Genomic DNA, 72,089 nt, shown 5'->3' with positions numbered 1-72,089 from the left:
AATCAATGATCCCGAAGGACCAGAAAATATAACAACACTGAGATTGAGTCGGGGCGACTTTTTACGGCCGCAACACAGCACTTAACACCCGCTGTTGTGAAGTAAATAAAATTTGGAAAGTAGGTCCCTCGGAAGCACCGGAAACAAGGCAAACAGTGAAAATTGCAGACTCGGTTTGATTGAGTCTGTTCATGAGCAGTAATGGAAAATGCAACACTGCCCACGCCCCCTAGCACCGGCTTAAGCAGTATTCAATCTTCAAATCTAAATGAGTTGAAATCAATGATCCCGAAGGACCAGAAAATATAACAACACTGAGATGAAGTCGGGGCGACTTTTTACGGCCGCCACACAGCACTTAACACCCGCGCTGTTAACCAACACTAACATACAGAGGTCCTAATGCAGTTTATAAGTTTATTGAAAAAATGCTTGAGGAAGAGGAATATTGTAAGGAAATATTTAATGAAAACTTTAACAAAGATTTGAGAATGTCTAAAAAAGATGAAAGTGAATTTAAAAAACTAATCTTTTGTCATATTTGTGGAAAAGAATATAAGGAAAATGAAACTAGAGTAAGAGATCATTGTCATATAACAGGAAAATTTAGAGGAAGTGCTCATCAAGACTGTAATATTAATTTTAGACTAACGCACAAAATTCCTGTTAGTTTTCATAATTTAAGAGGTCATGATGGTCATTTTATTATGCAACAAATAGGAAAATTAAAAAAAAAAGAAATTGATGTAATTACTAACAATATGGAAAGATATATGGCATTTATGGTAAGTGATTTAATTTTTATAACTAAGTAAAAAACATTCCAGAATTTAAGTACACATCTCAAGAATTTAGTAAAAGTAACATGAAACAAAGTTCTCTGGAACCTTCGGTTGCACTTGAATTATTAAAAACAAAAGGAATTGATCCATATGAAAAATTCAAAGAAACAAAATAACCTCCTAAAGAAGTGTTTTATTCAATTTTAAACGAAACGCATATATCTGACGATGAATATGAACATGCTAAAAATGTTTGGAATAAATTTAAAATTAAAACAATGGGAGAATATCATAATCTTTATTAAAAACTGACGTCTTTCTTTTTAGCTGATGTTTTTGAAAAGTTTAGAAGGTTGTGTTTGGAATATTATACTCTTGACCCTTGTCATTACTTTAGTAGTCCTGGTTTAGCTTGGGACGCAATGTTAAAAATGACTGGAATTAACCTGGATTTAATAACTGATATTGATATGTATATTTTTATTGAAAAGGGTCTGAGAGGAGGACTAAAATTATATAGCTAATCGTTACAGCAAAGCAAACAATAAATACATGAAAGATTATAATTCAAAACTAGAAACTAAATACAGTATGTACCTCGACGCCAATAACCTTTACCGTTGGGCTATGTGTCGACCTTTACCCTCTGGAAACTTTAAATTTATTTCTGAAAAACAATATAAGAAATTAATTGCAAAAGGTAAAACTAACTTTATAATTGAATGTGATCTTGATTATCCAAAAGAATTACATGCTACGCATAATGATTATCATTTAGCTCCTGAAAAAATTAAAATACCAGACGAATGGCTTTCAAATTATAGTAAAAATATTAAAGAAGAATTTGAAATGGGAAAAAGTAATGTAAAAAACTTAGTTCCAACTTTAATGAAAAAACAAAACTATGTTGTCCATTTTAAAAATATTGAACTATATGCACAATTAAGATTAAAAGTAACAAAAATACACAGAATATCAACTTTTGATGAAAGTCCTTCTTTAAAAATGTATATTGATTTTAATACTCGAAAAAGATCTAAAGCAAAGAATTCTTTTGAAAAAGACTTTCTTAAGTTAATGAAAAACTCTGTTTTTGGTAAGACAATGGAGAATTTACGCAAGAGGGTAAATATTGAATTATTAACATGATGAAAGTCTTTTATTAAAGTATATAGCAAAACCTTCATTTGTTAGTTCAAAAATGTTTAATAAAAATTTGTTTGGTATTCATAGAATAAAAGAAAGTTGATTATTAAACAAACCTTGTTATGTCGGAATGTGCACTCTAGATTTATCAAAATATTTAATGTATGATTTTCATTATAACTATATTAAAGTAAAATATAAAAACAACTGTAAATTACTATTCACTGACACCGATAGTTTGTGTTATGAAATTAAAACCAAAGATGCATATGAAGATTTTTATGAAGCTTCAGAACTGTTTGATAATAGTGATCATGATAGTAATTCAAAGTTTTATTTGATTACAACAAAAAAGTAATTGGAAAATTCAAAGATGAAGCTGCCGGAATTCCCATTGTTGAATTTGTTGGACTAAGAAGTAAAATGTATTCATATTTATTAGAAGGTTTGTCTGAACATAAAACTCAAATAAACATAGAAATATGTAAAGGAATTAAAAAGCTTGTCGTAAAGAAAACAATAGTACATGAAAATTACAAAGACACCTTATTTAATTCAACCCAAAGTAATCACACCTTTAAAGTTATTCGTTCAGATAAGCATAATCTTTCCAGTTATGTTATTAATAAAACATCTCTATCAAGTTACGACGATAAAAGAAATATTAAACCTAATGGTATTAATACATTAGCTTACGGTTGTAGAACCATAGATTGTTAATTGAATATTCTTAACGTTTAAACCATCTATATAAATAACTGAATCTATTTTAAACTGATCAGCAAAATTAATGGAAATAGATTCATTTTTTCTGTTATCTTTTGCATTGTAACTTTGAAGAATTTTATTTTCTTTGTTTTTTAATTCTAATTTAACTTTTCCTTTATCTAATTTAATTGCATCTATAAGAATGATTAAGATGCAATTTTGTTTAATTGTTACATTATTACCATTTTGAACTAAACCTGAACTAACATTACCAATTTTCCATTGAAATAATCCAACAACATCTTTTGTTTCAGATGTTAAAAACAAAGGAGATTTTCTTACTACATGTGTGTATTTGCCGTTCTATTTTACTTACTTTTTCATTGATATTATTGAATATTCCCATTCCAAATTAAGTTTATTAATTAACCAAATAGAATCTGACATAACTTCCTGGTTCTATAGTAAAATCCTTCGGTAAGTTTTTATATAAACTTGGATAAATTCTAAACATCATTCCTTTGTTTAAATGAATTTCAATTTTTTTCTTGAAAACCAATGTTGTATTTTTAACCTCAGATGTTATATATTCTATTCCATTTGTGTGATCATTCTGCCAGCTAAAAACAAAACGATCTAATTCTTTACCAGAGTATTCAATGATAATATCTATTTCAATTATATAATCCCCATCTTGTTGGATTACAGGTACACCTTTACCTTTTTCAATAAAACTATTATAATCTGTAATCTGTAATCTTACTAACTCGTATTCCAAATAATGCAAAAAAATCTCGAGTATTTGTCACTTTTTGTTGTAACTGTTTATCTTCAATATTATATACTTCTGGAAAAACAATCGTTACATGTAGTTGTTTGTTGTTGTAATGTTCAAAAAGAAATACTTCACGTCTTACTTTTTCTAGTTCTTCTTCTATTGCTTTATATTTATTTTCATGTTCAAGAATTACTTCAACTAAATCGTCAACTCGTTTTGTTGTAGCAACTTCAGAAGCAGACAAATTGTCAATAGTATTTTTTGTTCTGGCTAATTGTGTTTCTTGTCTTAAAAATGCATTTTTTGCTTTTGTAATTTCTTCGGCATTAGTGGAAATTGATTCTCCTTGTTTAACTGATTTTTTAACTACAAAGTCCAGATTTCAATTTTAGTATTAAGCTGCGCTATATCTTTTTGTAATATTTCTGTAAGTGTACTTAATTCCGCGTATTTTAAATTGTGGCGTGTGTCGACAGTACTAATCAAGATCCGACGTTGTTTCTTAAAATTTTCTAGTTAGAATTAAATCTTTTTAGGTATCTATGCTGTGTCATGATCATCACCTCTTTGTGAAGCTGCCGGGGTGGAACCCCGAAGCTGCAGCTAACATTTCAGTTCGATTTATATTCTGCAAGTTTATTTGAAAATGTATCAAGTAAATTTTGATTCTTTTTTATCATTTCAGTATTTAGTTTATTTACATCTGTTCTGATTTCTAACTCATACATATTTTGTAACCTTTTCTCAGCTTCAATATTTTGTCTTTTAGTTCTTCTTGTTTAATCATACTATCTTTTGATTCCTTATGTTGCTTGTGTAGAATTTCTAAATTAAACCGGAATACTTCTTTTAAGTTGCCATCTGTCAAATCAGAGTTAATAAACATGATAATGGTAATAATTATGCTGATGGAGATCAAATTGCTTTAATTAATAATGCAGCTTCAATAATTGATCAGCTAATAGCTAAACAAAATGGAAAGATTGTCTATGATTGTAATAATTTATATAAGGTAAGAAATGTAAAAAAAATTAGTTGAACTATCTAAGGATTATATAAAATCAACTGACAACGATTGATTTATTTAGATACTTCTCTTGTGCTGAAAGTAGGATGACCAGATGGTATAATAAAGGTTTGCTGCTAGGAAGTTATAATCAGGTGGTAAGAGGTAATACTAAAATTCCGTTAAATAATCATTCTTTTCTCGGTTTAACAAAACATTTACCTCCAAGCCAATCCAAATAACACTCATAAACAGATGACGATGAATTAATTTATAAGCTGATGCTGTGGAAAGGTAGGTAATTGTAACTAAATAATTTTGTGGGTTCCTCGTTTAATTTAATAATTATGGAATAATTTAATTTCTGAAGGTGTACAAAGCAAGGTAATACTGCGTAAAAGATGGCACAATCTGCAGCACCAGCAGGTTATATGTCTTTTAGAATAACAGCTGGTGTAACAAAACCCGAACGTGTATTTGTTTATTACACGACCTTATAAAGTAAAAACAAAACATAATCCACATTTATTAGATCATTAACTTAATGAAGTAGATGATGATTGCACATTGGATCTTGTCGTCTTGAGTTGGCAACCGTGTTTTTTATCCCGAAACGGAATATACAGTATATCAAGAATTTATCATGATGTTCTTATTTTCTTATTACAAATTAATAAAATACTGGAATCTCTTAATAGATCAATTTCAGTTTGTTCGATTTGTCATTTTAACTTAGAATTAAAAGAGGAATTGCAGAAGACCTAGCATATTGCATGAACAGTTAATTAAATACACTTCCTACTGCAAGTATCGTGTTTACGCAATTGTTTATTGAAGAACGTTGAAATAATACATTGGAATGAACTTGTTATTTTTTAAAATAAAATAAATTCAATATATAATGATCATCAAATTATATTGAATATAACTTGATTAACAGATGGAAGCACAAAAATTAGCTACAAGCTTCAATAAGAAAATTTACATTACTTTTTGATTAAAACATGTAACATTGTTTGGAAACTTTCCTTTACTTTATACAAAATCAGATTAATCAATTACAATTTTAGGACTAGAAATTGTTAATAACAATTTCAAAAAAACAGAATGTCCAGTCATGATCAAACGGAGGTTTCTTAGGAGCTTTGGTGGTACCTAGGCTGTACAGTACTTCGGTAGCTGCAAAAATAGCTCCAAAAATATTATGGACGTAGGTGTTAGTTTTGCTGCGTCATTATGCAGTCTATGTTAGGAAGTGTACTTGGGATGGATGACCTGCGGTTCCGGAGGCAAAGCCTTGTGTATATTTAAGGATTAGTAATATACGAAAATTGATATTACATTCTTAACTATCAAAGAAAACAATGTATAGAAACGGTTGCTAAATTTAACTCTAAAATAAAACAAGATTGGAGTATCTTGTTATTGCTTGCGACTAATACAAATACCTTTATTAATCTTTGTTAACGGTAAGGGCAAGTTCGGGGCATACAGATAGATTAAAAAGAAGACGTTTCGTAACGATTTCCTATTGTAAAAAAATAAAATTTAAAATACAAACAATCTTAACTTTAAATTGACAAAATGGACAAACAATTAAAATTTAAAATTTAGGGGTGTATAATGAGTATAGCGACTCTCCCGAAAACAACAATGGATATAAAATACATGTGGAATAATCAATTTAGATGATTCTGTTGGACCTGGAACACATTGGTGTGTTTTTGGAAAATAATTTGACCGTTCGCCTTCCAACAAAGGAATGTTAATATATATACCTGGAAGTAAATTAAACACCTAATATCAAAAAAATCAGTGTATTCGCGGTTTTATTGTTATTTTTTCATTAAAATGTACAAATGGTATAAACTAATTTATGATTATTATAATCTAAAATACTGAAGTACAATTAAAAAAATGAACAAATAATATTAATTAATTTTATTAAACAAAATAATCTAAAAAATAAGGTTATACATGTAAACGTATTACAAAATAAATGTGAACATTGTAACAGAAGTAACACATTCCACTAATGCTAAAAATAAGCGTTGACAATTTGACTTAACAAAACTGCAACGAAATTTAAAATATAAAAGAAATTTAATAAATGTTACAAAAATAAACGTGAAAATTGTAATGTAAAAAATAACGTTTACACTGATATTTACAAATACTAAAAATAAACGCGAATCTGTCTATGAATAGATAAGTTTACTGAAAACGTTACTAAACATAGTTTACTTTATCAAACCAAGGTTTTCACAGTAATTTGTTAAAACCTGTGTTTTTCTAGATTTGCCGGATTGGCATTTGAGGTCAAATATAAAATTAAAGTTAGTAGTCAAATGCTGCGACAGTCCAGAATATCTTATACTACTATTGAAGCTTATGAAGATCGTATTTCACATATTCATTTGTTGCATCATTTAGTAAAAAACAATGATCAATTAATTCTTTTTAAACGTTAATTAATTGCTTTATACAAACGTTTCAAAGTTCCCAATGGTTGGATATAATTCCAAAGAAAATCTTTACCTGCAGTGTAGTCAATTCTATCCTTAGTCTTAATGCAGCAAAGTACGTAAATAAATATGGTGTAACACAAAAGACAAAAGCTAGGGCAAACCCACGCATTATTTTTGTCATTAAGTTACAAGGTATATAGCCAGATTTCATCGCAAAAATAATATTCAAACTAATATTAGTGTTATTAATTTCACTGAAAGAACTTAATCATGCGTTATTATAAATAAGAAATAAATAAAAATCGTATTTCTTACGTTTTACTTACATTGACGTTTGTCACCAAGAAGATTTTTAATCAATGTTTCATCGTAATCTAATTCAGTGTATTCTTTTGTTGTCATTGATGAAATCCAAACATAAATATGACCGATAGCATCCACTGAATATTATCATCTTATATATTGTATTAGTTTTGTCCGTGCGACAGACTGCCGCAGAGATAAATAATAACAGTTGAATGCTCAGGTGCTGACATTACTACATGTACGATAGTAACTTCTTCTAAGGATTGCAAGAATGGAGGTCAATGAATTATGCTATATTCATCTTTCTATAATTTTCATCAATAATTGTTTGTCGGCAAACCAGCTTTCAGCTAAAAAAAAAAGAAATCTTATAATGAAGTTTGAAGACATCCGTGACTCTAGAAATCACAATTAACACGATAGTAATTAGATAGTATGACGACTTTATAGTAATATTCATTGATATATGAATACAAACATGTAATATTAAAACCTTGTAAAAGCTTTTCTGTGCAAGGTATAGATGGGCCTGACCTTATGATCTTCGGTTGGCTTTGAGTTTTCATAAATCTCTACTTGGCCAAATTTGATAACCGAGAGAGATGTCTGTGATCACATTTTTTCACATATATTTTTGTTCATTTATTTTAATCGTATGTTCCGTTACAAAATATTTAATTCCTGCCATTTTATATGCAAATAATAACAATAGTGATAATCATAAAAGTTTGTTTTGTTGTTCATTAGCAAAATTTAATATTTGTCATAAAATAAATAAAAATTAAATAAATGTGCTTATTGGTATAGAAATAATGCCTTATTATGACTAAAACCTGTAAGCTTTTTCATTCGTTTAAAATGATTCTGGTCAAAAGAATGCAGGAATGACCAGAATAGATTTACCGCTTATTATTTCCTTCTTAGACAGATCCAACACCGACATAGTAAATACTATTCTAGACGACATATTGACAGCTCAAAGAGTCTTACATGTACTTTTTTTAATGGAAATATGTACTGAAAACTGAAATGCGTTGAAAAAAGTAACAATCAATTGACTACCACTACGTATTGTTTTAGATTTTCTAAAATTCAGAACTGCCTTCTAGACACATTCTTTGGAAGTAGATAATAAGAGTTAACACGTTAACGGGCATTGTGCATGTTAGTTATATTCTATATAATGACAGAATTTCAGACGATCTCAGTCTTCTTGCCTACCTGTCGTGGAATGCTATGGCTGTATCTGTAGTAGATCAACCAAGGGAAACATATGAATTGCACATGCGTACCACGAGCAAAGTGTTAGTAATTTTACTAGTTTTGTCCTGTATACGAAATAACACTTTCTAATTTAATGAAGTCTTGATACTTACTCCTCCAAGCTGTAGCGTGGCCGGTGTGTAAAACAAGTCGAATATGGGATAAATGATCTTACATGTCTTACTTTGCAGGACAGGGTTTTTTCATACCTCGTGGGCCAGCATGGAAAAGAATTTGCTAACGCTCGATTTTTCATTCCTAGCTGTGCCTTAGATTGACATAAACTCTATTATAATTGTAAGCACATTACGTCTAATGAACAGACTCAAAGAGACTGCTACTTATTTCCTTGCTTCAAGCAGATCTTATTATAGACTCTATTTTCTGAACATAATAAAATTGTATGTGCCAGACACAGATGTAATTGTTACGAATGCACATGTATAAGTTTATTATAGCTATAGTGCTTTGTTAGAGGGACCTTAGGCAATGACGACATTGCTCGTAAGTGCTAATGAACACGTCCAAATTGAAGTTAATGCTATTAAATATAATGCTTATATAAGAAATATACGAATATATGCTAAATCAGAATAAGAAGCAGACAAAATATCTTCTTTTTCATGGATATTGTCTTGGAATGAAGAATAAATGCATTTAGATATTTTGTCTACAGACAATTTATTCATTGCTAAACTATAACAGAAAAGTCACTTTTTATCTTAAGGTTACACACAAAACAAAAAAAAGGGACATTGAAATTATGTTGTTGTTGAATGAAGTTTTGAACGCCAAAAAATTGCCTTGTTTTACAAACTACATTCAATTTTATTTTGTTGTTGCTGCGAAGCCTGAGAACACAAGTATAAATGAAAGCATCCATTTAATATGATCATCAATCACTTGGTATAACATCAGTCAACAGAATAGACTCTGGTAGAGAAATCAATGCATCTGGTCACAAATGATGCAATATAATGTTCAGGTCAGACTATTATTTCGTTTATGTGTCAACCTATTTTTTGTGATCAATCAGTAACTCATTAGAACGAGTGAAAAATATATATCATTATCAAAATTATCATAACACTCTTTTCTCGTTCTGTTTGTTACTACGTATTTCATCGATGTGCCTCACAAGCTTATGAATAATGCTCAAAGCTAATGTCTTTCCCGATATTTGTGAAACATTAATATCATGCATTTAGAAATTGAAAGTCTTAAGCTAGAAAAATTGTCCATATTTCTTGAGGAATACGGCCTGAACAAGAAGCGCGTCAAATACTAAACAAAACAGCTAACCCGACATTAGTTATTTTGCCAGTAATTTAAAAATTACTGAACGTACAATTTTGAAATTTAGTCTACCCTTAGAACAGTATGTTGTTGATAAGTTTATGCTATTATATAAATTCGCTCATTTTACGACTTCAACCTCAAAGGGGTGGAATACGAATGAGTTCAGACATAATGTCTTTAATCAAATCGTCATGGAAAACATACGCCTCGCCCGAGAATACTTATTTTCTATGCATATTTAACTGCTTCTTGGTAATTTAAAGACTTTTGTGCCTAAGTGCAAGTGACCGTCTTTTGGTGATATAACGTTTACCACTAACTCCGTTTGAATCTGTCAGCTTAATGACAACGGTTCTATTAAAAGATTTCCAATTTAAGATGAAAGACATTGTGTAGCATCGACTTTGAGAGTAGAAATAAATTTTCGTGGTGATAACCCAGACAATGACTTGGATGTCTTTTGAAAAAAATAATACCCGCCTACAAGCATAATCGTCTTGACATTTACAAATGCTTATAATAGAATAGAAACAGGAAGAAAAGAAACTGCACAGTATTTATTTTCATTTTTATGAATATATCTATTTTAGTTGGTATATTTTGACATAATGTATATGCTATTTTATAGTACATTTATTAGTAGTAAAGTTGTTCATTGCTATATATTTTTTCGAGGAGTAATACGTAAACGCTTAGACTGGCTCTACAACTATTCCCGTTAAATGAATGTAGTAGCAGTGGTTCCATTACAATCATTAAGTAACTCTTTCGAACAAAAACTACACCTATATACTACTTATACTGTCTACTTGTGTCTAGAACAAACGCATTTTCACAAGCTAGAGCTGGATAGCTTCCTCACTTGAAGAATTTAACGCCCTGAGCGAGGTTCGAGCAAGTGATCTGAAGTCAGCTACCCTAACCACTTTGCCACGAAGGCCCCGGCTGTGTGAGTGAGTATACATTTAACTGATATAAAGGGCAAATGATACTTGATCGCCACTCAATATTGATGCGCGTTTGGAAGGTTAGCCGTATTAATTCTTTTTATATAGTGTAACTGATAAAAAAACCAGTTTGTCATTAAAATGCATGCATTTGAGGGAATCATCAACCTGAGAATCACAAAACAGATGTTCAAAGTTTAATTAGTAGCTTATAATATTTTATTTAAAAAAAGCACACAAAAAAAAACCCCAGTCGTACCTGCGTGCCATAATTTTAATCTAATTCTCTAGAAACGAACCAGTAAACTAGATTAAATGGATTGTGTCTGATCTGAAGTGCTGAACATTCTTTACAATTTAACAGTTACTATTTATATGATAAACAGGAAAATGTATTTCCTGTTAAGTCTGACGCATTCAGCCCAATTTTGGTTTTGATAAAACACATGACAGGCATACGTTTTCATAAACATTAACGCAGTTGGTATAACATCATATCTGTGGAATTAGTTTCCTGTGGCAATTCCTGTTATACTCCAAGGAATTTACGTACTCAAACAAACATTTAGTAGCATTCCTGTTTATAAATATTTGAAAAAGCTTATTACCATTTCGAAAAGGCAATGTCATGTTAAACTGTAATATACTGTTGGTTGCATGTAATGTTGATATAGTAACTTCGTGTATTCCGCCAAGCTTTTGAAATGACCAAAATTTACTTGAATATTTCTGAATTGTTAGCTGCACGGACACTTCTTTTAGTGTCCATGCAGCAAAGAATTCAGAAATATTCAAGTTAATCTTAAAGACGATATTGTGCAACAATAAATGATATTGTACAGGCTTCGGCTTTATATTTTATAGCACGTTGGCAGCAAAAACACCGTAAATGAATGTCTGTTTGCTGAGAGGACGCAATCCCATGAAGGTTATTCAATTCAATAAATGTCTAAATTTTTATTTTGAGGTTTTAGAAGTAAATGGATGAAAAAATGTGAAACGCAAAAAGCAGTTGGCAGTGTAATATTTTAGCCTTTCAGGAACAGATATTTTTCTAGAATATCTTTATTTAAAATCTCATAAAACCTTTTTTTGGAACAGATAAGACAGCTGTCTAAATATAGAATGACAATGTTATAAAAGTGCCTCTTGCAATACTGTACATGATACTAAAGGGAGGTGTTAAAATCGAGAAATCTAATAATACTGTCAATAAATGGAATGGGGGGTTGTGGTCTAATGGTAAAAGTGTCGTGAGTCGTTGGTTCGCGCCCCACTGGCGTCACGACTATGCCTCTCATATGACACAACTACTGGGTTTTCCAGGAAGCGGACTCGAGAGTGCTTGAAATAATCTTAAAGTTTACATCACAATCGAGCTTAAACAAGGTAATATAAATCAAACTACTAATATAATCAAATGTTCATAACCTCTGACAAATTCATGAGGAAACAGTTATTGGAAGTAACATGAAATCAATACATTTTATGTTAATGACAATTACAATTTTCAATGTCATATTGTTTGTGCAGTGCAATGTATGACATGTTTTTATGATGTGAATTAAACTTAGGATTTACTAGTAAATAACTAGAGAACACTGAAATCTGATTTTTGTACCTAATTGTGGAGAATTAAAAGGACTTTATATTGATAAAAGGATATTGTTTGGGATATTGGACCTATTGTGAAAAAGTAAGATAAACTTTTGAACATTTTGAAGTTATACATGACAATATTTTGTGATTAATACACGGTTGACTAATTTTGAATCACCCTGCCCACTGTCCTGTACTGTTGTAGTTACATAAAAGAAAGGATTAAATAGAGTGAAAAGCTGATAAATTTTTAAAACTACGGAAAGCAAAAAGGGTCGAAACCGTGTACGAAAAGAAAATTACAAAAAATGGGTATTGACATTACAAGTTGCAGAATTCGAATTGGATTATTTTCTCAATGCAAAAGGATGAAACAGAGAAAACAAAAGAACAAAAATTAACTGATTACTTCTTCAGCTAAAAGTATGAATATAACATGTTGTCGCGTCCTTTCGTCAATGGTAGTCATTCTTGTAATGTTAAACTGTGTTCAACTGGTGTTGTCTGTAATGAATCACTATATACACATAGAAGTAAACTGTGATTTATGCACAGATCACATCCTGATTAACAAATTTTACAATGGAATTGTACTGGAGCATTCTAGAACAGACAATCTTCTCTTATGGATATCCTTTCAGAATAGACTATTATTGGCTGGAGATATAGAAATGAATCCCGGGCCGATTAATGACGAACGACAAGATAAAATATTAAAAGCAATAAAAGAGACTGAAAATAGACTCCTTGGGCGTATGGATAACATAGATATTGAAATAAATAACATCAAATAAGAAATTGGCAATGTCAAGAGGGAATTAAACGAATCACAAAAAGATATGAAATTACTGAAAGAAAACCACACCAAACATGCTCTAGAACTGGTAAATTTACAAAAAGAAAATGAAAAGGTGAATGATATATGTGAGTCTTTGCAGTTAGACAACGAATATTTAAACGCCGAAATTGACAGAAAATTAGATAAAATAGATAAACTGGAAAAAGATGTTGACCTTTTGGAACGCGAAACACGAAAATGCAATATGAGGATATTTGGTTTAAAACAGCTACCTGAAGAAACAGGATCAGAGTTAAAACAAATGATAGTAAAACATGTATTAAAGGTTGCATGTGAAGATGAAAACTGGGCGACAGATGACATCGCACAGGCATACAGAGTAGGTAGACTCAGTGATAATAAAGAGAGACTTATTATCATGACGTTCCGATTCTATGACGACAAAACAAAAGTTTATAAAGGAAGAGAGAAGTTAAGACAGAATAGTATAATGAATTGCCGATGACTTAACACAACGACAGAGGCACCAACTACAAATAACAAAGGAACAAGGAAAGATAGGATATTTTTATAAAGGAAACCTGGTAGTAAAAGACCAATCAGAAATGAAGTTAAATGACAAAAACAAAGACCAGTAATAATTCAGAAACCGAAACGGCTGATGCAGAAAGAGGGTGCACATTCTTAAAGGCGGCAAGAAAAAGTACACCAAGAGAAGAGGTGCGTTACTTATCTACATATAACCAAAATCAAGACATGGCAATAGATATAGGTGAACAAACAGAACTGGAACAAAAAATTGAGGTAGACTAGGGAACAGGCCGAGGCCCATCAACATTTACTACATTTGGGAGTTGGAACATTGAAGGTTTAAAAAATAAACTAAGACTTTATATCGTTAATTGAAACATGGGTAGAGGACGAAAACGAATTGAAAACTTTTCTTCCACAGTACTACCGTCATTTTTTACCTGCAGTAAAAAATTCGCGATTTGGAAGGGCAATGGGTGGAATTACCATTTATATAAAAAAACAGTTAACAGAATATGTGACACGAATAAATAGGCAATGTGAATTTGGGATATTTTTGAAAATAGATAAAATGTTTCTTGGGACAAATAAAGACATAGTTCTAGTTTGTGTATATATACCGCTGGAGCAATCGCCGTTTTACAATAATAAAGATACAAAAGGTATTGATATGATGGAAGAAGCCGTTTTAGATGTTGATATTAATAGTCAGTATGAGCTTGTAATATTTGGAGATCTAAATGCGAGAACTGGCCTTAAAAGTGATGTTCTTAAGATAAATTCACACATTTCAGAGCTAGAACAATACGATGAGATACTGAGTGACAATGATATCATAGAAAGAAATTCACAAGACAGAGTGGTTAATAATTACGAGAGAAAACTTATTGATTTTTGTATTGCAAATAGCCTATATATTATCAATGGTAGAAAATATACAGATGAAAACGGCGACATTACCTTTATCGGACCAACAGGTTGTAGTGTCATAGACTATTTGATAGTTAGTAAAAGTATGCTTTATGATATAAAATCCTTTTCCGTTGATGATAGGACCGACAGCCAACATTTTCCAATTAGTTTTAAACTAAAATCATTAAGCTCAAATGAAAGGGAAATACCGGTAGGTATTGAAGAGAAAGAAACTCTTAGAGAGAAATACATATTTAACAATGAAAATACAGCAAATTACTTAGCAAACTTGGAGGCCCTAATGACATCTGATTGGCTGAATGAATTTACAAAAGAAGTAAAAAATATTAACATTAATATAAGCATAGTAGTTGAAAAATTGAACAATTTATTTTATGAAAGTAGTCAGTGTTGTAAGAAAACTATAAAAACATCTTCAAATAAACAACAGAAGTGGTTCGACAAGACTTGCAAGAAATTAAAAGCAGAAAAATATCGCTTACTTCGTATATATAGGCGTAATAGGTGTGATAGAAATTTACAACTGTATATAGAGGCTAAACATACATTTAAAAAGCATTGTGATAAAGTTAAAAATGAATTTTACCACCGAGAGTTAGATGATCTTATAGAAAAATCAAATGATGCCAAAGCGTTTTGGAATAAACTGAAATATATGACACAAAGCAGACAGAAAACAGCTAACAATATCAGTAAAGAGCAGTGGTTGAGTCATTTTGAAGGCCTTTTTGAAAGCATAGACGATAATGACAATGTTTTATTACAAGATGACCAGTTCGGTTTAGATGAAAATCTAGATGACCTTGAAGATTGCATCTTCAACTCCGAAATTTCAGATGAAGAAGTGTTAAGAGCTGTTAAGCATTTGAAAAAGGGCAAAAGTGGTGGGGAAGACAACTTTATTCCGGAATTTTTTATAAGTAGTATTGATAAAATATTGCCATTATTAACTGCACTGTATAATAGACTTTTTGAAACTGGAGAATTTCCTGATACAAGGAGTAAAGCTAACATTGTGGTTCTACACAAGAAAGGAGATATCAATGACCCAAACAATTATCGTGGGAAATCATTATTAGACATCCTTGGAAAACTTTACACGGGCATATTAACTAGACGATTAAGCTTTTATATTAATATATACGACAAGATTGCCGAAGAACAGGCAGGGTTTCGTGAAGGATATAGTACCATCGATAATGCTTTCATACTAAACTCTATAATACAAAAGCAGTTAACAAAAAAGGTGCAAAGTTGTATGTAGCATTTGTGGACTTTGAAAAGGCTTTCGACCGTGTCAGTAGACAGAAATTATGGTCTGTACTAAGAAGGTGTGGAATACGTGTTAAACTATTTAAATCTTTACAAAGTATATACAAAAATGTAAAGGCATGTGTTATAACAAACACTGGACATTCAGATACATTCAATTGCCCAAATGGTTTAAAACAGGGATGTTTAGGGAGTACAACACTTTTTATACTTTATATAAACGAATTAATAGAACGAATAAATTCTTCAGGATATACTGGTATACAACTATTTCCAGACGTAACTCAAATTTTATCATTACTATTCGCAGATGACTTAGCACTGCTTACAGATACAGTTACAGGTTTACAGAGACTTTTAAATCTTTTGAGTGATTTCTGCAAAGAAAAGGGTCTGAAATGTAATATCAAAAAGACTAAAATTTTGGTTTTTAAAAATGGAGGAAAATTAGCACGTACTGAACGTTGGACTTACGACAACAGGCCAATTGAAATAGTGTCATGTTTTTCATATGTAGGTTTAAACTTTACTAAAAGAAATTCTTTGTGTAATATGGCCAAGGAACAGGCACTGAAAGGAAAGAGAATTCTTATATCTGTACTAAACAAACTTTATCAATACGGTCAACTGTCACAAAGTGTTTATTTTAATATATTTGACACCAAAGTTACACCAGTACTCTTGTACGGTGCTGAAATTTGGGGAACACAATCACAGGGTCAACTGAAACTGTACATCACTATGCGTGTAAGCGCTATATGTGCGTCAAACAAAGAGCATCTAATATGGCCGTACTTGGCGATTGTGGAAGACACCCTCTGTATATTACAGCAACAAAACGGTGCTTGAAATATTGGCTCAAAATCCTTAACATGAAAGATCATAAATTAGTAAAAAAAATGTTACCATATGTTACTACATATGGACGATCAAGGACATAACAACTGGGCATCTGAAATCAAAAACCTACTTACCAAAAATGGATTTGGCTATGTTTGGCACAATCAGTATGTAAGTGATGAAAAGCAATTCATACAAGTATTTATGCAAAGACTAAAAGACCAATTTCTCCAAGTCTGGACAGTAAATATTACAAGCAGCTCTAAACGTCTGTGTTACAGCAGTTTCAAAACAAATTTTGAACATGAAGAATATCTTAATATGTTAACTATAAGAAAATTTCGTAGTGCATTAGCCAAATTAAGAATATCAAACCATGATCTTGGTATAGAAAGAGGAAGATATAGAAATATCCCTAGAGAGGAAAGACTTTGTGAAATATGTCAGGAGGAGAACTGTATTGAGTCCGAATTTCATTTTGTTTTAATTTGTAAAGCTTTTACAACTTTAAGAGAACAGTATACACCACGTAAATATTGGGTTTTGCCAAATATAAATAAATTAAATATATTGCTTAGCTCAAGATCAGAAAATGTATTGAAAAAATTAGCATTCTTTGTATACTATGCATTTAAGCACAGATCGGAGTTAAGAAATTAGCTAAAATTATAAACATTAAAGGGAACCATGCAGTATCTAAAGATATAAAACGATATCATCTATCTTTTGAATATGTACACACTTTACCAACTACATTTTGTGTTATGATTAGTTAGTATGCCTTTCTGTTTCGTTTCATTTAAGGCTACTGGTTAAAATTTCACAACGGTTGAATTAAAACACAGATATATACAGAACTTTCAAATATCTTTTTTCGACCACGGTAAAATTATAAATAAACACTTAAAATTGTACTATAAATTACCTGCAGTTTAAAAAAGTTTAATATTATAGAAAATATGGTTATTAAGTTACAATTCATAAACAGTTCACAGATCATACTTAAAGATGGTAAGGATATGACTATGAAGTGAAATTATGTGTATATGTTTGATATTACATTGTTTGAAACCTACTTGTAAAATTTACACTGCTCTGTACATTAGCATAATAATACTTGTGTAAACATTATGTTGTTTTGGGCCGGTGGCCTATATATCAATAAAGAAATTGTCATTGTCATTGTCATATTATTTCTTTGTATGCAGGAACCCACACCTTTTTCCAAAAGGGGATTGTATATTTACATATTTGTATTCGTGCGCTAAAGTTATAGACAGGGTTGGTTATTGTAGAGTCAAATTAATCTCTAGATTAAATAGACAAAGTCATATTCGCGTTGTTCAGAACTCGTGATTCAACGGACAAAGACATATTCGGCTTGTTAAGAATTCGCGATTCAACGGACAAAGACATACATGTATTCGGGTTGTTAAGAATTCGCGATTCAATAGTCAAAGACATATTCGGGTTGTTAAGAATTCAGGATTTGATTCAATAAAAAAGACATTTGAGCGTTGTTAAGAATTCATAATTCAATAGAGAAGACATTTTAGCGTTGTTAAGGAATTCTCGATGCAATAGACAAAGACATATCCGCGTTGTTAAGAAGTCATGTTTTCAATGGACAGAGATACATTCGCGTTGTTACGAACTCACGATTCAAAAGACAAAGACATATTCGCGTTGTGAAGAATTCATGATTTATATTCAGTTATACGTATGGATACAGAGCAGTTTTATCATTACGACTATTTTGGAGTTGGCGGGTCGCTTTGGTAACAAATGTTCTTGAAAGAAAAACATCGCGAAAATAATCTAATCTACAGTATAAACATTAATACAATCACCCTCTTATAAGATTGCATTGATTCACATGAAAATAAAACAGCAATACAAACAATATTGATATTTAACGGTCTTTGTTCCAGTCTTTGACTTTTTTCTTTAATCTTGACATTACTTATCCAAAGTAAATTGATCGGTATTTCGATTGCATGTCAGATATTTAGATTGCACTAGTGGTAATTTGTTTTTGGAAGACAACAACATGATAAGATATTGAACTTAATTATTTGTGCATAAAGCATAACGAAAATGCTCGAAGTAATTTACTTAAACAGGTCAGATTTCCCAATTACTTTAGTTATTTGAGCGGAGTACATCTAGCGATGCCGCTTTTGAAGTTAGGTATGATCTAAGTCTCAATATTAAAGTGCAACGTGATTCTATTTTATTTCACACTGCAATCATTTTCGATTAGAATTATCTATAATATTACCATTTGTGAGTATCGAATAAAGGGATAACAAGATGGTTGCTTTGAAACAAAATACAGTTTGTTTCTACGAAACTTTTTACTCGGTATTAAAATGGGAACCTTATTCATCGAGACATAATAATAAGAGTAAAAATAGTAAAAGAGTAAACTATTATGGACCTACGATATGACTAATAAGTGCAAGTGGGCGCAAAAATTACACATATGAATCATATTTGTTCAGTATTTATACTTGCTTTACCTAAACCAGTTTTCTCTATTTTCTATCTGTACATTTTTAAGTAAGTAGTAAATGAACACTAGACATCATCTGGCAGTAGGATTAGATAATTTATTTTGATTTGTGACTCGCTGTCAATCAATTATTTGGACTGCATAATATCGTTAAAGAAGTTGATAGGAAAACATGAAAGATAACTGAATATTATTCTAATAGGAAATTCTGACTTAAACGGCCGCCAAGTATGCTTTTAACTGCTTTTTATCAGTCACCAAAAATAGAAAATCAAAGCATTTTGACTACTGTAATCTATAAAGGTCGTTTGTGATAACTAAGTTAACGTTTTTTTATGTGCACAGAAACAGATATGATAACTGTCATTATATATTTTACAGGTCTTATAGGAATAAAAGTATATCTTAAACGTAGCGCTACTTTAGACCTATACACAGAACTCATTTCAAATAAAAAATACCCTAAAAGGGAGTTCTATTACCGAACTTTACTGTTAATTCTGCTGAACTTCGTGTGCGTAAAATTTTTTTTTTTCTGCACTTCAACTACGGGATCCTGTTTTTGTAATGATTGAATGCTTTTCGTTGCAGATGTCGGTCAGATTAAATAATTCTTCCTGAGTAATTCATACAGGCAATTTTACAAATATTAATTTAATATTCAAATTCTAAAATAGAACTATTAAAAGAGCCCCATAGATTTAAATTTCACTGAACAAATAAAGAAAAAAACATCAAATTAGCGTGAACTGGAACAGTGAATTTCAATTAGAATGTTATTATACCTCAGACTGATGCAGCCATATTTTGCGCGGGAATGCATTCTGCAATAACTAAAACTAATCCCCAAAATAAATTAAAAAAATTAATAGACATTGCGTCGGCAAGATTAATACATTTATACCATGTTTACAGCAATTTGTACAGAAGTCAAATTGTGTAGCAAATATTACAAGCGACCGTTTAAATGCGGTGCCCTAGTATGCTCATTTATATGTTCCATTTGTTCTTTTGTCCTTGTATTTTACTTGGTCTATGTATTGTTGTGGATATTTGTGTTTGTTTCACACAAACACAGCTTTTGGGCTATAGTTTGAGGGGACTGTGTTCTTGGACGCTGCTTTTCATATTGAATATGTCCTTATTTTACGCCCGTAAGTTCATGATGTAAGGATCTGGTAATACAGAGATACCACCGATAAAAATAGTACACAATTTCCATTTTAATATTCTAATTATGTCTCTAATATACTGATTTAGTGTTGTCTATGAGTCGGTCACAAAGTTTGACCGCGCAACTTGTCTGACACCACAAGATGGATTTACACCAAACTTTATAAAAATGATAATTTTAAGCGTAGTGTATATCGTAGGCGTGTTCGCGTTCGGTGATTTTCAGGTTCGGTTATGGCCCTTGATTCGTCACATTTTATGATGTTTTATGATGTTTTGGCCACTTCTCTTATATAACTTGGCTAATTTATATTAAACCTTACAGGAGCGATCAGTGCCAAGCTTCATTGTGTATATTATCGTCGTTTCTAGTTAAGTGCTTTTCAGTGGGTGGAGTTATGACTCTTGATTTGTCGTATTTAACCATGTCTTCGCAACTGCTCCGATACCACATGGAGGAATTACTCCAAACATCACAAAAGTGACCATTGCAAAGCTTAGGCCTACATATCGTCGGCATACAGAATTTATATTATGATTAGTATGTTTCGATGTCTGGGAAATTATTTGAGCTGATATATACTGCTCATGACGACATTAAACATGTGTAGACAGAGAGATACACACGCCCTCTATACATTATTTTATGCGCATTTCCTGGCAAAACGTAAAGGTATTACAACACTTTAATAGACGTTTCAAAAGGGAATGACGTAAACGTTGACACTCTCTCGGAATTCATGGACATTTAACACAAAATAACAATGTTTTTAGCTTTTTATGTGATATAGAATAGCCAAAACAACTTTAATTACTGGTGTTTGGCAGCAACAAATCCTTTGAGATTTTGCAGATGTTACAATATGATATAACATGCGTTATACTTATATCGCAAACAACAATTTAACTTCTTTCGATTTCTTTCGAATTAAGGTTGGAAATATCATAGTAAATTTCCAAAGCACATAGAAGAATTTATTATGGACATATAATATGCAGTGCGCACCACTTGTCAATATGTTCTGCCTCGATGGCATTGCTAATGAATTTGATATATACGCAGTACATGAAACATGGCATTTCACTTCATTTTGTATTAAGGAATACAGTTTTTACCTTTTACTGTCACTATTTGACACCAGTTTCATGACTTCATTCAGACTGTGGGAGTAAATTTCACTTCAGGTCTTGCAATAGGCAATACGTCCTTCGTCATATAATGTTACATTCACAATAGAAAATAAAGCCACTGGTTAGCGATGCTACCAAGTAATGTGTTAGGCTTTCATCTTTGCTATTAGATTTTTTTCTGTTCTCGTTGAATTTTAGACAGCCTGGAAATGCGTTATGGTTTAGATTGAATAGGATTTAGAAATGAAATATAAAAAGATAGCGTGTCCAATAACTCTACAGCGGTTAGTCAGCACAATATATGCCCCCGAATACCGCAATTTACATGTAATGCATTGGAAATGATGGCGCATTTATAACGATAACAAAGGATACATGAAACTCATTTAACCCTTGTGAATTTCTCATCGGGAGGCATACATGCAGGGATAAAACATCGGATTCTTCATCAGGAAGTCGCGTTTTCGAATTCCGGTGAGAGCGGAATTTGATCATGGGCCATTTCCTTACTACAACTAAGGGGCTTGTTAAAAATCTAGTAGGCCATCATCTAGCGTATTTAACTGAAGCTGTGAGAATTTCTTTACCATTATTGTTAAATTAATAGGTTTACTAAAAACTAACCGTGTAAATCTCCCAACCCGGAAAATCTATTTTCTGCTGTACAAACAATGAACGACATTTTGCTGCTTCGGCTATAAATCTAAAAACACGGCGGCAGAAAGCCATTTCATGAATGCCTAGAAAACCAAATTAATGACTTGGAAGACTTTTCAAGATGTTTTACGAAAACAATCAACATTTTCTCATTATTTGAATGTTCGGCTTTAGCGAATAGCTTCATTTCTGCAATAATATTTTTGTTAGGGTAGTCTAGATAAAGGATTAGTTCCAGACTCACTACTTTTCTATTCTTTGTCATACGTATAAATTCTATAAACATTCTTTTAATATAACATACTTTTTCTGACAGAATGGTAAGAATTTGGCATTTATCGACAAATGAATTAAGCGAAATTTTATGCATAATGCTTAGTACGAGGGGTGTTCGAAAAGAAATGCAACTCATTCTCTCATGTTTTATTACCAGTATCATATACAACAACATTCACAGCAAACCTTCAAAATACTCTCCTTTACACGTTACACCCTTATTTAACCTCTTAATCTAGGATTTTAAGCAAGTTTGGTAGTCTGCATTTGGTATACTACTCATGTACTGAAATATGGCAGACACCACAGCTTTCTTGGAGGCGTACCTACGCCCTGCCAAATACGATTTAAGTCTAGGAGATAAGACGTGAAAACTTCTTTTGAGAGAACTGGGGGTATATCTTCAATATTTTCGTGGCTTTTAAAGCACTCACCACTTAATAAATATGGTATCCACCGGGCACATATCTTGTTAACTTTCAGAAATTTCTTCAAAATGAAATGAACTTGGGATAAACTCAAGCCTGTACGAGCAGCTAACTGACGAACGGTCAATCTTGCATGTTTGAGAAGAAGATCCTGAGTTTTAGCAATGTTCTGTTTTGTTGTTGCTGTTTTCGGTCGACCACTTTTCTTGTTGTCTTCCAAATGCTCCTTTAAATCGTTTCATCCAACGAGTAACAGTGCAATAAGAAACTATGTCCATAAATCTCACAAATTTCTTTATGGATAAATTTAGCACTTAATCAAAGTTTAGTCCTCCCTTTGATATAAGCCCGAATTTCAGTCAATTTAACTATACGTTTTTCAACCATTTTCGGCCTAGTACAATAAGTACATGTATATTAAACCTCTATAATTACCAAACAGGTAAATGGAAGTAAACCAAATTTTACACATGTATAGAAACAGGTCATATGTGTATACATGCCAAGTTCGGCTCACCAAAACCTCATGAATAGCAATATATTAATGTAGTTGCATTTCTTTTCGATCACCCCTCGTAATACGTAATTTTGTTTTGTTTGAAAGTTCTAGGATTCCATAATTACAATTAGTTATCGACATAGTATGTCTCAAGAAACTATATACGAAAATTGATGGAACCGAAAAATTGGTTGAACGAATTCCTTGGTAGCCAAACTTCAAACCATAAACCGAGATACATCCTGTCTAGTTGAATATTGTTTGCTTTATCTTAAAAAATTATAAGGGGAAATACGTACACGTATAACTTAAAATGTCCATTTACACGACACAACGAAAAGAAAAAAACAACAACATAAGATCATAAAAATCATTTAAACGGAAAACACATTTTAAAGAAATTTTGAGACAGAAAAGAAAAAAAATATATGTAGTTGTGCAAAAACAAGCCTAATTAATAAAGGTTGATAAAAAAGCCTGATGCTTTATTTGTCCTTCTCTCGCATGAAAAATCAGTGTCGATAAAATATGTTCATTCATTAACAGCTTATCATCAAAAGTGCAAATCCAGGGCTGAACGCGAAAACTATTATTACAGTATCTTGTTATTTCTTAACATACAGTTACAATAGTTTCACCTTCAACCCTCTAAATGCTAATTTATCTTTGATCTTTAGCGCACCAGTATCTTTTTCCTGTGCTAAACGCAACTTTACATTGAACTGTATTGATTTACAAGTTATCTCAAAAGCAGACGAAAACCTAAATAACAGTCAAAATAAAATGCTGCAAGAAATATTTGTTAATCATGGTTGAATCAGATGTTATTTCTAGAAGAGTCTACACTACGCATAAAGATAGGAAGTTACAGTACACTTATCAGCCAATAAATAAAAATGTTTTAACAAATTTCTCTAAATGTCGGCCGCATTGTTTCACATATAACAATTTAATTATTTTCTTCCTATTGTTTGTCTGCGTCAAGTGGTGAATTTCACGAAAAGTTAGTAATACGTTATCTAAATTTACTGATGTATGAAACTTCATGATATCTTGTGCACTGAACGATCAAAGAAAAACATTTTTGATGACAGACGTTGCGAGTGCTTTTTGATAAAACAGTCAGATCTGACGTCCTTGCCCCAGGGGCATAATTTGAACAATTTTGGTAAAGGAGTACTAGACAATGCATCATACCAAATATCAAAAGCCTAGGTCGTATGGTTTCAGACAAGAAGATTTTTAAAGCTTTTTCCTATATAAGTTTATATAAAACTTGGGACCCCCAGGGCAGGGCCTCTTTTCACCCAAGGGGTACAATTTGAACAATTTTGGTTTCCTATATAAGTCTATGTAAAACTTGGGACCCCCGGGGCGGGGCCATATTTGAACTAGGGGGATAATTTGAACAATCTTGGTAGAGGACCACTAGTTATGCTACATACCAAATATTCAAGCCCTAGGCCATGTGGTTTTGTACAAGAAGATTTTCAAAATTGTCCCTATACAAGTCTATATAAACCATGTGACCCCCGGGGCGGGGTAATATTTTACCCTAGGGGGATAATGTGAATAATTTTGGTAGAGAACCACTAGATGATGCTACATACCAAATATGAAAGCCCTAGGCCATGTGGTTCTGTACAGGAAGATTTTCAAAATTGTCCTTATATAGGTCTATATAAACCATGTGACCCCCGGGGCGGGGCCATATTTGATCCTAGGGGGATAATTTGAAAAATTTTGGTAGAGGACCACTAGATGATGCTACACACTAGATATCAAAGCCCTAAACCCTGTGGTTTTGGACAAGAAGATTTTTTAAAGTTTTTCCTTTCGGTTGCCATGGCAACCAGAGTTCTGCATGGAATTCAATTCTTTGAATAATTTTGAAAGGGAGTTACCCAAGAATCATTCCTGTGAAGTTTGGTGTAATTCTGCCCAGTGGTTTTCAAGAAGAAGATTTTTTAGAAATTGTTGACGGACGACGGACGACGCACAACGGACATCAAGCGGCCACAATAGCTCACCTTGTCACTTCCTGACAGGTGAGCTAAGAAACGGCGTTAAACCCAAAACAAAGAAACAAATAAGATGAAAAGGAATCAAGTAAGTTCATTGTCTGCCACTAAGAACCCCTGAATTAGTTGTTTAAACCCTGTTTCATTTTTATTGTGTACCGACAGGCAATACATTTGATTATAACATATTTTTTGTAAGGATTTTGAAAATCTACATCGTGTAGTATTTCGTACAGCAAGTCTGAGACTTTGAAATAGTACCTTTTCCCTGCTATAACTAGTTCTGGCATCCAGTGATTAATTCAATGAGAAATACAACATGTTGCCTGTTACACAAGAATAAAACGCAAACAACATGTTCTTTATATGTGTTTGAATGACTGTTTCAGATAATCTGAAACTTTTGAAGAGATTAGACCGAAAACAGACGGAATTAACTGCACACCAGATACTCGGAATACATTTGGTAAATGAATAAGTCAATGAAAATGATTAAGAAAGTGGCATGACTCTTTTATGTCCTCGTTGTATGTTTGTTTCACTCTCTATTTATCGGAAATCAACATTAAAGGTAAGAAGAGTTATGAAATTATTTGGATGTCTCTGTCAAAACTACTGAATTTCTTGCATATAAAAATGATTTATTAGCATTCTGTTACACCAGTCAGACAAAATGATTAACTTACCGATCGGGAGACTGACGGTTATATATCTATTGATCTTTATTATTCTGTCTTTTCTTTAAAGTAGTTCGTCTGTTTGCTTTGATGTGATAGAAATAATTGGGTTGTCTGGCACTACTGGCGAAAATCTTCTTTTGTAAAATCATTTTAAAAGACTTATTTCAAAATCGTTGTAAAATCACAGCTATCTCGCGCTGCAAATAAAATATTTATTTTTAGATATAACAGCTATAAAAAGAAAGCAAAAGTCTTAAGGGTTATTACTTGTATCATGAAGTAAAACTGAGCATAAATGATTATCAAGTTCAAGGTTACAACCACCGCAGTTTTATCACAATATAAACAAAAGCAGCTAAAATAATGTTGCGTCATACTATCAAGCATATAATTCAAATATTCTATACTAAATACCCTTAGTACAAAGTACAAGATAAATCAGGATGTTGTGCGATACCCTCAAAAGTAGACATAAAGCACGTTGTTCATTTATCCGTTTGCGTCAAGTATTATATAAGGAACATGACTTCTTATGAACTAAACGGTAGGTATTAAATTTTACTTTCTAAAACATTGGAAAGAGATAGAATTTATTTTGACAACAGTCTTCTTTAAGTGTTTTATGACTGTTTAAATGCCGTATGCTTTGAGGTCGCGTAATGTGTGAGGTAATTGTCTGGCATTACAAAATATAATGTAAACTTACTGGATATTATTTGCTGACAACTGAAAGTTTGATCCTGCAGTACCAGTAATCTGCTAACAATTCTATTAAATATGACTGGTGATATCACTGGTCTAAAACATCTGCTTCGCTTTTCTGATAGAATCAGTGCATTTATACAACCGCAATAGCAAATAGTAATTAAGGTATAAGTATGTTTATTGTTTTCAAAGTGACACGCTACATGTTAATTGTAACATAAATTGTCCTATGGGAGGCACATACCTGTAGCAGAAACATGTATCGAAAAAGATAGAAGGGCATTGTTTGATATTATCAATTCATGAATGAACAGCAGAATCTGATGGGAAAAACAGTTTTTAGCAATTCTGTTTATACAGAACAGTAATATTAAAATGCAGAAACAAGTCTACTTTATCTTAGAAATCCTTATTCATTCTGAAAGACAGAAGCTGTAGTATAGATCTCAGTCAAAAGACATGCAATTATACACGTGTTACCCCTCTGTGATTACTTTTATATAATTGTGACATATTGTGCCCGGTGTGACTAATTCTGAAAGTCCTATTGATCAGACATTCTGAAAGTACTTTATGCAAGAGTAGAGCTTTGCAGTTCCGTAAATGCTGATTATTGAATATTGTTGAAACACTCTATATTTTTCAAAATGATCAACATCATAAAGAGCAGTAGGAATAATTTTTAACAATCTTGTTAAAAAAGTACTCATCGTCTGCCATAATGCTGAGTGTGCTTTACATAAAGATAAAATGAACATGGTTCCAAGGACATGTGTGAGTTATAATGACTGCTCTCATAGCATTATATTTAAAGCACACACAATTATAGTAAGTAAACCGTAAAGAGTATTATACGCAAACAAGTCAGTAGTACATGTAACCAATGTAGCGTTGAATTTTAGTCGTTGGTTACTGCAGATTACGGAATTAAACAATTATACTGCTCTTCTAGTTTGCTCGTTTTTACGCTTTGCATAAGTCAGAGATTAACTCCGCCCCGCCGCACAATATCTGGCCATGCAGCTTGAACGTAAGAGCATATCATATACTGTAAAATCATTTAAAAGCAAACTACATAATGGCTTGTAAGAAGCTTGTGTATCTACATTTTTCTTTACTACAAACATATGTGGACACTAGAAAACAAGATCACAATGTCAGTTCAAAGTAAAACAATCAAATGTAAGATCATTTCAGACTCCATTACACAGTTATGAAAATCTTCGAATATTTTATCACTCGTATGGTTTAGATGAGTTCGGACATGTACAAAACCTAACACAAGCAGTTTACAAAAGATATTTTTCAATTTATTCTTACTCATATATTTGTAAAAGTAACTTTAAAACGTAGCATTTCCTCCGATTACAGTTAAATTCGATATTGCCTTAGGATGTAATTATTCTTATATAAAAATACAGGCAATGAAAATGATACACGAGTCTGTAATAGAAATAATGAAGCACAATTGTGTTGCAACAAAGCTCCCAATGCTCCTTTATTGTTTAAATTCCTAGTTCAAGGGTAAAGAAACAGAATCAAATGTAACAAACAACGAAAAAGAATTTTTAACATTTTTATTTACTGGTATTGAATGTTTGTATTTCTGAACTAATCTCCTACAGCCTTGGTTATCCTAATGGTTCTCGTAAAAGATATATTAAAAGAGACATAGAGAAATCCTTTCACTACAAATGAGATACTAGAATTATCAGCTATTTTGTAATGCAAGAACATTAGGCAAATCCATAATGATTTGAGGTGGTTAATCTATCTAATATTTATAGAGAATTAATAAGGTTTTACGGGATACTACGTAAGAGTGTTGATAAAACTCTTCCTTAAAGAAATAAGTAAAATGAATGTCTTAGTGATAAAAGTCAGAATAAAATACGATGAAGCATTGTATACAGCAGACAACAAAACAAAACAGGCAAACAACAAACATCTGCAGTGGAAAGGTGGATGAATATGTTTGACATTTGTACCCAATTTGGGCCCTAGATCTTTGATCTTCCAACCGAATTTATGCCCTCAACACACTGTCTCATCACCATCTACCTATACACCCAGTTTGAAAACAATGCCTTTAATAGTTATTATGTTATGCTCCGGACGTGAAATATAAAGGATAAATTTGGCCTTTGAGTTCTATTTGTGACCTTGACCTTTCACTATCGGCCTGGTTCGGTTCATTCGCTGTGCATATCGTCTCATTGCCACCTACCTGTATGCCAAGTTTAAAGTTAATACCTTAACTGATTACTAAGTCATGCTCCTGACACGAAATATGAATGACAAATTTGACCTTTGAGCTCCATTTCGACCTTGACCTTTGACCTACCGACCTGGTTCATGCACTATGCACATGGTCTGTATTATTATTAACTTCAGTCAGCAAACTGGAGGTAAACTAGAAAGAGTACTTACTCTACATACTTATGCAGAGATAAGTATTTTTCGTGTTTTTGTCTTTAATTGTGCACAATGTCCAAACGTCAGATTGTCACAGCTGGGGATCAATACATGCTCACGGTGAGGCAATGCAACGATTTATCATTCATTATGTGCCTGTGTTGAGACAAATAGAAACGACTACACGTACAGATTTAATAATACAAAGATTATATAGAGATATGTTTTTAATAAAGTTCCCATCACAGATAGTGTAGGCACAGTTGTTTGTTTGAATTTCCTTTCATGGCTTTGCTAGATAATCACCATAAGGTTGCTCATATGATGCTTAAAACGACTTATTCTCGAGTTGTTTGTAGCAATTGGTTTGCGTTTGCGGGTTTTCAGAGCAACTTGTTTTCAGCTTCAGCTTGTTCCCACTTACTAGTTCGCTGGTGATTTGACGCAACTTGTTTGTGTTATGTTCATCGCAAGTTGTTTATAGGATATCAGCCGTAGCTCTTCAAAATTCACAACAAATCTGTTTGGAATACCTTGACATCGCTACTCGCGACAAAATTAATTTGCACGTAAATAATGAATACCAAGAAAATTGTTAGATCGCAAACACTTGGTCACAACATGATGCATGCCAGTGTTGTCGGAACACTATAAACATTTCGGTGGACAGTAATAGAGGCGTCGTTTATAAAAATGTGATACCCTATACTGCAAGCCATCTTTCTTTCTATTAATGTATTTTAAGTAACATTATTAAAAGTAGTGTCGTGGCTTCTTTTTAATGGTACTTGTACCTTTTCCTGGATTTACAGGTTTCATTTTGAAAGAGGAAGTACAGAGCTAGAATCTTTTAATTAAAAGAGATCATGCAAATAACATAATTTGTAATATGGTTTAGTAATAAAATACCTAATATCACCAGCATCTCCAAAAGAAATACAAGGTGTAATGATTTGAAGATGTGTAAGTAGTTTTGTAAGTTTGTAAAACTTCAGTTTTACCAATACACAAGTTTGAGACAGACATTGCATAATTTTCTCAAATATCATGAACGTTTACAAAATAGATTTATGAGTGGCGAGTTGTTACACGTTTAAGGACGTTAATTTGGTATGTTACTTGTCTGCCTATACACTCCTGATAAAATGTTCCGCATGCAAACAAAATTAATGCGGTCACTTAAATCTTTGAGTATTTGCAAGAGAAATAAAATTAAGTACATAGTAATAATAATAATAATACATGTAATAATAATAATAATGATGATGATGATGATGATAATAATAATAATAATAATAATAATAATAATGATAATAATTATCATCATTATCATTTTTATTTAATGAAGATAATATACAAAGTGTATATAGCATAAAAATGACATGCATACTTATTCAATCAAGGCTTTCAGTATAAAACCACAACAATATACATGTATACAAACATTTAAAAAGATAATAAGGTTTTTCCATAAATAGCTACCATCGACTGTTTTATGCATACGAATTATGAGCCTAGGAATATAACGCCTCCAATGAAGAGTTAAATAATTTTAATAGATATTTGCTTCATTATCATAAACAGAGGTCTCCGCGGCCAAATGGTTAAGGTCGTTGAATTCGATACACCTATCATTCACCACCGTGGGTTCGAAATTTCGCTTGTGGTGTAAAATTCCTTCATGTGAGGAAGTCATCCAGATGGTTTGCGGAAGGTCAGTTGTTCTGCCTATGTGTTCGCCTAGGCCTCGAAAGCCTCGGAGGAGCACCTGGAGTTTTCCTCCACCCATGAAAAGTTTGAATGTCGTCATATGAACTATAATTGTGTCGGTCGGTGTGACATTAAACCTTACATAAAAATCAAATATTAGAAATTTTGCACTGACTAAATGTTTTCTACAGTCGCCTATGAATACAATTTCTCCTCCAAAAAAGAAAACAAATAATTTAAAGTAATTATAGTCCATATACAAGAAATGTCTGGATTTAGTTTTTAAATGTCAAGGCTTCCTGTAAAACCTTTACATTACAGATCGTGTTTAAATCAAATAAATCTAAGCAAATAGGGTATAAACCATAATTATGTACAAAAGGTGGTTGCATTATTCCTAATGTGTAACTCTGAGAGAAATATAATAGAGTTATAACGGAAATGTAACATGGTTACATCTAAGGTATCAAATATCATTTTCACCAGTCTGTATTTCATAACAAATTTCATGTGCAAAGGCTTTTATCGTAGACATTATTTACACTCTGCTTGGCGAAAATGCGGGGTAAATTGTACAAAAATAGCTTATGAATGATTAAATGCTTAAGTGATCTGGTTTCTTGTCATGTGTTATGTAATAAGTAGATTTATAGAGTTGTAGATAAAGATTAAAAATATTCAATAGCAGCTTGGCATTGTGGAAAGAAGTTCAAACTAGTTGCCATCAATGCGAAAACCTCGATTCCATTCCGCTCCATATACATCCTGTGAACGTCCTACAGAAGTCAGTAGAAGAAATTTCATACAGTATGGCAAAACCGTAAGTTAGTATTTCTACCTTGATTAAGTTGAATCTATACTTATTTCAAAGCCTGTTTTAACCAAAATCAATACAATGTATACAAAGATATGGAAGCATATAGAACGCAACCAGACAAACTAATTGCATAATCGGTTTGACTGAGTCTCCTCATGAGAAGTAATGAAATGTGCGCCATGAATTGGTAGACGAGGCTCCCAAAGGATCAGAAAATTCAATATCACTGAGACCAAGTACTGGGAAACGTTCTTCAGCCACCAAACGGCACTTCAGTACTGTTGTGATAACTGACAAAGTCTATGAATATATTTGTTGGACGTTAGATTTTAATCAGGCAAAATAATGAAAGAATCGGTTTGATTGTGTCTGTAAATATGATGATTGTGTTTTTCGCTAATATGAAAAAAAAGCGACAAAGAAATACACGCAATATTTTTGTAGAATGATGTTGTCACAACCTAAACTCCTTTAGAATTATATAATGGGCGGGTTATTTATGGTATGTCGGTAATCTAGAATGGATTTATATTTTTGCAGTAATTTCTGTGTTGGTATGCATATACGATTAAATGATACTGTGCGGAGAAAATAAATTTGTGGCTTGAAGTTCGGTTAGCCCACACAGGACTGATTTTAGGTCAGTCGGATTTACGTATAAAGCGTAAGTATGATGTATTTCAACTAATAGCAGGGCAATGTCTTGTTCACAGTCATCATTGTTGGCTTTCGTACAATACAGTCATTGTAGTGAAATGTTGTTTAATAAAAAGCGAAACTCTTTTATCCGATCACCGAGAAGGAAATATTGTAATATGATTTAGCGTTCTATGCCTACTGTAATTTTTATAATTGACTGACTTTCACGCATGTACCGGTAATGTGCCGAATACAACTGGATGCATTTTGTGTAAGACAAGCAGATAACGCCTGACCGCGTTTTGGCCGTGTTTTCTGAATTAGGTGATAATGAATTAAATTTCCAATAAAGGCATACAACAAATAACCCCCAACTTAATAAGCACTATTGAAGGGAAAGATAGAAATGAACAGGTAGAAAATGAAATTAAAGAAATAAATTGGTGTAAAAAAAAAAAAGTAAAAAAACACACCATTTTCAATGTTTATATCCCTGTAACATTGACCTTTGACCCTGAAATTAATAGGGGTCATGCACACATCAAGACCAACATACGTATGAAGTTTCAAGGTCCAAGGTAAAATACTTGTCCAGATATTGAGCAGAAACCATTTTCAATGTTCAGGTCCCTGTGACCTTGACCTTTGATCCAGTGACCCTGAAATCAGTAGGGGTCATGTACACACCAAGACCAACACACATATGAAGTCTCAAGGTCTTAGGTAAAATACTTGTCCAGATATTCAGCGGAAACCATTTTCAATGTTCAGGTCCCTGTCACCTTGACCTTTGACCCTGAAATCAATAGGGGTCATGTATTCATCAAGACCAACATATGTATGAAGTTTCAAGGTCCTAGATAAAACACTTGTCAAGAACAAGTTGTAAATCATTTGACCCAGTGACCCCAATATCAATAGGGGCATGTACACATCAAGACCAACATACCTTTTCAAGATCCTAGGTAAAATACTTGTCTAGATATTGAGCATTCAATGTTCAGGTCCCTGTGACCTTGACCTTTGATCCAGTAACCCAAATGTCAACAGAGTTCATGAACACGTCAAAACCAACACACCTATGAAGTTTCAAGGTCCTAGGTGAAATACTTGTCCAGATATTGAGCGGAAAACAACAAAGACAAATATCAAACAGGGAATGCCACGCACCAAAAACGCAGCCTCCCCAAAACGAAACCTACAGCACGCAGACATGCACACCACCCGAACATACACACACAAATATACACGCGCGCACACACAAGGCCAATACAACACAAACACACACACACATGCACGCGCACACACAAAGCCAATACATTAGGACAAAACGAACAAACAAAGGAACACAGTGGGGCACCGCCTTGGAACGGTCAGAGGCAAAAACACCACTGGGGAGCTTAAACCGGTTTATGGTGCGCACCCAACCTCACTCTTACCCCCCCCCCCCCCCCCCCCACCGTGTTCCAAAGACACGGGACAGTGTAAATAAAAGTAATCCCCTCCAGGTGAATCTCTAACACACGTAATGGAAACAAAAAAGGCATGGCATGTAAAACACAAACATGCTCGTGTATAAATATATAAAAAGCAAACCTTTAGAACCAAAAACGTATGAACTTAATGCCTTTTCAGAAGACAGAGCAAGCAACAAAAGAAACACCCTTAAGGGCCCGACGAAACAGGCCAGAAGACAGATATCAAAACCGTTCAGTCCTGGTAGGATTTAAAAACTGCTCATCAGAGTCCTCCCCCTCTTCCGTCAGACACAATCAAAGAGGAAAGCGTAGTGTCCAACTGTAAACGGGTTGAACACTAAACATGCGGTATATCTCAAAACAGTTGGGTCGTAACCTCTTTTAATAAAACGTTTAATAATTTTACCAAATACATTTGGAAAATTACCATGAGCCAATATGTTACGAAGTTTGTAAACCACATCCCCATACGAAACGGGTTTAGAAATACCTTCTCGCAGAAGTGTCTTTAAATTACTATTGAATTTTAAAACTAAATCAGAAATACGACAGTAAAATTTAGCAAAATATTTACACAATTTGTAATAACGAATAACGGTAGCCTTGCTGAAGAAGTTTACTTGTAATATATTGATTACGTACATTGAAATACTTGACATGACTACACGCTCTGGCAAACCGAATTAATTGAGAAATATATACCCGTAAGATGTAGCCTGAGGTACATCCCCATCCAAATGGGGAAAATTTACAATACTAAAATTAAAATCATCCCTCGTGTCATAAATTCTGGTATGTATAATATTGTCATAAATAGAGAGATGTAAATCTAAAAATGAAGCATCAGTATACGAATTGTTAGTTTTAATTAACTGAAGCTCCCTGGGATAAATAGTACCCACCAATTGACCAAAAAACGGATTATCCATATTAAGAATATCATCCAGATAGCGTGATGTATTATTAAATGCAGTTATAATATCTGCCTGCGTATCTGGAGAAAGGCGCAACATAAAGTCTCTTTCATTAAAGCTAAATGCGCACAGATTAGATCAAGAATAAAATACATTGAAGAAGGTGAAAAGAATACAAACTATTTTTTAAACCTTGAAAAGTCAAGGCAAACAAAGAAATCTATACACTCGTTGAAAACTAATGGTGAAATAGTCCCAGAAGAAACGTCAGTTTTAAAACAGACTGTTAATTATTATAAAACATTATATTCATCAAATACAACTGACCAAGATACAATAATATCATACCTAGACAATACGCTATATGAACAAAAACTCTCTGAAACAGATGCAGATATTTGCGAAGGTTTATTTACAACAGATGAAATTAAAAGATCAGTTTTTGAAATGAAGTCTAATAAAAGTCCCGGAATTGATGAACTTCCAGACGAATTTTATGAAGTGTTCTGGTATTGCATCGGAAATATTCTTACAGATTCTTTTAATGACAGCTTTGATAAAAAAGAATTATCTCACTCACAGAAAATATGTTGTCTAACCTTATCTTACAAAAAGGGTGACCCTACATTATTAGAGAATTATAGACCTATATCATTACTTTGTGTAGATTTAAAAATAGGAACTCGTGCTTTAGCAAATAGATTACAGAAAATTATTATTATTAAGTTTGGACCAACAGGGTTATATCAAAAATAGATTCATTGGATATAACATAAGACTTATACAAGATGTTATTGATTATTCTGAAAAACTATAAACTGAGGGAGCCATCTTATTTTCAGACTTTCGAAAAGCTTTCGATACTTTAGAATGGACTTTTTTAATAAATGTCTTAAAACATTTTGGATTTAAATCGAACTTTATCCAGTGGGTTGAAACAATATATAATGATATCAAGTCATGTATTTTTAATAATAGACACAAGTCACAAACATTTAATTTAAATCGAGGTATTAAACAAGGCTGTCCTCTTTCGGCTCTTTTATTTATAATAGCAGCTGAAATTCTAGCACTAAGAATACGGAATTCAGAAGAAATAACTGGTATCGAAATAAAAAATAGTAAAAAACGTATAAAAATATCACAACTAGCTGATGATACAACGCTATTTATGAGATCAAGTCAAGACATTAATAATGCAATAAAACTCGTTGAGCAATTTGCCAAATATTCGGGGCTTGAGCTTAATAAAACCAAAACAGAAGCCATGTGGATAGGACGTTTTACGTCAAATACGGAAACCACAGGAAACATTACATGGCCGAACAAACCAATTAAGGCATTAGGAGTATATTTTGGCACAAATAAAGATGAATGTTCAGCTCTAAATTGGAAAACAAAATTAACAGAATGTAAACAATTAATAGAAGCATGGAGTAAACGTATGATGACTATTTATGGCAAAGTTCAGATCATAAAATCTCTACTAACACCAAAATTCACGTATTTATTTCATTTTCTAATTGTACCAAAAGAAATAATAAAAGATATAAATACGTTGATATTCAAGTTTCTGTGGGATAATAAAAGAGAAAAAATAAAACGAACCACACTTTTGGTGCTAAAGAATGTGGTGGAATAGATATGATAGACATTGAATCCCATATTACTGCCATAAAACTAAAATGGGTCAAAGCGCTGACAGATGATAATAATGCAAGTTGGAAAATCATTCCAAATTACTACTTAGAAATTTTTTGAAAAGACTTTCTAATATTTCAATGTAATTTGAACAGTGTGAAAAGTATTCAACTAAACACTATTTCAGATTTTTATAAAAACTTAATAGAACTCTGGCTGAAGGTAAAAAACTTAGAAAAACATCCTGAAATAAAGACATTCGTTTGGGTAAGAAGACAAATGTTATGGGGTAACAGTTTCATACACATAAATAATAAATTTTTATTTTTTGAAAGTTGGATAAACTCAAATATTTTATTCGTGAATGATATAATAAACACAAAAGGAGAAATTGATCAAAATATTATACTGAATAAGCTGACAAACAAAAGAAACTGTTAAGCTGAATTGAATCAGATTTTCCAGGTTATACCAAAATCATAGAAGCAAAAGCTCAAATCTGAAAATTCGACTAAAACAAAAGTAAAAACTGATAGAATTTTAAAAGTTAAAGGAAAATCTTTAGAAACGCTTGATACCAAAGAAATTTACCAAATATTAGTCAAAACAATATCTACAAAAACGATTACTCATAAGTACTGGTCAACTAAAATAAACGAAGAAATAGAATGGGACAGTGTATATCAATTTATAAAAAGAATTCCAGATAACCGACATAAACAATTTAAATTTAGAGTTATAAATAAAATATTTACAAGCGGAGACGTACGATACTCCTGGAAAATTTCTGAAACTCCTCTGTCCGTTAAATGTAGAGTCCTAGAAGATTACGAACATCTTTTCGTTAAATGTACAACAGTAGATATATTCTGGACAAAAATACAAAATCTGTTTTATAAGTGTGGAATTGAAAGAAATATGTGCAATATAAAAAGTTTAATTTACGGATACAAACTTTCTGAACCTAATTATTTTTATATTAACATATTTTTAACCATAGTTGGGTTTAGCTTTTATAAAACGTATTTTGCTAGTGAAAACTGGACGATAGAATATGATATATATAAAGTTTTTAGATCAGAATTCGAAATCATGCATCATTATTATAAGTTCAAAAATGTTAATATAACTTTTTCAGTAAGATTTGTGACAACATCTAAGTTGATATCTAGAAAATACATATTTATTTTCATTTATGCCAATGAAACTGTATTTGCCTTGTGTATCATTGTTGTATGTATGTATGTATAAATAACTTATATGAATAAAAGAAGCTCTGCTTCACAAAAAAGTCTCTTTCATAACGGTATAAAAACAAATCTGCGACAAGAGGTGCACAATTTGTTCCCATGGGAATACCAACTACTTGTCTAAAAACTGCATTCCCAGACCTGATGTAAATGTTGTTCAATAAAAAGTAAAGGGCTTTACAAACTTCGTCACAGGTCCACATTGTACAATGTTTAATAGTATTGCTAGTAAATAAAGCTTTATCAAAATTGCAAGCGAGAAATGTAGCATTCTCTCTGGCAAAAGTCTTTTGAATTAGGGCAGTTAGTTTGTCATTTATTAAGTTATGTGGTAAAGTGGTATACAAAGTAGAAAAATCGTATGTACTGACTGTAGATACCTTGTAATTATTAATTTTAAACTTATCCAGGATTTCGCCAGAAATTTTTATCGGCCAAAATAAGTGTTTACCAGAGTTTTCGTATACTTTATCGCAGTATCTTTCCACGTGGGCTTTCACAGCAGTTAGACATGATTTTAATAGTTTTGAAATATTAGTTGTACAAGAGCTTGAATTAGCGATGAAGCGAGGTTTATATGGTTGTTTATGCAAGTTAGGAATCCAGTACATGGTTGGTAGTTTAATTTGTTGATCGTCTATACGAACTTTTAAATTAAAAACTTCAGTGGTGTGATCAGTGACCAAATTATTTTCAACAGAAGGACTCAGTGTATAAGTTTTAGTGCTCTTTAGTTCGTTTTGTAAAACATTAATATAATGTAAGCGTCAAATGATGATAATATTGTTGGCCGCCTTGTCTGCTGGAACTAAGACATACTTAGAATGAAATTCTTGGATTTCCTTTTTCAAACGTCTTAAAGTAAACTTGGGTTTTGGTGGAAGTAGGTGTTCATTAGTTTGATAAAATATTATCCGAGAATCAACAATGTTAATAATATTTCGTTTCCAAGACGTTAATGCATTGGGATCTGCATTCTCACGACGACACCATTTAACACAAAATGTTTCGATGGATTCCACAATCTGATCTCGACAAGCATCAAAATCAATATTTGAAGAAATTCTATATTTAGGTCCTTTAAAGGATAAATTACGTTTGTCTTTAATAATATCAAAATTACCAGTGATGACATGCCCGGCATCTGAATAGCAAAACTTTGAGTTTTTACATTCGCAGTAAGAAGGGGTATTTGTTTGAACATCTAAGTCGGAAACAATTTTATTGTAATTGAATATAACATTTCTTACAGGTGTTTTATATTTATAACAGATAATAGGAACTTCGGAGTTTCTGAAATATTTAGGCACAGAATCAATGACATGTTTATCACGAAATATACTGGGTACATCGATGAAGTCAATACCTTTATTCATGAAATAAATTTTAAGAAAATGTCTCTCATGGTCAGATTGGAAAACCATTTTGACCTTTGACCTTTGACCCAGTGACCTCAATATTAATGAGGGTCATGTACACACCAAGACCAAGATACCTATTAAGTTTCAATGTCCTAGGTAAAATACTTGTTAGATATTGAGCGGGAACCATTTTCAATGTTCAGATCCCTGTGACCTTGACCTTTGATCCAGTAACTCCAATGTCAGCCGAGTTCATGGGCACGCCAAAACCAACACACCTGTGAAGTTTCAAGGTCCTAGGTGAAATACTTGTCAAGATATTGAGCGGAAACCATTTTTAATTTTCAGGTCTCTGTAACCTTGACCTTTGATTCAGTGACCCAAAAATCAATAGGAGTTATGTACACATCAAGACCAATATACCTATGACGTTTAAAGATCCTAGGCGAAATACTTGTCCAAATATTGAGTGAACAAAAAGGTTAACATTAGACTCATTATTTCCATCCATCCACCCGCCCATCCGCCAATATGCCCGGACAGACTTAATCTACACGCCGGATTTTTAAAAAGTGCACACACAAGAAGTTCCGTTGTGAATTAGATTTCTCTGCAAGCTAGTACGTTTATACACTAGGAAGAAATCAGGAGAAATTTCGGCAAAATTGACCTTTTGGAAAATGTATGAAGAAACTAAAATGTATTTTGTTTACCAGGAACTAACTAAAACAAGAATGATACAGTAACTGAAAGTGTCATTGTTGCAGGGATTAGTCATAATGATATTGACATCTGTTTGTGCCACATATTCCCCTGTCTTAATAGATGCAATATTATAGTTTTCATCCTTTTGTAAGTGTTGGCTTACACGGCTAGGTAATATTGAGACTTTTTTGTCGAGCTATTTCTGATCTTGACCAATCATTTTTAACGTCCGTCAAATGATTCATTCATGATATAGAAAACAATCTTTTGAAACATAATTAACATTATGAGCCATTATATTTGGAGTCAGTGTTATATCTTCAACATCCTTTGGAATCATGGAGCACACTCTGTAATACAGGTCCGCTTAAGCTGTTACCATGCACTTTCCATCAAATCGAGTCTGTTATTATTTTGCTTTGCTGTATTTCATGCTTTCACATGATTCTCTTACAGATCTTAGTGATACAAAAACCGATGACATTTCTGATACAATCATAAGATAATATGGTAAAGGTATGCACGAAAGAAAACATTGTTTAGTAGCGTAACTTGCATTTAATTATTACACACCATTACTTCTTTACTTACCTCTTATTGCCTGATGTAATCCTTTTAATACTAATGGGATACTGGAATTACCAGTTAGTTTGTGCTGCAGGAACATTAGGCGAAACCATATTGACTTTTAAATGATAAATCTATATTATATTCACGAAATGTTAGAACAGATAAAAAGATTTTACAGGACATCACATCTTTCTTCGTACTGTATTAAAACAATGTGTTTGAAACATTTAATGTCAGCAATAAGTCTGTTGAATAATTGTTTTAAGCAGTACTACGAGATGTGCCAACACCCCCCCCCCCCACCCCACTCAACAACAATAGTAGCAATTGAATAGTTTGTCATGCCAATAATACTACAACTTTCATTACCTACTGTTCTTTTAAAAGAGATTCGTAATCTTTATTGTCGTAATTTTACGCTTGTCATCTTCCTTGTAGGAGGAGTAGATGGCTGAAGGAGACAATGCGATGTATTGCGTAAAATATTGGTAAATGTTCGATTCACTGATGGGTAACAAAAATAGTCATATCGAAACATACAAACCCAACGACCCAAAAATAATGATAGAACATTTCAATTGTAGTGATATTTTGTGTTGCTGTTTTTAACAGAATACCAATTATTAGGTTAAAATGCCTATATAAAGTTTTATGCAAAGCAAAAAATCCCTTAATAACGCGTTTCATTTATCTATCGCATATTATTTCTTTTATCATGCATAATTAAAGCTGATATTTGCTCTTCTTTAACCGTTTTGCATTATTATTTGTCGAGTTATTATAGCGTATGTCATACGAGATATACTTTTATTTCGTATACAATTTTGTCGATAACTTTTTAGTATTTTCAATTTCATAGTGTATCTGTATTTATGGTTTTTATCATCAATATTCTTTTGAAAAATTTCACACAAGTAAGTTCATTTACTTACTAAATTGTGGCTTGCAACTGTTTAACTCCTGTCTCTCTTCCCCCCCCCCCCCCCCCCCCACCCCCACCCCACACACACACACCCCATCAATTTTTCCTAATTTTGTTCCGTGTAACAAATAACAAATAACGTGTTATATCGAGTAAAAATCTCCACCCACTGTTAAATAACGAAAAAAAGATTCGTTAATGTAGTGACATGCTATGAGCAATAAATTTATTTACGACAAACGACAGGATATATCGTAAAGTTTGCCTGTAATGATTTTCGTCACAAAATAATTCTCGTAAAACAAATAATATAACTGTTGTTGTTTATATTATTTGTTCGATTTAACGTCACAGTTATAGGTCAAATAGCGTCTTTTCAGCTTTTCATGTTGCAGAATGACCCCTGGTGCCCCGCTGGGTATTATTCATCACGGGCGGATACCTGGGTAGAACCATGCACCGGGATTCCGTAAGCCAGCTGGATGGCTTCCTCAAATGAAAAATTCTATGCCCACAGTGAAGCACGGACGGACATCGGCGAGGAGCAAGTGATTTTAAGTCTGTGGCTTTTACCACATGGCCGCGGAGGCTCCTGTTATCTTTTATACAGTGACAACATCGGTAAATGTAGCTTTATTTGATGCTACGTCGTTTTTGTAGTTTCATTCTGCCTTCTAATAAAAGTCCTCTCATCAATAGTAATTCCTTGAAATAAACCAAACAAATAGTCGTAAAAGCCCATATATAGCAGTAAAAAGTCGGTCATACAAGTTTTTTACCTGATTGGAAAACATATATAGGCGATATTTGTTTATCGTGTAATAAGGGTAGGAATAGCCTGGATTTTGTTTTGTTTCTAAGCATATCTAATATATCTATTCTTAAACACACAGCATTCTTCTCAGAAACCTTCAAATGTCAATGTCTTACTGGTATTCATTCTTGGCATTCTTCGTATGTTTTGGCAAAATTGGCAATAACTACCATAGGAGAGCTTGTTACTGATGTAATTTCTCTCATATCATCCTTTTGTAAATGTTGGCGTACATGTCTAGATAACATTGTTACCTATTGAATATTTTCCATATTGACCACATTTGCATAATTAAATTCTTGGACTGATCACGAATAAACAAATATTCATCCTAAAACGTACAAATCCAACGACCAAAAGTGCAAGCTAAACATTTTTAATTTCTTGAATGAACAGTCTTGACATTTCTGAAAGAATGTCTTTTTTAAAATAATATTGCCGAGATAAATGTATATACGGAGGAAATCATCGCTTTCCAATCTGATTTTATTTGATTATTACATAATATTACGTCTCAACTTATCTGTTAGATCCTTGATTACATAAAAGGTTCTCATAAAAGATGAACAGACTAGACGAATTCCCGGCTCATTAAGATAAAATTCTGAGGCAAAACTATGTCCATTACTTACGTAATTCGTTTACTGGGGTGATAGGGCTACTAGCTAACTTGTATTGCAGAAACATCAGACAAGCAATATTTATCTACCTTATATTTACGGAGTGTTAAACAGATAATAAGATTTTACGGGATGCTTCATACATCTGTAGACATGCAACGTATTTAGAACATTTAATCTAAGAAAAAATATTACTGAACGTTTGCTACGAAACATATATGGTTATGGACATTATCTTAATCGCAGATGGGTTGTTACAATATCTAAGACATACCTTGCCGAGTATAAAGCAGATATGAATTGTTTATTGTATTACTTTATACTTTTACTTGCATGAAATTAGCGTGAAAATATATTTTATTTGACAAAAAGCAAAAAAAAAAAAAAACAACAAAAAAAAAAAAAACCAAAAAAAAAAAAACCTATATAAGATATTTTATGAAGAACATTATTTGATATTCTTACATTAATGTGCTAAGCGACGGACCAGGACCTTGCTTCGAAATCACACTAACGTGCCTCGTCGTTCTTTTCACATATTCCATGTGGAACATCGGTTAAACTGTAACCGCAAAAGTGTCTCCATTTACTGTTAGTTCTTTTCAAATTTACAACACCTACAGAATTACTCATTCTTTTAATGTATGAATTATTGCGGTTTGCATAAAATTATAAACTAAATGTGTCTCCATTCATAAAGATTTTCACAAACTAAAGAGGGAGACATTTCTGTCTAATAACATGTTACACTCTTACCCGGTGCTTAACCTTGCGTGTGAATAATTTAAGCCGAGATTTAATCTGTAATTTTTCAGATGGATTATTACATCGCGTGTTATCAAATATATCTTATTTGGCAAAATACTGATCAATAGCAGATGTCAAAAATTTTAAGTACTACATTTTTTTTGGATGGGGGGGGGGGGGGGTGGGGAGTGTCTCTTAACTTGGACTGTTATTTCTTATTTTGGCAAGCATTTTTTCGACAAACATAAGATTTTATAGGTTAAAGCATACCAAAAGTTCCTTCTAGGGCACATCTATGTAAATATAAAATGACCATCTTGTAAAATTTTGGTTGCAGTGTCTGTTTTATACTGCCAAAAAATATCAGGTAAGTATTTACGCTAGTTATTTAACATAAATTGTTAAATCCAACAACAAATTAAATCTGTTACCTCTTTCAGTAGAGTAAATACGGCAATAAGACATTGACCTAGTCAATCTATTATGATTCGATATGTGAATTCCATTGCACATAATTAGAGGGTCACAATGGAGTTTGTTTTCACATATTAACCATGCATTTGAAGGTAACGATAATATTTGGTTGTTTACATTTAAATTTGCTGATATATGTCTATCTGGTGAATGTACATATGTTATGTTCAGGAGGAAATAAAAGAATCAATTAATCATCCTCGAGTTTAGTATTATGTAATCCGTGGAGTCGCCTCAATTGAGAAAGAATAGTTTAACGTCAGAGGTTATTTCTAGGGTCACGAAGTTTAATTTGCCAGCTTGTAATTACAATAGCTTTCGGCATCAATAGCTCAGTCAAGTGTGACTTATTGAATTAAAATATTCCTTCTCAAGAGAAGGAATAATAAACCCTTTACTGATACGTTTTTGATAACTAATACTTTCCGGTATAATACTCTTATGTCGAGCATAAATTCACAGTTTAGATAAATTCACCACTAGCAAAGGATAAACGAATTACTCTAAAAGTCCAGTTATCTAAAATATTTCGCAGTTTTATTCATTATGTTGATAAGATAAATAAATTTATGCTTATTGTATTACACATTCCGACACAACCCGATTTAATTTCTTATTAAACAAAGAAAGCTGAAACTGTTTGTTATTATGCAAAATAATAACAGTTTTTTACGTCACAATTATTACGTCATAGCATCAAATGTTATGTAGCAGCATGTTGGAAAAAACAACAACAAAAAACAAAACAAGTAAATATTTGGTGGGTGGCGTCTAGGGTGTAGATAACAATCCTTGACATCGTGATATATATCTTAAACAGTATTTTTTTTGTCTCGAATAAAATCGTTGTTTTTCTTTCAGATGCATATTATTATCTCACTCAGGCGTGGATCCATTGATATAATACCGTCACAAGTGAGCTGCAATGTTTTTATTCATCGATGTATGATTCTATTGAATGATAAATCAATGTTTGGGATATATTTTTATTCAAATTTGTATTTTCATAAAAAGCTAATCTACAACGATACCTTAGGTCAATGCATCCACGTGACATTCTTGTATCAACACGGGAGGTAGTCCATACGTTTTTGAAAGAAACTCAATAATCTTTTAAATAAATACACAAAATTCAGTTATTAATTTTTTTACCGTAAAGTTGTCATTGATTTACAACTATTTATCTGTACCTCTGTCTAACGGCAATATTGTCTGTATCTATATATCCTCTTTATTTTTTATAAATGCATCTACATAAAAGACTAATACTTGATCATTCTGACAGTGTATCAAATATTATATCATTTGTTTCTTTTTTGTTTTTTAAAAACGGAAAATTTATTTTGGGCATACCCAATGTGCACATTTTTTTTGCACCAGAAACGAAATACTTCCGACAGCATAAATCTAGGATCTGATTTACAAATATCTTCAAACAAATACAAAACAATTACATGATTGGCCAGGATAAACACGCATTATTTACTGACCAACTTTTGTTCAGTCAAAAGCATTTTATTGTCAAGTCACAGGTAATAAGGTAAGTTAACAAGTGTGATTTTGTTTTGCATTTTATCATATTTGTAGACAAGATAGTAAATCGTTTGAATGAGTTGGTTTCACGTGAAAGGCTGCTATTACAGCTCATCTTTTAACAACTCCCCGCAAATAAAGTGTATAAAAGAGGTGAATAAGTTATAACATAACGTCTGTTATATAAAGTAAAGCTAAAAATAATAGAATTATAATGGAAAAATTACAGGTTATGCATAAAAATACGTAAGATGATGAATGCCAAGTAAAAAGCCTGTTTAGCAGTAGACATGATTTGCAGTGTCTGGAGATAATGCGGTGTAGTAAGTTAATAAAAAGTATTTGTGTTCAGTCTATAGAGCTTTATCGATTCTTTATTTCACAATGTTCGTCTTTGCAGCTAGACATTGCGGAAATTAGTTAGTTTTTATGCCATAAATGTGAAGTTTGCGATTTAATTTCGCTACATTGGCTTCTGTTTTGCGTTACAATTAAACATAGCTCTTGCATTATTTAAAGCATGGATTGTATATAGTATTACATCATTGCTGTAAAAAGCAAATGTAATATCAAAGCATTAACCTTAAAGGTGTCCGCATTATTACTATATAGAATAATTTGTAATATTGTTTAGTAATAGCAAAGTCAGTTGAATGATGTCTTACATATCATAATCAAACCCAAAGTAAATCAAATATGGGTAGGAGTTTGGATGCGTAACACATGGTTATAACTTTGGATCACTGAACGCACTTAATTTGTATTGATTAAAGTTAGTTAAGTGCAATTTAAACTGTTATTACATATTCTGGTCCATTGGGATGATTAAAATCAGTCTATGTATCTGTGTAATCAAATTCCGCTCAAGCGCAACTTTCGAACCTTTAGCTTAAAGGTCAGTGTCATACTAGGAGGTCAAATGTTAACATTGTATTAACAGGGACTGTTTCCTGTCCGGTCCAGAACTCTTCCATTCTATTATGATACTTGGCGCAAACATTCCCCATGATCGATCGACGTGTCATGTGCAATACCCAGACCCATAGGTCAAAGGACTTGGTGATGCCTGGTGTCAAATGTCAATAGTTATTTATTTTTCTAATCTGTCTGTAACCTTTCCAGCCATTTTTTCACGTCACGGTCTTCAGGAAAGCCAGGACATCAGAAAGGTAATTTTATCCGGATACAAAATTTATAAAACAGCGATGATTGTCGATATATTGGTATCAAACTGATAATTTGCTCGTCATCCAATCATTCCTCGTGTAACCTACTAAAACAGCTCCATTACGTTTGTCAGTATTTCTGTAAATGTGTAACTTTCCAGTATATTGAAAGCGTAATTCAATTTTTCTGGCTTTTCTGTGACAACATTATACTTGTATAAAATACTAACGTTAGCTGTCAAAAATTCAGTCATAGCTGGGCAAATTAGGTCAATTATTCGGGAAAATACTGCATTTGGCGATGCAAGCATGAAATTTGGCATGTGTACTCGTCTGAGCTTCCTCCTTTCAACAAACCCGTTAGCCACTTGACAATTCAATATGGCGGCCATTTTCAAGATGGCTGCCACAGGAAGTAAACTTTTGACTTGAACAGACCTAAACCGAGTTCTTTTTTGTCAGTTCTGAGGAAAAGATATCTTTAAGATGTTTTGAGTGTGCAAAATCTATTTTTGAGACACAATAAGACTGGTTTCAAAATCCAATATGGCGTCTTTTTTCAAGATGGCCGCCGTTTTATGTGAAAGAACTAATCTGCCATTTATACTGACGTTCTTGTTTGAACAATTTTAATGTTATATTCGAATAACATATTTAGAGTATTGAGGGACAGATTTTGTCTCGCTTGTGACTTTAGGACCTGACGGCGAACTTAGGCGTAGCTTTTCCGGCGGGACAGTAATGACGATGGTGGCGGTGGCGTCAACGTTTTAGGTTTGTATGTCAAGTCCTTATCTCAGAAACTATCCTATTGGATTGAAACTTCACACATGCCTTTGTGGCCATTAGGCGTTGTACCAGGCCAAGTTCCATAACTCTGACATAGATTTTAACAGAATTATCTCCCTTTTTAACTTTGAATTTTCAACGTTAGGTCCTAGTATTAGTTAGGTTAAGTATTTTTCTCAGAAACTATTAGGTTTATAGGGTTGAAACTTCACATGCGCCTTCAAGGTCAGTAGGCACTGTACAAAGCCATGTTCCATAACTCTGACATGAATTTTAACAAAATTATCCCCCTTTCAAAATTAGAAATTGTAACGTTAAGTTTTTGCGTCTGTACATGGAATGTTATTCAATTATGTCCCTTTATGGCCGTCACTGCTGATTAGAACTTTTGGTCCAGCTTTATATAACGCAGACATTTTGAAAATTAAAGTGTATATAGCAATCCACGTAGACACATCAATTTTGATAAACAAAAGACCTGCTTTGTGCATAGGTGAAACAAAGCAGATCTACCGTACTTGTTTCCCCTGGAAGGCATGTCACAAGACTTTATATTTTTACCAAATAGTTGTCACATTTGCAGTGTATAAATCCATAAACGGGAGTCCAAAACGATTGCATTTACACCTAGAACAACATTGTTTTACATGCACATTTGGTCAGTTCTTTACAGCTATTTGCAACTGGTGGGTTGTTGTCTAGTGCATCTGCCAAAGGTCACATTGTTTCTCCCATCCCCATTCAGCAGGGTTTTCGACTTCCATTTGGCAAACAATGCCTGTCCCCATATCCAACCAGCTTGGTATGCAGCACGCTTTGTGTGTTTGGCAAGGGATGCATGTGTTGGACCAAGAGCATCATATGACATCTGTTTTCGGGCAAACATGTCCAGTCTGAAGCCATAAATATCTGCTATAGAACTTGACCTGTCTTATATAAAGATGACAAGCTTTTTACGAACCCCTTTGTCCGATATCAATGGCCGATATACACCTAAAATCTTAAAGACATCTGTCACTTCCGTACAAACATTCCAACTTTGTCAAACAGTCTTTTTACCTTTTCCCCGGAAGCCTGACACTACATCAAAACCTGTACACGCATGAAAGAAAGCAATACCTTTTGCTTTCTCATGGCCAATTGATTGAATGACATCATTTATGGGAATCCAATTTGTTCCCTCTCCGAAGGCTACCCACAGTTGTTCAAGGTCACAATATTTCAGCTCAGAAAATACATGAATAGCGATGGCAACTAAGTCTGTGTCTGTAGCTTTACTGGCAAGCTGTTTATGACCCTCCACAACAGCATGCATGCATAACCATCCGTATATCGAATTCCTCATTACTGCGTGGCGTTAGACCTTCAAGACTTATTCTCCTGATTGCATACAGTCTTTTCCTCTCTGGTCAAAATTACAGTTATTTGTGTGTGCATTTCAACATGTCTGTCGGCCGAAAAATAAAAAGATCAGTCTTGTTATCATTATGCCCCAAGAAACTACACCAATCGCGTGGGTTTTTTCCTGTTGCTAGTAACCCTTCGTCTAGCGCCATGACCTCATTTCGTTTTTGTTGTCATCGCTTTTCATGTATTTTCTGAGCTGGAAGGGCTTGGCCTTGTACAGCTGTGGGTAGCCTTCAAACAGGGAATAAATTTGAATTGGTTTCCCATACATGATGTCATTCAATCATTCGGCCATGTCAATCAGTATTGTCAGGTTTCCGGGGAAAGGATAGAAAGGCTGTTTGTAGAACTTGGAATGTTTGCCGGGAAGTGACAGATGTTTTTGAGAACCAAGGAATATATCTGACAGTGATGACTAATGAAAACAAAATGGTTCTTGAAAGTTTGTCATCTTTATTTTGTCAGCTGGTTGCATATGGGGACAGGCACTGTTTTGCCAAATGGAAGTCGATAATCCTGCTGAATGGGAATGGGAGAAACATGGTGACCTTTGGCAGATACACTGGACAACAACCAACCAGTTGCAAATAGCTGTAAAGAACTGACAAAATGTGCATGTAAAACAGAATGTTGTGATAGGTGTAAATGCAATTGGACTCCCGTGTACAGATCTATACAGCTGCAAATGTGACAACTATCTGGCAAAAATATAAGGTCTTGAGACATGCCTTCCAGAGGAAACAAGTACGGTAGATCTGCATTGTTTCACCTATGACACAAAGCAGGTCTTTTGTTTATCAAAATTGATGTGTCTACGTGGATTGCTACATACACTTTAATTCTAAAAATGTCCGCCTTATATAAAGTTTGACTACAAATTCCAATCAAGCAGTGACGGCCATAAAGGGACATAATTAAAATATATTCCATTTAGAGACACAAAAACTTATCGTTACAATTTCCAGTTTTAAAAGGGGGATACTTTTGTTAAAATTCATGTCAGAATATTGAACTTGGCTTTGGACAGTGCCTAAAGACCAGAAGGCATGTGTGAAGTTTCAACCCAATTTAAACAGTAGTTTCTGAGAAATAAAAAACTTAATACGAAGACTTAACGTTGAAAATTCTTATGTTTAAAAGGGGGATAATTTTGTTAAAATGTTTGTCAGAGTTATGGAACTTGTCTTAGTACAGCGCCTAATGATTACAAAGACGTGTGCGAAGTTTCAATCCAATAAACAAAGTAGTTTCTGAGAAAAATACTTGACATAAACCTTAACGTTGACGTCACCGCTGCCGTCGTCATTGCCGTCGCCGTCGGAAAAGCTACGCCTCTGTCCGCCATCAGCTTTAAAAGTCGCAGGCGAGACAAAACTGTCCTTCAACACTCTGAATATGTTATTTGTCCATAACATTAACATTGATTTGACTAGGAACGTCAGTGTTAATGGCAAATTAGTGCTTTTTACATAAATCGGCGGCCATCCTGAAAAAGACGCCATATTGGATTTTGAAAACAGTCTTTTGTGTATAGAAATAGATTTTGCACACGCAAAGCATCTTAAGAGATATATATTCTCAAAATTGACAAAAATAAACTCTGTATAGGTCTGTTCAAGTCAAAATCAACTTCCTGTGGCGGCCATCTTGAAAAATGGCCGCAATTTTGAATTTTCAAGTGGCTAACGGGCTTTTTTAAAGAAGTAGGCTCAGGCAAGTACACATGCCAAATTTCATGCTTGCATCACCAAATGCAGTATTGTGTCAGTTATCTGCCCAGCTATCAATAAAAGTAACATGAATATATTTTACATCCATCTAGATTCAGTTTATAAAGGATAACGTGTATGAGAGACTTTATTTACTGCTACTGTAAATGACGTGCGTTGAAGTGCTATGTATATATTATCTAATAGTCCTCAACTAATTGACTTTTGTATTATTTTCTCTCACTAGTATCAACGTTTCTTTGGGAAAATTTTTAAAAATTGGGATCACACTCCTATAATTTTGTTCTTTCTTCACACTTACTGTCATTCGCTGTAAGTAAAACCCTAGATGTACGTAAGATGCGTATCAGTGCAAAGCTTGTTTTTAATGCTGTATTCTAACATGACGATTTACGGATGTTTCCAGGCAATTGCATTTTTTACTCTCGAGTAAATGTGGTAGACATTCAAGAAATTACTTAACTATGTTATACAAATGTAGTCCGTAGATTCATGGACTCTGGATATGTTTATATCTGGTAACAATAATTTCGTTTTCACGTATTTATAGAAATCTTTGTAGACAGCCTGAAGTGTGTTCTTAATGTAGATATTATTTATTTAGAGTGTTGTATGGCATTTATTTTAGTTTTTATTATTTCTATCACTCTTAATTCTGACTTTGGACGAATATATTTTTGTCTTATGAGGAGTCTCTGTCGTCTGAATCATAGTGAATGAGCGTGTATCAGTTGTCCGTTCACTTGACTATTTTTGCTGTTTTGCTTTGTCTTCAGTGAAATAGACACAATTTTGGAAGGTCAAGGCGCGGGCAGACACCTGGGTAAAATCACTGATGTTCTGTGAACCAGCTATACAGATTAATAATATGTATGAATTCTAAATCGATTTTGGGTTTAACGTCGCACCGACACAATTATAGGTCATATGGCGCATTTCCAGCTTGGATGGTGGAGGAAGACCCCAGGTTCCCCTCCGTGCATTACTAAATTTCATCACGAGCGGGCACCTGGGTAGAACATGCGACCTTCCATAAGCAAGCTGGATGGCTTCTTCACATGAAGAAGTCAACGCCCCGAGTGAGGCTCGAACCCACATCGTTGAGGGGCAAGTTATTTAATGCGACCTTAACCACTCGGCCACGGAGGCCCTTATTAAATCGAACACAAAGACACCAGACCACAATCACTCGTCGACGAATTCCCCGTTTGTAAGTTGTGGGAGTATAAAACGTTCAATGCCAAAAATCAAGAAACTAAGATAATATATATGCAAAATACGTAAGTACGTGCCATTTGGAATAAAGAGAACAACTATATTTTGGAAAGACGTGACGTAAGTAAGACTTAGTATATGTAATAACTCGATATTATGAAAATCTTTCATTTGGCACGTCACATAATGTTTTATGACTTTTGCTTAATCGACAGAATAATTATGGAAGAAGAAACTATTTAAAAAATTGATACATGTGTAATTCAATTAGCCGTTTATCATATGTAAAATATCTAATACAATATGTTTTTTCCATATAACTTCTTTTTCCGAAAATTGATTAAAAAGGTTGCGTTTAAAGTAAAGAATGATCAATGAAATTAAACATAATAACATAGAGATCAAAGCTGAAAAGGTATTTGGAGACTATGGACAACTCTAACAAATAATCAAAAGCTCGTTTCCGATCGCTGATAATTCTTTATAGACATTAAAAGAAATTTGTTTTGGATATCTTTATTGCATGAAAGGACGTGGCTGATCAAATAAAACCTTTATATAGTATTTTCATTGCGAAAAACTGATCACACCATTTGTCTAAAATATGTAGTGTAGGCATGAAAACCTTCTGATAAAGAGTGTGCATTAACGTTATTACAAAAATGAAGATATATCGTGGGTGACATTATAAAACTGAAACATATTGTTTTAAAGCATCACATGCGCTGAAACTTAGAGTGCCTTTGGATGATATACGACTGATTCATTTGCAGTATAAAGACACAGCAGTTAACCATCTGAACCGGTAATGGATTCTGGAAATTTGGGAGCAATCATACTGACAGAATGATTCCAAATAACGACAATCAAGCTATTGTCAGTAACTAAAAAAACCGATGTTCGTTTACACGTTAAGATGTTTTTGTGAACATCGAGCCTTAAAACACTCTTTAGAAGAGCTTTAAAGCACTACGAAAATAAAAGAACAAATTTTGTTATTCTTATAATTTTACATCTCATTTTGTTTTTATTTCAATGTAATGATCGTTCACAAGTCAAGAGTAAACGTACAGTTTGAGACTTACAACTCACTTTTATTCATTCCGTATCGCGTATGTATGACAGTATGCGCTGACCATGTCACAATGAGTCATTTACAGACAGATATCGACATCTACAGACATATATCGAAATCTACAGATGTCGACAGGCAGATACCGCAATGAGACATTTACATGCATACGTCTTCACGAGTCATGTACATGCATATTTTGCCATGAGTCAGCTACATTCAGATATGGCCATAAGTCATCTACATACAAATACCGCCATAAAAACTACATTCAAATACCGCCATGAATCATTTTCTTACAGATAATCATATCGCCTTGAGTCATTTACATACAGATGTCGTCATGAGACATCTACATGCAGATATCGCCATGTGTCATCTGCATACAGATTTTACCATGCGTCCTTTTTACATTACAGATGCCGTCATGAGTAATCTACATACTGATTGATAATAAAAAACATAAATTATCCATTTTAAGATATGTATTTTATTCATTAAAAGGCTACCAACGTGCAAATAAGCATATATTAACATTAATTCTAGTAACACAGAATTACGTGACACTTCTGGATAAAAGGTTATTGATAAATATTACGGCCGAGAAATACGTGAACCAATGGATAACAATGCAATTTACGTTTAATATTGCAAGCTATTATATCTCCTGACTTCTTATTATATTGATGGTATGAAAGGTTCCCATAAAAGACGTATCAATATAGAATTCGCACTCATTAAGATAAGTTATGTGGTAACTATGTTCATACGTGACTTTAGAATTTAACAAGTAACGAGACACACTTATCATCAGCATGTCCGTGTTTCAGGGTTTATAGACTTAATTTTGCCATTACGATAACTCGTATATTAATGACGATGTTATTAAAGCCTAAACAGATAAAAGGGAATTGCGTTCTTTAACTGTTTTTCATGTAAACTTGTGTATTCATATTTTATACTACTGAGTATTTAATCTCATGGGAAATTCTACTTCACATCTTTTGGATGGGTATATTTACGAACCCTATATTTCAGAGACATTTATTATTAAGTGTGCCCATTTTATGAAATACCTTCCTTGCTTAGCCAAATGCTACTAACAGAATGTTTTTTTGTACCATCGAAATAGTTCGCTTAAGTTCAAAATGTGTAAACTAGAAGAAGGAATTAAAATACATCGTAAAATAGAAAAAAAAAACAACTGGAAACTCTACACATGTACAATGTAAGTAATATGCTGAATTACGACAAACTTTAAGTTGAGAATTTAATTTATCGCAAATGAGAATGAAAGAACGTTTGCTTTTTTTGCTAACAAAGATACGTTTGTAGTTTTATTGGAATCGAATGCTTAAAAAATATGGAGTCCGGAATGGGTTGGAACTGACATGGAAAAAACTGTCGCATTAATTCTACAGTTTTGTAATAAATTCATTATTTAGTCAATAAAAAAATTTAAATACCCATCTTTGTTTCTTTTTACTATATTATAAAGTATTTAACACGAAATTATCGAATACAACTTATAACAGCATAACATAGCAGAACAGTAGTATATATGTCATTGCAGGGGTATATCTGAAATGGACTTCTTACTCGGGTGCCTCATAAAAATATTTAATCTTGTATCACAAAGGGCAAACATCTTCGTTTACTATGGTTATCATCACAATAAACCATTGTGTCAGTAATACAGACGTAGACATGTTTTAAACAATGGGCTGCTACCTCATGATATTTAATTATAAATGAAGCTCTACATACACAATTAATTTATATATTTAGTACAGTAAAATACATTTGATGAGGATTTTCTACATTTCAAGTACATATCTGAATATAATTATTTTTGTAAAATATTTTTGAATTATATAGCTCTATAAATTTTCATTAGAAAATAGATTCTATATTCATCTCCTTATTTTGTAAAACGTTATGTGTGGATTTACAAGCTAAAGCAACTTCTTTGCGTGACAATAAACGAGAAACTAGGTTTCTGTTATTTAAAGAAATAAGAGGAGACAGCCTAATATTGGTAATATATTTATATCAGAACACTGCCTTGTGCGTGTCCACTCCAAATTACCATTAGCTTTTATAAAACAAAATAAAAATGATGTTTACTCAGACTTGTAAAAGTAATAAAATCTCAAGCAGCAAATAAAAAAGCTTTTATCTTTAAATCTTGGAACCTTTTTATTTATTATTCTCATGTAAATTTCCGGAAGAACCTAGACCGTGTGTCTCACGAGGCGAGACACAAACGTGACGTCCATAGTATCTAACCCTTGGCCACTGGCTATTGAAACTGGTTTTCTATAAAACATAAATGTTCAATAAGTTAGTGTACAACACTTCTTATACAAAGGTTCCAATTGGTTAAAGTAGTTAACAGAACATTATGTAATTTAAAACATTTGGTTGGAGTTGGATAGGTCAAAGGGTTACTAAGGTACTATTAAAAGAATAGTTCCATAGCTTATTTATTCTATTTTATTAAATGAATTAAAAGAAAACAGAAAGAGGCTATTTCTAAAACTTAATCTTGCTGTAGTAGTCGTTGTGTGACTTTATTTGAAGTCGTGAAAACCTATGACAAATCGCCAAATCAATAATCTGATAATCAAATTCTAATTATCGTATCTTGTCTGTGGTGAAAATGAGGTATTCTCAAAGAAAAAAGTAGTATGTGATATTTTAGCTAATTTTAGGTGTTATTCTAATCCGGCATACGTAGGTCAGGTTAGCAAAACATTAAAAAAGCGAACCCACAACGTCCAAATAAGAAAACATATATTGATATATTATTTTAACTAAGCATGTCAGTAAATGACAAATATCGACAATGATTTTTAAAGGATTCTAAGTTACCTGTGTATCCTGGGCGAGTAAGACATTGTGTCTGAAAACATTCATCCTCAACCTCTGATTCGTGCGGGGAAGTTGGCAGTTACTTGCGGAGAACAGGTTTGTACTTGTACACGTTAAATCCATAACAAACAAGCAAAACCTGTGTATACTTTTTAAGTGACAGCGACATAATCCGACGAGGGAGGCAGACCCGATGTTAAACTTAATTTTGATTTATTGTAGAAAATTGAAATTATGAATTTAGCTACTAGTAAATTATTTATTCTTTGTTTTAACATCTGTTAATGACGCATACTGATTTGACAGAATAAATACAGAAAATAAACAAAATAAATAATGATATACACGTATGGGTGACACTTGAAACGTCGAGTGTTTTCTTAACTTCCTTTGGGTAAAACATAGTTGGTTCGTTTAAAGTATTGAAACAGTCACTATGTTCAATCATCCCTACTAATCGACTTTAGATGTCTTTGAGTCGTTTACTTGACATAACGGTGTCGGATGATTTCATTTAACGACAATCAGGCACAAGGCAATTATTCAAAAGTGGCGTTTGTTGAAACATTATGATTATCGTTGTGTACATTGAGCGATAAAATACTCATGAAAATTGAGCGAAGGAAAATAAAACATCTTGTTAAAAAAACATCTTCATTGATCTTTACAGTTTGTGGTAGTTAATTTGTCAGCTTTATTGTATGTTAGAATTGATCAAGCCATAATGAATATTATCATTCATAATTGATCCGATTTAAACTGAAAACAAATTCAACTCTCCATCATTCATTCATTTATTAATTCATTCATTTACACGGTTTTAACATACCAAACCCATTTTATAGCAAGGTAAACGATAAGTTGTTTCTGGGAGGCTGCGACAGTTTTATTCATAAACAAAACAAACTTGTTATTTCAATATTTCAATAAAACTTTGAAGAATAATCATCAGTAATCAACTTCAGTTGTATCTGACAGCAAGATTAATTCAGGTAACGAACGGGGATCTGGGTAAAATATTATCGACCACTATCTTGTTAACAATACAAAATTATTTAAATATGAATTTGCCATCAATTATTGGTCAATATTCATAAATCAAGTCATAATTGATTTCAGTCTAATATGCAGATAAAGAATAATCACACAAAGCCAACATTCAATAAGATATTGCAAATATTTTTATGAACAGGAATTTCTACATACGGTGAGTTTGTTAAGTAAAACATCATAAGAACTGGACAAAGGTTGTTTTGCCATTACGTATATTTATTGATCCATATTTTGTATGCTTATCATAATAGACGATTTATCAAATTCCAATATTGGTCATTTTTTGCTAGCAATGCATCATCTGTAGGACTACCAATAATCAGGAACTTTTTTTATTGACGCAATTTTACACTTGCCATCCTTCTGTAATTGCATACACGGCTTTGGAGACCTGGAGCCAATCACGTATAGCGATTCCAAATATTGAAAAGGAATTTGGCAATGAATGCGTTTGGCAATTTTTCAATTGTCATCAAAATCGTTATTATCTGTTTCTATTTGGCTTTTACGTTGGTTCTCCAGACCTTCAAGCGGTGGAAGATCCTAGGTGCTCCTCCGGGCAGTATCTCAGGCACAAGCAGACGCCTTGGTAGAACCTTACTTACCTTCCGTAAGACAGTTGGATTTCTTCCGCAAACGAATTAATTCTGTTGCTTACGCAAACGATATAAAGTCAGATGCCATAATCACGAGGTCTATGCTATAAATAAATAATTTCTTTAGTATACATAGAGGGCATATAAGACGGTGTTTTTTAGCTGAATGTTGATTATGTAACTCTTTATTAGTCCTTCGCGTCTATGTCCTTACAAAACAATTGGATCGTAGTAACTTCAAAGTACTAAGTTTTATTCCCATCTGCTAGAATGCAAAACTAAGATACATAAATCAAACAATAATAATGTTACGACCGCACTTTAACGAGTCCGAAAGGTATATCAAAGTAATGATATATTAGTATTTCAGAGTAGATTTTGTGATCACGATTTTGCAACCACAATGGTGCAATTCAGCGTCCGTTACTAATCGACTTAAAAAAAACCTGTCCTGAAGACATATCTGATTATTTTACAAAACTACACATGTGCCAAAAGAAGACATAGACATAGACAAACACGTGCTTTAATTCTCTCATGACTTTTCTTAAGTCTTGTGCTGTTTTATGCACACAAAATTTCTGAACCGATATTATTTTCTTTTTATCTTGCCACACCTTTGCTTGTCTGAGCATTCTACTGCTTACGTTATAAAAGATTATCCATGAAATGTACTTTCACATATGAAATAATAGATTGAACTAGTAATATTTTTCCGGTGAACTTGAACGATGAGCATGGAGTCTGAATTACATATTTTAGTTTGATAACATTGATCAGTCACTAATTTATCTGGCTTATTGTATATAAAAATCATCCACTAAGACAAGATAATCTTCCCAAAGCGTGTTTTGTTGTTGTTCAAAACAAAAGCTAGACTTTGCACAAATTTCATGTCAAGCTTACCGTTGCTCATATTACAAGTCTTCAAGTTGTGGCGTGAAATAACAATTTGTTTCAGGTGTCAAACTTGCCTACCTTAGCAAAAATTAAAAATACATGTAGGTGGGTGTTTTTATGACTTGGTCATGACGTTTTTACCTTCATTATATTGATCATGATGTTTGCAGCAAGACTTGGAGAGGTTATATATGTTCAGCACATTTTTAGTTTCAATGGGAATATTGAGTACCATTGTCGTGCGAAAAACATTATATAACAAAACATGAACATTATACATACCATCAGCTGCAGAAAATTGTATAAAATCATTTATGGATAAAAGAACATGCAATGTAGCATGTTAACACACAGATGAAAGTATATTTAATTTACAGGTTTTGATTTGATATTGAAAATTAATTGAAGACATTTTTGTTTTCATAAATAAATATATCGTGTATTTTGAACCTTCACTGCATTGAGGAAATAAAACATTTTAACATTTTTATTGTAAATATATTTGATCAAATGCCTGTTTTACTGACTGGAAACACAAGAAATATATGGTGAATAATATAAATCGTTATATCGTTTTTCTATGAATATAACTGATCGATCACAAAGTTAATAACAAATTTCAAGTGACTATTAAGTATTGAAGGAATTTGATCTTGAAGTTCTAGTCAAATTTGCGATCAAAATTTTAATCAAAAACTCAGCTGAGAACGAAAATGTTTTGTGAACATGGGGCCTGGTCACACTTTCTTTCTGAAATGGTTGCATGTTTTCTTAAACGAAATACAATTCTTTTGGGCAAAGTTTCATTTAACGTCGTTAGGGTGAAATGAAAAAACTGAAACTGATAATATTCAATAAAACTTATGATACTGTCATCTGGGTGATATATAACTCTGGCTATATTAAATAATCTATACCCGTAATCTATTTTCTATGTTTGGGGGTGTAATATTGACAAATCATGACAAACCGGTAACAACAGGTATTAAAAGCAAGTATTACTTTACACAATAAATGCTTGCCTTTACAGAATTTGGTATCAGAAGCATTAATTCAACAGAAAATGATAGAACACATTTTAACATTTGCATAAATTTGTATTGCTGACAAATTGTATTTTATCTTTTCTTTTTTTCTCACAGTCTGTCAGTAGTATTGTTTTTGTTTTACAATGTTTTTTAGTAATTTGAAAGATATCACCAAAAACGATCGACGGAACATAAGACGTTTTGTTATGTTCATTTAAGCAAAATATAAGTTATTAAATATTAGTCAGTCATACAACTCCAGTTGTGAATATGTCGATGTATAATCTTAAAAATTCTACCACTACAGCATCAGAATTAAATGTATATAACAAAATATGCAATATTTTATACGTTTCAAAGATAATATTTGTGCCTAGCGGTAGCTTCTACAATATTCATGTGTACAGCTTTATTTTTCTTTTGGTTTAGAGAGTAGGTACTCTAAAATAGATTATAAACTTATATGCACCTATATTTTAAAGGAATAAGCTTAAGCAATAAATCATAATTTACAGTTTTATTTACTACAGAGATATCTTTTTTGCGTGACAACAAAAGATAAATGGGGTTTCTTGTATTAACGAAAACCTTCATTAAAATTTACATTTATCATGGAAAAAATGACGTGTTACATATATATTTTGCGCTTACAAAACAAATTCAAGATGGTGGTAACTCAAGCTGAGGTTTTATAGCTGAAAGTAGGCACAATTTGCAGCTAATAAATGTATTGCTTTAACCGGTCTGGATATGTCTCTCACTAGGTAGCGTCGCATCCCTAAACTTTTAAAGTAAGCACTCAAAATATGTTTCACGGGAGAGCAGTTTAGTCACAAGCTGATTTTAACATTTTGTGAAAGGCTGATGATATTTTTTAATTCCTCTCTTTAACTTGATGGATGACTACAATGTCTGCAGAAATGAATACTGTTCTGAGAGAATGATTGCACTGAAAAGAATAAAGAATTTGATGAGCAGAACGATTGTATATCAGTTTTTTTTTGGTGACGATTTCATTTGCAAACTACAAGCTGTCATCTTCGGCAAGCTTCGAGTGTAAATATAAATCTACTTAGTTCGTTCACAGAAGACAGCCAAATAATTGCATTAAATCAAATATCAGTAATGCACTTAAGATATTCGGGAGCAGTAAAATTGACAGAATGGTTACAAATGATGTCATTCTATGACAACTAGGCACACATCAGCAATTACAAAGGCAGTGTTTGTTTCAACAATACAATAATTGTTGTGAGAATCGAGCTATATACATATAATACTCTGTAGTGTAGACATGGTCCACACATATAAATGCAGCATAAAACAAAATAACATCTTGATCATTTTATAAAAGAAAATCATGATTTAATAAAAAAACAAATATTTATACTTCATGGAAGTTAATTGTGTCACGAATTGATCTGGCCAATACCAACATTAGAATTAAAGTCGTTCTATTTTGTTAAAAATATGATGCCTAAGATCTCTTCATGGTGCGCAAAAAGGGCCAAAGCAAAAACATACTGCAAACACATCTCCGAATCAAACAAACTTCCTTGTGTCAAATCTCTCCACATGTAACATGAATTATTGATCATTTTTGTTCATATGTAAATGTATTCTTCATGTACTGCAATCTAGTATAAACAATGATAAGGTCAGTTTTACAACACAAAGATAATTATATGCCTGGCCTAATCAAAATACATGTTAGATATAGTTATATTCAAATCAAATTTTCGTTATATGATAAATAATATTTAGGAGGACGAATGACTTATAACCAAATAAACCAAATAAACGGAAGTTTGAGTTTTCTTTATGCACGGCTTTGGGGAATGGAAAGATGTGGCATATTTCAATTACGACTAGATTAAGCAATGCATGAGTTTGGCGATTATTTTAAAAGGTAGAAATAAGATAAATATCCGATATACTCGTAGAGGAAGTACAAAGTGTAACAGAGTGCTGTATTTAAGACTAGTTTCCTCCGGTAAACTTTCCCTGTAAAATAATCGCCAGCGTAGGAAACAAAATAATCAGAATTGTGTCTTGCCAATAACATAACAAATCTTGTTCTCATATCGACCTATATTCTGTACGCTTCAATAAAAGACGGCTTTATCAAATTCCTGTCTTATAGTGGTCAATCATATTTATCCTTGCAATTTGTCATCTTTAAGTCCAGCAGTAGCCAACATCACGTCTTTTATTGAAGCAATTTCACACTTGTCATCCTCCTGTAATTGAAAGCACGGCTTGGAAGAATAGACGCATATTCTGTTTTGCGATTTTTAGGTAAAAACTTGTACAAAACCTACAATTTGGCAACTTATATGATAGACAATTATTTTGAACTATGAATTTCCATCATATCTGAGCAGTATCTACTAATATCTTTTATTTATCAAGTTGCTTCCTTTTTATTCTTTCAAAGGATCTTTTTACAGATTTTAGATTTTATTAATATAATACATATATCGTAATCTAATTTGTATTTAGATAAGGCCAATTTTTTCTAACTTACATATCACAATATTTTACTCTAACAATGTCTATGAAGACAAATTTCTTTAGAAATATGGCAAATTTGCCGCGTAAAATATGTTACTTAGAATTTGAATAAAAGAAATGGGAATTTTATCTTGCCATTTCTATTGCATTTTCGTTTACTGGTTTTCCCATGTGTTATGTCATGTCTCCGCTTCATCAAAATACAATCTTATAGTGACCAATCATATTTATTATTGAGAATCGTCATCTTTAGATCTTCCTGATACTATTCTCCTGTTATTGCTTCAACTGCTTGGAAGAAAGGAAACAAACAACGCACGGCGATTTCGTATATTGATAAGCAAATTGGCAATTGAACAATTTTGACAATGCTGTAAATAGTTGATAATAAAAATGTATTAAAGTACTAGTATACATAGATATTATACAGGGTGTGTTTAAAGCAGAATAATAGTACAGATATATTCCTTATGCTTTCGTATTTCAGTCTTTACACAATGCTTAAGTCGCTATAACTTTAACAAATATTTACATTTTATACCCATCCACTAAAACGCAGAAGAAAAGTTTGAAATATGTAACTGAATTTTTTAAGGATATGTTATTTGTTACTTCAGGGCAAATGCGATAATAATCTTAACAAGAAATATCTTTAAAAATGATGGTCGGCGAATTGTAATAAAGAAAGAAGTTTATGAATTTTTCATCTAACATTGAAAAACTAAACACCGCACTTTAACAATTTAAATGGTTCTCTTTTAATTTTTCGCAAAGGTTTCGTAGGGGGCCCAAATTCCTATATAAATAAATTTGGAAGATGACCTTATAATGATGCTCCAGACCAAGTATGACAAAGATCCACCAAGCTGTTTATGAGACGCTGTATAAAGGCATTTCTAGTTTTAGCTCTAGCAGCCCCTAAAAGGGGTCAAATGTCCCAGCTGAACAAAGTTGGCTGCGGGCCTAATAAATATGCTACAAATCAAGTTTGATTAGAATACATGAGAAAAAATCAATTAAAGGATTTTTTTATTTATTATTTTTATTTATTTCTAAAATAGGCCAACTGATCCCGCTTTAACAAATGCATATTCGCTATTATGAATCTTTGGACAATGACGTCACACCTATAAAAATGTGAAGGTCAAGCAAACATACAATTGTAATTATTTCAATATTTCTGTTTCATAAGCAAAGTTTGACCGTAGTCATATCACATAGATAAACTGTTTGTAGCGTACCTTCATTTCAGTGTAATGAGATTCAGTCATTATATAGCATATATATAATAAAACAGATTTCAACTGAGTTCAATATTTGCATACCATACTAAAGAAAAATATTCATATATAATAAATCAGTTAAATAATTTATAACAAATATATCAAAGCAAACAAGTACTCATTTTAATATGCAATCTGAATAAGTCACAAAAGCAAGAAACCTTTTCATATACAGACGACAATTGTAACAAGGAAAATCTTTTAAAAAGCACTTCTCTACATAAAAGACTCTTATCACACCCTTATTCATGTGATACCCAGACCGTATTCAGCTTCTTTAATTTGATATATGTTGGTATTTGAATAAGTTTTTATCATATTTATTAAACTTACTTATCATTTTGAGATATATCAATATTCTTGCTAAATATACTGAGCCAAAGTTAGCTTTAAAACTGTGAACAGCGTCGTTTAGGATAAACGCGTTGTCTAAATTTCACTCAGCGTAGCACAATCAACAGAGTGAAAGAAATTGACACTCTCGTCCAATCAGGCAGAGTGTTGCATAAATCTTCCATTTTGATTAAATATCTATAATGCGTTATCAAGTAGTTTGATTTGCAAACTGAAGTCACGTGGCATAGGTAACGAAAACGAATTTAGACGGCGTTCGCCGAAAAACAAGTAGTCATACATTAATTCAAAATAGATTTTATAGAAACGTTCGTCATGATTAAGGTAGACCCTAAGTACTCATCTAAGTATAATTGCAGGCGCGTAGAGTAGAACCTTTAACTCTCCATCAGGAAGAATGTTGGCTTCATGACCTAAAATATAATTTTATTTTGCATCCATAGCAATGAAGGACACATGATTTAGTGAAATTAAAGCAGCATGCCTCCAGATCTGGCTAAAAATAATCTTTCTTTCAAATTGAAGTTTGGTCATATCATGAACATTAGAATATGAATTTTTGTTTCTAAGATATTTTAAAAGTTCCAAATCAAGAAAAGTATATGACCGCGCCGGGAATCGAACCCCGGACCGCCGCGGCAATAAAGACATTTTTCCGTCGTCGTAACCAATAGCGCTATAGCTGAAGAAGTGAATAATGACTTCAAAATATAGATATTTATAATCGAGACAGTTTACCTGGAGTAAAAGCGTGGCAAACGCTTTTCGATTTTCAGCGTAAAAAGTAGTAAAAACAGCAAATTCTCATGTGTTTCCGTAACATAAAGTTTGTCAGTAATTAAGTTTTAAAGCCTTCTTAAGAAATATAGCATTTATTTCAAGATATCTAAAAATAATTGTTTTTGTTGTCGAACGGTCTGGAGGCTTTAAATGTCCGACTACTGAAGAACTCCGGCGAGTAAAGAAATTGTACAGTATAAAATATTTCCGAGAGTTAATAACAAGAGCGAATATATGACAGTAACAGCCATGTTGCTGGAAGTACAGTTTCTGAAATCGAAAGTTTAAGACAATTAAGTCTATAAGAATTGCTATTTCAACCAAGAAAAATAATTGAAACAATTATAGGCTCGATTTGAATGAAGCAGTTCATAAGAGATATTATCTTGTGCAACGCTCCACACGCCTTCAAGCACCAGCTTAAGCGGTTTTTGGAAGGAGATTATCAAATATATTTACCATTACTGAAGTGACATTTGAACTTAAATAAAAGTTCCATTATAAAACATTAAGTCGATGAAAAACTGACCAATATTCACATTTTTTTGGTGTATACCTGAGAGACAAAAGTCATTACTAGTTGTGCACCCCGCCTTTTTTTCTATACATATACAATACAAGCACATTTTGTATCAGTGTGATCGCGATAGCTTTGCATTTTAGTATTTGTACGTCCGTTTTACAAAATTTAAATCTTAGACGAAATCATCCTTCGATTTTTTATTTAAATGGTAAAATTTCAAAGAATTACCATTTCAACGTTAAACTTTTGCGATGAAAAGACGTCATTTTAATAGAGGCGTGGAGTCCTATCATGAGCAACCTCAATAAAGTAGAAAAAGTGGAAACTCCACACGTCGCTCAACACGACAAAAACGAAAATGTTGCAGGCTCGGTTTGATTGAGCCTGTTCATGGACGGTTGTGGAAATGCATGCTACCGTCCACGCCCTCTAGCCCCGGGTTGAGTAGAACTCAACATTTACACATGCAACAAGTACAAAAATAATTTAGAGACATCCGCAGATGTGTCCATACGGCTGTGCACATGGAACCTTCACATGGAATCTTCAATGATACACTTGCATGTAATTCCATGAAAAGCGGCATATGGTCCCCAGTTAAAATAATAGTTTTGCCCTAAACGAGAAAACAATGAGCGGAACTAAGCAAACTGTAATTTAGAAAGGGGATCCGAGGTTATGGAGCTTGCATATCACAGGAACTGCCAAAAGACAAAATTAAAAAACAGGCGCATATCCAAGGGGTGATTATACAATACCCAAAGCTATGAAAGCGGGAGTATTGGAACCACCCAGGCCGAAATGTTCAAACTGAGAAGCTAAGAACCAAGAACACGGCATAAAAGTCGTGCTGAACGATCTGAGAAGATCGAAATATAAAAGCCCTGATTAAATGTACGGGTAGACTTTTACGGCCGCCACACGGCACAAACAACGCTGCTGTGATAATAAAATAGAAAAAGTGGAAACTCCACAGGTCGCTCAACACGACAAAAACGAAAATGTTGCAGGCTCGGTTTGATTGAGCCTGTTCATGGACGGTAGTGGAAATGCATGCTACCGTCCACGCCCTCTAGCCCCGGGTTGAGCAGAACTCAACATTTAAAACCGAGTCGGTGTTTGCGCTCCACACTGTCAAAGTATCTCATTTTCATTTTACTCAGAAAAAAGTGCTCTAAATATTTATTAAACTTGAAATTATGACAGCATGTGAATTCTTAAACGCAAACAATACTTATGTGTTATTTTAAGGCAACGTCACTACCACTAAAGTGGCATTATGTCAATACGACGCCGGTACATCTAAACAAATTGATTAGTATGATTCGCGATTACAAGTGGATTTATGTTCTTTAAAATTAACTGCAGAACACCTTTGTTCCAAACACATTTTAGTTAGGTGATGACAGAAACAAAACTATACCTGCAAAATGTTTTAAGGATTTCGGACACTATCACATGCTTCTAGCCTACATTTTGAAAACAAAACCCAAATTGTTTCAAATCACATATTAACCAGTGTGTTAGTTAACATATTACAGCAGAAACTGGTTTGTATCCGTTCTTATCAAAATGTATTTTTATTTAATCTAGGCCAGGGTATATTTTTTGGAAAAAAATAAAATGTTTAATTTCCATAAAAATATGATGTCATTACTTTACGGAAGTTTCAAATATATTAATTTCAATTGAAAAAAGTGGCAAAATCTGTTTATTTAATGAAAAAATAACATTTTAAGATTAAAGTCCTACTAATAAATAAAAAAGAGAACGATATTTTTGCAAACAACCTGTACTTGATTTAAACTTACTTTACTTGCTTTATCTATACACTGTTCATAATGTAAAGTTATTGATGCATTACATCATGTGTGAATAGGAATGCTACAGATATTATTAGTTACACTGTTTGTTGGTGACAGGATACGGGATATACGATGTCGAGAAAATCCATATCGGGCAAGAGCGAAGCTCGAGCCTGATATGGATTTTCGAGACAGCGTATATCCCGTTTCCTGTCACCAACAAGCTGTGTAACGATTTTATCTTGCCGACTACCCTTTACTCACATGCTATAATCTAGTATTTTGTATTTTGTTTTAATCAAAAATCACATCTGAAACGTACAAGCAGGATATGGAATATATCCTGTCTCCACGTGACGTCTATTGACCAATAAAAATGCAAGAAACTTGTAGGAGGGAAGATAAACATGTATAAGTGACTGGTCAGTTTTATTAACGCGTGCACTTGGTTATTCGTGTACATGTACATGTCTGTATAACTCTGTTATAAGTGATGGCAGATATGTGTGTGCGTATAACTTCTATACTAAGAAAAAGCAGTCATCTTATCATGGTCGCAGGATTCTCGCTAGGGATAAGTACCAATGGTACAGACAATATTTGGCTAAAACATGTAAAAAAATATATCCAAAATGACACTTCTTTTTGGGGCTTGACTAATGAAGATGTAGCGGAAAAAAGTTAACTCAGAAGAATGAGTCTGACCGCAACCCCGCTAAAGATAATGTTGTGCAAATCAGGGCTAAAGTTGTGGGCAAAACACATTCGAAATGTGTCATTTGTAATGCTAAAGTAGAAGCAGGCCTCTGCATAAAATTCCACCTGAAGCTCGGCTGGACCTTTAGTACATTTTCGAGTCTAGCCGTATTTGTATATGCCATCTGCATGAAAAGCGACTGACACATCACTTTTATGGCATCACACTGAATGTGAAACCGTCACAGATATGACCTGCCACGAAGGTACTGTTCTTGACCTATGCATCACAGGCATATCAATGCAAAGCGTTATTTCTGTTGGATACCCTATAGTCAGGATCAGATTAACTGTTGTGCACATATTGCCTCTTTGTTGTGGTGTTTGGGCATAGTCCGCCACAAAGAACAGTATTCAGTTCAATTTTCACAAAAGGAAGAACATGACGCAATAATTTATTAATTTTGTTGGATTTAACGTCGAACCGACACAATTATAGGTCATATGGCGACTTTCCAGCTTTGATGGTGGAGGAAGACCCCAGACGCCCCTCCGTGCATTATTTCATCACGAGCGGGCACCTGGGTAGAACCTGCGACCTTCCGTAAGCCAGCTGGATGGCTTCCTCACATGAAGAATCCAACCCCCGAGTGAGGCTCGAACCCACATCGGTGAGGGGCAAGTGATTAGAAGTCAGCGACCTTAACCATTCGGCCATGGAGGCCCCCTATGAAGTAATGAATGCGTGTGGCATTTAGAATGTGTCTAAAAGAAATAAATATAAACACACAGAAAAAGATGAAAAAAAAATAAAGAAAAAAAATATTAAAAACAAATAATAATAAAAACTGAAAAGCAAATAACTTCCTCATCGCTAGCGGCTTGCGCGTCGCGAGGAGAGCATACAGTAGATTGTCTGGTGTGTTGCTAGTATTTTACAGCACATCTGCAGCAACAAACAACTAGAAAAGTCAAATTCAATGAAAATTCACCCAACGAACAATAACGATTTCACAGAATTTGCTTCTTTCATTACTATACATGTATATCATACCTTTGTGCACGCTTTGTAAAAATATGTGACTATCAAATTATTCAAAATGAATATATTTTTTGTTTTGGTTAGTTAACATTTGGGAACATCCTGTAGTTATATTTTTTGTTTAAAAGTACTCCCCCCCCCCCTTGTAACAACACAATAGTTACAGAAAATGTGCATAACTAATATCTACATATGCTGGCGAAATATGGTTTTGATGCACGGGGTTGGGGGGGGGGGGGGGGGGGGGAGGGGTGACAATGTTGTATAAAGAAAGATATCTTTTATATGCATACAACAGGGTACGTAATTCTATTTAGAGCAAAAATCACCGTTTTACGAAACAAATATTGAAAATTTGACTTTAAAAATTAATCTCAAGTATGTATTTTGATGGTATTTGTAATTAACTACCTATTTCTGAGTGATTTATTTTTCACTCTTGGAATATGCAATCTCATATAGTAAGTGTCCGAAGTCCTTTCAAACTAACGATTCCACTTTACAATTAGTTTTGGCGAATGTAAAATAGGAGAAGAAACATATTTTAGGGCCGGAAGACGTCACATGACGTTGCCAAAGGTATTAATAGTTACATATTATGTGTAAAGACAATATCAACATTATATTATAGTGTCATAGGTTTTGTTGAGATGTGACGATATAACAGCGTTTTCCCAGGTATTTATGGAACAACCTTACGCAATATATTTGAAGTAAATGTTTTTAAACTGTTTAAAATGTTTAATCAAATGGTACCATTTTGAACTTTCTTTAGATTCTCAGATTGACATTTTATGTAGATTTTCAAGATGACTTGTCGGTTGTACTGGATAACTTTGCATTTTGTAAATGAACGTGCTGATATGACAGTTAACTCAGATACTTTATCTAAAGCAATTTATTTAATACGGAGACGCACATATCGGAACGGTTTGGGTATTGTTGATGGTAGAGAAATGACATCCTGTCTTGACAAAAAACATAGTTTAAATAAGAATTAAAGCAATATGCCTTTTATTTCATAATATACCTTCATGTGTTATATTTTCTTCCTTTGATTCACTGCGAATCAGTGACATCAACGTGTCCCATATGTATAGATTATGAATGTTACTGGCGAGAAAAGTAAAAATATGTATGTGTAAGAGACGTTCTGCACGTTCGGATTAAAACATTTTCTTCGATGTAGAATTCGACTCAACCCTGATTTTTCAAATCTTCAGAATATACTTAGAAAATTCGACAAATAAAAAAAAGATAGGGCCAAGTGCTTGACTGTTTGGTATACTGATTTAAAAACTTTTGACCTCACACAAGTTTTCATTATTGGAGTCTATGAACAAATTCACAATTTGTTCACATTTCCTCGAATAGAATTTGTACCATGCTGATTTTGATGGAACGTCTCACGTTCGTAAATAAACTTATGACGAAATAAAATGCATAGGTCCGTTTGCTTGTTTTGAAATAGTCGTCCATGATTAAAAAGATCCCACATTTTAAGCTGTTATTAAGAAATTATTTGGACATATTTAATGTGTTAAATACTTTAATATTATATTTTATCCTTAGAAAGATAGTAACATTGCCGTTTAAATAAATGTACTCACTGTCTGCCATTTAATCATGAAAGAACTTTCATTTCTGTATGCCGAGACCAGGCTTTCTTCTGCGTAACTCGGATAAATGATGTAACGCCATTACTTACAAATTATCAGACGTGCTTAACACATACTTTGTTTCAACAGTTGTCGTTAAAAGACGACGAAGTGTAACAAAACTCTACACAGAGACCTGATTAAACAAACATCACAAAATTGTATTAATACGCAACGTTCTTGTTTCAGTTAGATGTGGGAGTCTGATATCTATAGCCCCGAATCAAAAATTAAACACGTATGATAATTCTTTAAAAATATTTTCAAAATTATTCCCTTAGTCGCAAAAAAAAATATTGAGTTATAATAATTATTCCAAAATACAGAAAATCATTTCATGCAAAAAGTAAAAAAGACGCTCCAATGTCGCAAACAAACTCTACAGCTCAAAACCTTGAATAAGTATATTTTAATCTAAAAGATCATTACTACCTTGGGCTCATTCTTTCCCTGTGTCACGTGTGTACTAGAGGTAAAGAAATAAACCATACATAAGTTGGTGATCTTGATCTTGACTTACATCCGTAACACAAATGTTGGAGAAAATAATAATCATTGAATATTGAGACCCAGATACATGTACGGGAAAGCATAACTTAAAGGTACAGTCTTCATTAAATTCTTATTTACCAATGATTGCGTTAAAGGTTACATAAGATCTAAGAAAATTAATGAACGTTTTCAGAAAATGTATCCATTACCGATGCACAAGTAATCCTTTCACTACTAACAAGATACTAAAGTCATTAGCTAGTTTGTGCTGCCGGCACATTAGACACATTAGACAAAAGTCTTATCGAACTAATGTCATTAAGCTAGCTTGCATTAATGGAGAGAGAATGACATATTTATCTTTACAATATACTAGTAACGGCAAATGTATATTTTGCTATTTCTTTTCTGTCGTATTTCGTCAGAACCTTTAATGTATTTCTCCTGTTGATTTCACCTTCAAAAAAGTCATTGGGTGCATGTTTTTTTTTTTTAAATAAACATGCTGTGTTTTACAAATCGCGCGGCTTGTTTCCATTGCGAGTCCGTAAGAATGGAATTTCCCAATTGTGCGCTTTTGTTTGTTTTGTCGTCGAACAGAGTGAAATTTATTTATATCTGATATTAACTAAGACATGCTACACACGACTTGATGTAATTTGAAATGATTATTTCCAATAGCTAGACTCAATTTGAAATCACAAAAATATTCCATTGTTATTATACAGCCTTGGTTCCCAGATATCTCAAGTCCTTTACCGGTTGAGATGATTTAAAACGGTTCTTATTTACAACCGTAGGCATTTCATATCTCGTTTAATTAATCTTACCAAATTTCACACAGGCTTTTTTACCATTTTACAGAACGGCTTTTAACCCCTTAGTATATCGGTGTATGTCTATGAATATTCTAAGCAGATATTAAATCTCGTGAAGCCTTAACAAATATTTTCTTTGTTAATAAATGGCTCGTATTGCGTGCCATAGCGTAACAAATCAAACAGTTCACTGTAAACATCACAGTAAACTATCTGGTAGCATTCAATTATTCATAAGTATTTCTAATTTAGATAAAGGGTAAACTGGTGTTAATGACTTTTCTAAGAATTAGGAAGTAAGGTGTTCAGTTACTCTTGAGCAAGTGGAATAATTTTGACACATTGCCTAGAATTATGCACGGAAGCGATCTGGATCTTCAGCTGGAGTTTGAGTATAGAGAGGGGAAACGTTAGCGATTTTTTCCCAAAGCCTCTACTCACTATAGGGCTATATTACATCCAGATGAACACGTACATAAATGCAAAAGACCAACTTTTTAGATAAAACGCATGAACGTTTTCAAATTCATAAGAACAGCTTTAAAGTAGATGACGATAATTGTTGTTTAAATATTTCTGCACGTTTCGAAACGTGAAAAAAGGTCTGCTTGCATGTGTCATGACTTCCATGTTTTCTCCTCTCAGGTAATTTCAGCTTGAGTTCAACAGTGCAGAAACAGAATAAAGATGATAGATTATATATATTGTTTTTGACCTTTACATAGCAATATGAATTTCGGTTTCCCCAAAAGATAAAAATGTGAATTTATTAACCCTGCCTGCCTTTTTCTCCCCTAGCAGAAAATAGTTTGGGAGGGAACGCAAAACACTAGTGGCATATTCTACTTTCTGGCCTAGCCCTATGAGCCCAATGTTTGACGATACCAGGTCAAAACTTACCAGATCAGGCTAAATTGTATTC

Source organism: Mercenaria mercenaria, chromosome 2 (genome assembly GCF_021730395.1).
Source record: "Mercenaria mercenaria strain notata chromosome 2, MADL_Memer_1, whole genome shotgun sequence".
Lineage (NCBI taxonomy): Eukaryota > Metazoa > Mollusca > Bivalvia > Venerida > Veneridae > Mercenaria > Mercenaria mercenaria.
This window is presented reverse-complemented; position numbering follows the sequence as displayed.